This window comes from Pongo pygmaeus, chromosome 22 (genome assembly GCF_028885625.2).
Source record: "Pongo pygmaeus isolate AG05252 chromosome 22, NHGRI_mPonPyg2-v2.0_pri, whole genome shotgun sequence".
In the NCBI taxonomy this organism is placed as follows: Eukaryota; Metazoa; Chordata; class Mammalia; order Primates; family Hominidae; genus Pongo; species Pongo pygmaeus.
In genome coordinates, this window is record NC_072395.2 from 20,791,594 (window position 1) to 20,863,682 (window position 72,089).

Genomic DNA, 72,089 nt, shown 5'->3' on the forward strand with positions numbered 1-72,089 from the left:
GAATGGAAGGGAATGGAATGTGGAATGGAATGAGGAATTGCACGTGTAATGGAATGGAATAGAACGAGGAATGGAACATTTAATGAAACGTGGAGTGGAACGTGAAATGGAACGTGGAATAGAATGAAGTGTAATGTGCGTTGGAATGGAACGTGGAATATAATGGAATTGAACGTGCAATGGAATGGAATGGAAAGCGGTACGTAATGGAATGGAAAGTGGAATTAAATGGGATGTGGAATGGAGTGGAATTGAACTTGAAATAGAATGTGGAATGGAATGGAATGGAATGTGGAATGGAATGGAGTGGAATGTGGAATGCAAGTTGGAATGGAATGGAATGGAACATGTAATGGAATGAGGAATGGAACGTGGAATGGAGTGGAATGGAACACGGGATAGAGTGTAATGGAACGTTGAATGGCGTGTGGAATGCAATGGAATGGAATGTTGAATGGAGTGGAATGGAATGTGAAATGTAATGTGGAATCAACATGGAATGGATTGGAACGGAATATGTAATGGAATGGAATGGAATGGAATGGAAGATGGAATTCAATGCAGAATGGAAGGGAATGGAATGTGGAATGCAATTGAATGTATTTTGGAATGCAATCTAGAATGGAATGAAATAAAATGTGGAATGGAATGCAATGGAATGTGTAATCGAATGCGGAATAGAATGGAGAATTATGGGTAACAGAATGTATAATTGGATGGACTGGAAAGGGGGATGAAATGGAATGAAATGTGGAATGGAATGTGGAATGGAATGGAAAGGAATGGAATGTGGAATGGAATGGAATGGAAAGTGGAATGGAACGTGGAATGGAACAGGGAATGGAATGTGGAAAGGAAAGTGGAATGGAACGTGGAATGGAACTTGGAATGGAATATGGAATGGAATGGAATGGAATGAAATGTGGACAAGAATGGAGTGGAATGGAATGGAATGGGCAATGGAATGGAATTGAATGTGGAATGCAATGTGGAATGGAATGGAATGGAATGGAATAGAATGGAATGTGAAAAGGAATGGAAAGGAATGTGGAATAGAATGTGGAATGGAATGGAATGGAACATGGAATGGAATGTGGAATGGAATGTGGAATGGGATGGAATGGAACGTGTAAGGGAAAGTGCAATGGAATGGAATGGAATGTGGAAGGGAATGTGGAATAGATTGGAATGGAATGGAAGGTGGAATAGAACGTGGAATGGAATGTGGAATAGAATGGAATGGAAAGTGGAATGGAACGTGGAATGGTATAAAGTGGAAAGTGAAATGGAATGCGGAATGGAACGTGGCATGGAACGTGGAATGGCACATGGAATGGAATGGAATGGCAAGTGGAAGTGAATTGAATGGGACGAGAAATGGAATGGAATGGAACATGGAATGGAACGGAATGAAATGTGGAATTGAATGGAATGGAATGTGGAATGCAATGTGGAAAGGAATGGAATGGATTGTGGAATGGAATGTTGAATGGAATGGTATGGAATGTGGAATCGGATGGAATGGAAAGGAATGTTGACTGCAATGGAATGGAATGTGGATTGGTATGGAATGGAATGGAATGTGGATTGGAATTCAGTGGAATAGAATGTGGAATGCAACGGAATGGAAGGTGGAAAGGAATGGAATGGAATTTAGAATGGAATTGAATGGAATGTGGAATGGAATTGAATGGAATGTCGACTGGAATGGAATGGTATGGAATCTGGAAGTAAATGGAATGGAATGTGTAATTGAATGGAAAGTAATATGGAATTGAATATGGATTAGACAGGAATGGAATGTGAAATGGAATGGAATGCAATGTGGAAAGGAATGTGGAATGGAGTGTGGAATCTAATGGAATGGAAAGTGGAATGAAATGGAAAGGAGTGGAATGAAATGGAAAGAGTGGAATGTGGAATGGACTGTTTAATATAATGGAATGGATTTTGGACAGAAATGGAATGGATTGGAATGTGAAATGTAATGGAATAGAAAGAGAATCGGAAAGGAATCGAATGTGGTTTGGAATGGAATGTGGAATGGAAAGTAGAATGGAATGGAATGGAATGGAATGTGGAATGGAATGGAATGGAATGGAATGGAATGGAATGTGGAATGGAATGGAATGGAAGGGAATGGAATGTAGAATAGAATGGAATTTGAAATGGAATTTAATGCAATGTGGAATGGAATGGAATGGCATGAGGAATGGAATGGAATGGAATGTGGAATGGAATGGAATGGAATGTGGAATGGAAAGTAACGAAAGGTGGTATCAAAGTGGAATGGAATGGAATGTGGATTGGATTGGATTGGAATGTAGAATGGAATGGAATACAATGAGGAATGGAATGCAATGAAAGGTTGAATGGCAGGGAATGGAACGTGGAATGGAATCTCGTATGGAATGTGGAATGGAAAGGAATGCAATGTGGAATGGAAAGGAAAGGAATGTGGAATAGAATGTGGAGTGGAAAGGAATGGAATGGAATGTGGAATGTAAAGGAACGGAACGTGGAATGGAATTGAATGGCATGAGCAATGGAATGGAATGGAATGTGGAACAGAATGGAATGGAATGTGGAATGGAAAGGGATGGGATGCGGAAAGTAATGTGGAATGGAATGGAATGAAATGTGGAATAGAAAGTGGAATGAAATGTGGAATGCAATGTGAAATGCAATGAAATATGGAATGGAATGTGAATTAAATGTGGAATGGAATGTGGAATGGAATGGGCTGGAATGCGGAATGCAATGGAATGGAAAGTGGAATGGAATGTTGAATGGAATGGAATGAAATGCGGAAACGAATGTGGAGTGGAATGGAATGGAATGTGGAATGGAACGTGAAATGGAAAGGATTGGAATGTGGAATGGAATGTGGAATGTAGTGGAATGGAATGTGGAATGGAATGGGATGGAATGAGGAATGTAATGTGGAATGGAATGTAATTAAATGTGGGAAGGAAAGCGGAATACAATTTACAATGGAATGAAATGAAATGTGGAATGGAAAGTGGAATGAAATGTGGAATGCAATGTGAAATGCAATGAAATGAGGTATGGAATGTGTAATGAAATCTGGAATGGAATGTAGAATGGAATGGGCTGGAAATTGGAATGGAAAGTGGAATGGAATGTGGAATGTAATGGAATGGAATGTGGAATGGAATGGAATGGAATGTGGAATGGAATGGAATGTGGAATGGAATGGAATTTATTGGAATGTGGAATGGAAAGGAATGGAATTGAAAGGAATGGAATGTGGAATGGAATGGAATTTTGAGTGGAAATGAAAGGAATGGAATATGAAATGGAATGGAATGGAATGTGGAATGGAATTTGGAATGGAATGGAATGTGGAATGGAAGGGAATGGAAAGTGAAATGGAATGTGGAATGGAATGTGGAATGGAATGTGGAACATGGAATGGAACGTGGAATGGAACGTGGAATGGAATGTGGAATGGAATGTGGAATGGAAGGGAAAGGAATGAATAATGGAATCAGGAAAGGAATGTGGAATGGGATGTGGAATGGAAAGGAAAGGAATGGAATGTGGAATGGAAAGTGAAATACTATGTGGAATGGAATAGAATGGAATGTGGAACGGAATGTGAAATGTAATGTGGAATGGAATATGTAATGGAACGTAATGGAATGTGAAATGGAACGTGGATAGGAATACGGAATGGAAAGTGTAATGGAATGGAATGGAATGTGGAATGGAGAGTGGAATTTAGTGGAATATAACGTTGAATGGAAGTTGGAATGAAACGTGGAATGGAACGTGGACTTGAAAGTGGAATGGAAAGTGGAACGGAAGGTGGAAAGTAATGTGAAATGGAAAGTGGAATGGAAAGGAATGGAAAGTGGAATGGAACATGGAATGGAAAGGAATGGAAAGTGGAATGGAATATGGAATGCATCGTGGAATGGAACTTGGAATGGAATGGAACGGAACATGGATAGTAATGTGGAACGGAATGTAGAATAGAAAGTCGAATGGAATGTGGAATGGAATGTGTAACGGAAAGGAATGGAATGTGGATTGAAATGGAATGGAATGTAGAATGGAATGGAATGGAATGGAATGTGAAATGGAATGCAGAATAGAAAGTTGAATGGAACGAGGAAGGGAAAGTGTAATGGAAAGGAAAGGAAAGTGTAATGGAATGGAATAGAATGGAATGGTATGTGGAATGGAGTAGAATGTAATGTGGAATGGAATGAAATGGAATGTGGAATGGAATGCGAAAGGAGTGTGCCGTGGATTGTGGAATGTAATGGAATGGAATGTGGAGTAGAATGTGGAATGCAATGGAATGGAATCCAATGGTAAGGAATATGGAATGGAATGGAATGGAGAGGAAGGTGGAATGGAATGCGGAATGGAATGTGGAATGGAACGTGGAATGGAGGGTGGAATGGAATGGAATGGATAGTGGAATGGAACTTTGCATGGAATGTGGAAAGAAAGGTTTAATGGAATGTGGAATGGAATGGAATGTGGAATGATATGTGGATTGGAATGGAATGGAATGTGAAATTGAATGGAATGGAACGTGGAATGGAGTGTGGAATAGAATTTAATGGAAAGTGGAATGGAACGTGGAAAGGAATGGAATGGATTTGAATGGAATTGAATGTGGAATGGAATGGAATGAAATGCGGAATGGAATGTGGATTGGAAGGGAATGGAATGTGGAATGGAATGGAATGGACTGTGGAATGGAATGGGGAATGGAATGTGGAATGGAATGGAATGGAATGTGGAAGGGAATGTGGAATGGAATGGAATGGAATGGAATGTGGAATGGAATGGAATGGAATATGGAATGGTTTTGAATGAATGCAATGGAATTTGAAATGAAATTGAATGGTATGTGGAATGGAATTGAATGAAGTGAAAGGTGGAATGGAATGGAATATGGAATGGAATGTGGATTGGAATGTGGAAAGGAATGGATTGGACTCTGGAATGGAATGTAGAATTGAACAGAACGGCGTGTACAATTGAATGGAAAGGAATGTGGAATGGAATGGATAGAAGTGGAAGGAGGAATGGAATCGAATGTGTAATGGAATTAGAATTGGAACGTGGAATGCAATGTGGATTGGAATGTGGAATGGAATCCAGTGAAATGTGGAATTTAACGGAATGGAATTGAATGTGGTATGGAATGTGGAATGGATTGCAATGGAATGTGGAATGGAATGTGGAACGGAGCATGGAATGGAATGGAATGGAATGTGGAGTGGAACGTGTAATGGAACATGCAATGTAACATGGAATGCAATGTGGAATGGAACGTGGAATGGAATGGAATGGAATGGAATATTGAATGGAATGGAATAGAAAGTGGAATGTAATTGAATGTGGAATGGAATGGAATGGAATGTGGAATGGAATGGAAAGGAATGTGTAATGGATTGGAATGGCATGGAAAGTGGAAGGGAATCCAATGGAATGTGGAATGGAATGTGGAATGGAGCGTGGAATGGAATGTTTAATGGAATGCAGTGGAACGTGGAATTGAAAGGAATGGGATGTTGCATGGAATGGAGTGGAATGCGGAATGGAATGTGGAATGGAATGGAGTGGAATGTGGAATGGAATGTAATGGAATGGGGAATGCAATGGAGTGGAATGTGGAATGGAATGAGGAATGTAATGGATAGGAAAGTGGAATGGAATGTGGAAAGGAAATCAATGGAACGTTAAATGGAACGTGGAATAGAATGTGGAATGGAATGTGGAATGGAGTGGATTGCAATGTGGAATGGAATGTGGACTGGAATCTAATGTAATGTGTAATGGAACGTGTAACGAGACGAGGAATGGAACGTGGAATGGAATGTGGAATAGAATGTGAAATGGAATGTAATGGAATTTGGAATGGCATGTGGAATGGAACGTGGAATGGAACTTTTAATAGAAAGGGGAAAGGAACGTGCAATGGAAAGTGGAATGGAACGTGGAATGGAACGGAATGGAACCTGGAGTGGAAAGGGGAATGTATTGGAATGCAATGTGTAATGGAATGTTGAATAGAAAGGTATGTGGAATGGAATGCAGAATGTAATGGAATGGAAAGGAACAGAATGTGGAATGGAATGGAATGGAATGTGGAAAGGGATGGAATTCAATGGAATGTGGAGTGGAATGGAATGGAAAGGAATGGAATGTGTAATGGAATTGAATGGAATGTGGAAAGGAATGGAATGGAATGATATGTGAAATGGAGTGGAATGGAATGTGGAATAGAAAGGAATGTAGAAACAAAGTGGAATGCAATGGAATGGAATGGAAGGCAGAATGAAATGTAATGGAATGCGGAATGGAATGGAATAGAATATGGAATGGAAAGGAAAGGAATATGGAAAGAAAGGAAATTGAAAGTGGAATGCAATGGATTGGAATGTGAAATGGAATGTGAAATGGATTTGAATGGAATGCGGAATGGACTGTGGAATGTAATGGAATGGAATGTGGAATGGAAAGAGGAATGGAATGGAATGGAATGTGGAAAGGAGTGGAACGGTTTGTGGAGTGGAATGGAATGGTATGGAATGTGGAATGGAATGGAAGGGAAACGAATGAAATGGATAGATGAATGGAATAGAATGAAATGTGGAATGAAATGTAATGGAATGTGGAATGGAATGGAATGGAATGGAATGTGGAATGGAATGGAAGGGAAATAAATGGAAGGTGGAATGGAATGGAAGGGAACGTGAAATGGAAGGTGGAATGAAGTGGAATGGAATGTGGAATATAATGGAATGGAATGTGGAACAGAATGGAATGGAAACGAATGGAAGGTGAAATGGAATGGAAGGGAATGAGGAATGGAATGTGGAATGGAATGGAGTGGAATGTGGAATGGAATGGAATGGAATGTGGAATGGAATCGAATGGAATGGAATGTGGAATGGAATGGAAAGTAGTGGAAGGTGGAATAGAATGGAATGGAATGTGAAATGGAATGGAAAGTAGTGGAAGGTGGAATAGAATGGAATGAGAAATGTAATTAGAATTGGAACGTGGAAAGCAATGTGGAATGGAATGTGGAATGGAATGCAGTGGAATGTGGAATGGAATGGAATGGAATTGAATGTGGAATGGATTGCAGTGGAATGTCTAGAGGAATGTGGAATGGAGCATGGAATGGAATCGAATGGAATGAGGAATGGAACGTGTAGTGGAACATGCAATGAAACATGGAATGGAAGGTGGAAAGGAACGTGGAATGGAATGGAATGGAATGGAATGTTGAATGGAATGTCATGAAAAGTGGAATTAAAAGAAATGTGGAATGGAATGGAATGGAATGTGGAATGGAATGGAATGGCGTGGAATGTGGAAGGGAATCGAATGGAATGTGGAATGGAATGTGGAAAGGAAAGTGGAATGGAATGTTTAACAGAATGCAGCGGAATGTGGAATTGAATGGAATGCAATGTGGCATGGAAAGGAGTGGAATGTGGAATGGATTGTGGAATGTAATGGAATAGAATGTGGAATGGAATGGAATGAAATGGGGATTGCAATGGCATGGAATGTGGAATGGATTGTGGAATGAAATGGAGTGGAATGTGGAATGGAATGGAATTAAATGGTGAATGCAGTGGAATGGAATGTGGAATGGAATGTGGAATGCAGTGGAAAGGAACGTGGATTGGAATGTGGAAAGGAATGGAACAGAACGTTGAATGGAACGTGGAATAGAATGTGGAAAGGAATGTGGAATGGAGTGGATTGCAATGTGGAATGGAATGTGGACTGGAATGGAATGGAACGTGGAATGGAACGTGTAATGGAACGTGGAATGGAACGTGGAATGGAAAGGAATGGAATGCGGAATGGAATGTGGAATGGAAAATAATGGATTGTGGAAAGGAATGTGGAATGTAGTGGAATGCAATGTGTAATGGAATGTGGAATAGAAAGGTATGTGGAATGGAATGTGGAATGGAATGGAGTGGAATGGAATGTGGAATGCAATGGAAAGGAATGGAATGGAATGGAATGGAATGTGGAAAGGAATGGAATGGAAAGGAATGGATTGCGTAATGGAATGGAATGGAATGTGGAAAGGAATGGAATGGAATGATATGTGAATTGGAGTGGAATGGAATGTGGAATGGAATGTGGAATAGAAATGAATGTCGAATGTAAAGTAGAATGGAATGGAATGGAATGGAATGCGGAATGAAATGGAATCGAATGCAGAATGGAATTCAATGGAAACTGGAATAGAAACGAATGGACTGTTTAAAGAAATGAAATTCAATGTGGAATGGAATGGATTGGAGTTTCAAATGTAAGGTGAAAAGGATTTGAATGGAATGCAGAATGGACTGTGGAACGGAATGGAATGGAATGTGGAATGGAAAGTGGAACGGAATGGAATGGAATGTGGAATGGAAAGTGGAATGGAATGAAATGTGGAAAGGAATGGAATGGATTGTGGAATGGAATGGAATGGAATGTGCAATGGAATGGAAGGGAAACGAATGAAATGGATTGCTGAATGGAATACAATGAAATGTGGAATGTATTGTAATGGAATGTGGAATGGAGTGTAATGGAATGGAGTGTGGAATGGAATGGAATGGAAAGGAATGGAAGATGGAATGGAATGGAAGTTAATGTGGAATGGAATGTGCAATGAAGTGGAATGTAACATGGAATATAATGGAATGGAATCTGGAATGGAATGAAATGGAATGGAATGTGGAATGGAATGGAATGGACAGGAATGGAAGGTAGAATGGAATGGAAGGGAATGTGGAATGGAATGTGGAATGGAATGGAGTGGAATGTGGAAAGGAACGGAAAGGAATATGGAATGGAATCGAATGGAATGGAATGTGGAATGGAATGGAGTGGAATGTGGAATGGAATGGAATGGAATGTGGAATGGAATCGAATGGAATGGAATGTGGAATGGAATGGGATGGAATGGAATGGAAAGGAACGTGGAATGGAATGGATAGTAATGGAATGGAATGGAATGGAATGTGGAATGGAAGGGAGTGGAATGTGGAATGGAATGAAATGGAATGTGGAATGGAATCGAATGGAATGGAATGTGGAATGGAATGGAATGTAATGGAATGTAATGGAATGTGGAATGGAATGGAAAGAATGGAATGGAATGGAATAGAATGTGGAATGGAATGGAATGGAATATATAATGGAACGCGGAGTGTACTGGAATGAAATGTGGAATGCAATGTGTAATGTAATGGAATGGAACATGGAATGGAACGTGGAATGGAACGTGGAATGCACTGTGCAATGGAATGCAATGGAATGTGTAATGGAATAGAATGGAATGGAATGTGGAATGGAATGGAATGGGATGTGGAAAGGAATTAAATGGAATGGAATGGAATTTGAAATAAAATGGAATGCAATGTGGAATGGAATTGAATGAAGTTGAAGGTGGAATGGAATGGAATGGAATAAGGAAAGCAATGTGGAATGGAAAGTTGAATTGAATGTCGAATGGAAAGTGGAATGGAATGTTGAAAGGAATGGAGTGGAAGGTGGAGTGGAATGGAATGGAACGGAAAGTGGAATGGAATCTGAAATGGATTGGAATGGAATATGGAAGGGAAAGTGCATTGTAATGTGGAATGGAAAGTGGAATTGAATGGAGGGGAATGTGGAATAGAATGTTGAACGGAATATATTGGAAAGTGGAATGGAATGGAATGGAATGTGGAATGGAATGTGGAATGCAATAGAATGGATTGTTTAATGGAATGTGGAATGGAATGGAGTGGAACGTGTAATGGAATGTGGAATGGAATGGAATGCAATATGGAATGGAACGTGGAATGGAACGTGGAATGGAATGTGGAATGTTGTGGAATGGAACGTGGAATAGAACGTGGAATACAACGTGGAAAGGAATGTGGAATGCATCGTGGAATGGAACGTGGAACGGACATGGAATGGAATGTGTAATGAAATCGAATGGAACGTGGAATGGAATGTGGAATGGAATGGAAAGTGGAATAGAATGGAATTGAGTTGAATGTGGAATTGAATGGAAAGGAATGTGGAAAGGAACGTGGAATGGAACATGCAATGTAATGGAATGGAATGTACAATGGAATTGAATGGAATGTGGAATGCAATGGAATGCATTGGAATGGAACATGGAACGTAATGGAATGGAATGTATAATGGAATTGAAAGGAATGTGGAATGCAATGGAATGCATTGGAATGGAATTGAAATTGAAATGTAACGGAATGGAATGTAGAATGGAATGGAATGGAGTGGAATGTGGAATGGAATGGAATGGAATGTGGAATGGAATGGAAAGAATATGGAATAGAAAGTGGAATGGAATGGAATGTGTAATGGAATGGAATGGATTGCTAAATGGAATGGAATGTGCAATGGAATGGAATGGAATGGAAGCAAAAGGAATGGAATGTGGAATGGAAGGCAATGTAATGTGAAATGGAATGGAATGGATTTGAAGCTGGAATGGAATTTAATGGAATGGAATGTGGAGCGGAATGGAATGAAAAGGAATGGAATGTGGAACGGAATGTGGAATGGAAAGGAATTGGACATGGAATGGAATGTAGACTAGAAGAGAATGGAATGTGGAATGCAAAGGAATGGAAAGTGGAATGGAATGGAATGTAATATGAAATGGAATGGAATGGAATGGAATGTGGAATGTAAAGGAATGGAATGGATTGTGGGAAGGAATGTAATGGAATTGAATGGATTGGAATGGAAAGTGGAATGTAAGAGAATGGAATCTGGAATGGAATGGGATGGAATGTGGAATGCATCGTGATATGGAATGCAATGGAATGGAATGAGAAATGGAATGGAATTCAATGGAATGTGGAGTAGAATGGAATGGAATGTGGAATGGAATCTAATGAAATGGGGAAAGCAATGGAATGGAATGTGGAATGGAATGGTATGGAATGTCGAATGGAATGCAGGGGAATGGAATGGAATGTAGAATGGAATGTGGAATGGAATGGAATAGAATGTGGAATGGAAAGTGGAATGGAATGTGTAAAGGAAAGTGGAATTGAATGAAATGGAACGTGGAATGCAATGGAATGGAATGGAACGTGGAATGGAATGGAAGAGAAAGTGGAATGGAATGAAATGGATTGGAATGGAATTTGAAATGGAATGGAATGGAATGTGCAATTGTATGGAATGGAATGTGGAATGGATTATGAAATGGCATGGAATGAAATGTGGAATGTAACATGGAATGGAACATGGAATGGAAGGTGGAATGGAATGGAACGTAACGTGGAATGGAATGAGGAAAGGAATGTGGAAAGAAACGTGGAAAGGAACGTGCAATGGAAAGTTTAATAGAAAGTGGAATGGAACGTGGAAAGGACTGGAATGCCATATGGGATAGAATGGAATGGAATGGGGAAAGGAATGGAATTTAATGTGGAATGGAAAGGTATAGAATGTGGAACGGAATGTGGAATGGAATGGAATGGAATGTCGATTGGAATGGAATGGAATGTGGAATGAAATGTGCAATTGAATGGAATGGAATGTGGAATGGAAGGTGGAATGGAATGGAATGGAATGTGGAATGTAACATGGAATGGAAAGGAATGGAACCTGGAATGGAAAGTGGAATGGAAATTGGAGAGGAACGTGCAATGGAAATTGGAATCGAACGTGGAGTGGAACGTGGAATGTAACGAGGAATGCAACGTGGAATGCAACGTGGAATGGAATGTGGCATGGACAGTGGAATGGAATGCAATGGAATGTGGAATGGAAGCAAATGGAATGTAGAGTGGAAAGTAATGGCATGTTGAATGGAATATGGAAAGAAAAGGAATGGAATGTGGAATGCAATGCAGTGGAATGGAATGTGTTATCGAGTGGAATGGAATGAGGAATGGAAACTGGAATGGAATGTGGAATGGAATGAGGAATGAAACGAGGAATGGAAAGTGAAATTGAACGTGGATTGGAACTTGCAATTCAAGATGGAATTGAATGTTGAATGGAACATGGAGGGGAAAGAAGAATTGAACGTGGAATGGAATGTGGAATGCAATGGAATGGAATATGGAATGGAAAGGAATGGAATGGAATGGAATGTCTAATGGAATGAAATGGAAATTGGATAGCAATGGAATGGAATTGGGTATGGAATGGAATGGGGAATGGAATGGAATGGAGCAGCATGGAATGTGGAACAGAATGATACGGAAAGTGGAATGGCATGGAAAGGAATGGAATGTGGAATGGAATGGAATGGAATGTGGAATGGAATGGAATGGAAACAGAATGGAATGGAATGGAATGTCGAATAGAATGGAATGTACTGGAATGGAATATGGAACGGAATGAAAAGGAATGGAATGTGGAATGGAATGCAATGGAATGGAATGTGGAATGGAATGGAATGTGCAATGGAATGGAACGGAATGGGAAATTGAATGGAATGGAATTTGGAATGGAATGGAATGGAAAGGAATGGAATGGAATGTGGAATGGAATGGAATGGAATGGGGAATAGAAGGTAATGGAATGGAATGTGGAATGGAAAGTGGAATGGAATTGAATGGAATATTGAATTGAAAGTGGAATTTAATAGAATGGAATGTGGAAAGGAAAGAAACGGAATGTGGAATGGAAAGTAGAATGGAATGGAATGGAACGGGGAATGGAATGGAATGGAATGTTTAGTGGAATGGAATGGAATGTGAAATGGAATATGGAATCGAAGGTGGAATGGAATGGAATGGAAAGTTTAATGGAATAGAATTGCCAGTGGAATCGAACGTGGAATGGAATGGAATGGAAAGTGGAATTGAATGGAGTGGAATATGGAATTCAGTGGAATGGAAAGTGGAATGGATTATGGAATGGAATGGAATGGAAAGTGGAATGGATTGGAATGGAATGTTGGATGGAAGGCAATGGAATTTGGAATGGAAGAGAATGGAATGTGGAATGGAATGAAACGGAATGCAAATGGAGAGAAATGTGGAATGGAATGGAATGGAATGTGGGATTGAAGGGAATGGAATGTGGAATGGAATCTAATGGAATGCGAAGGGAATGGAATGTGGAATGGAATGCAATGGAAAGTCGTATGGAAAAGAATGGAATCTGGAATGGAATGGAATGTGGAATGGTATGGAATGGAATGTCGAATGGTATCCAAAGTGGAATGGAATGTGGAAACAAATGGAATGGAACGTGGAATGGAATGAGGAACGGAAAGTGGAATGGAGTGGAATGAAACGTGGAATGGAACGTGGAATGGAACGAGTAATGGAACGTGCAATGGATTGTGGAATGAAACGAAATTGAACGTGGAATGGAATTGAACGTGGAAATGAATGGAATGGATTCTGGAATGGAATGGAAAGGAAAGTGGAAGGGAACGGAATGGAAAGTGGAATGGAATCGAACATGGAATGGAGTTGAATGCAACGTGAAATGGAATGTGGAATGGAATGGAATGGAATGTGGAATGGAATGAGGAATGGAAGGTGGAATGAAAAGGAATGGAACGTGGAATGGAACGTGGAATAGAATGTGGAACGGAACGTGGAATGGAACTTGGAATGGATCGTGGAATTGAATGGAATGGAAAATGGTGTGAAATGGAACGTGGAATGGAGTGGATTGGAACGTGGAAAGGAATGGAATGGAAGGTGGAATTGAGTGGAATGAAACGTGGAATGGAATGGATTGGAATGTGTAATTTAATGTGGAATGTAATGGAATGGATGGTGGAATGTGATGAAGAATGGAATGGGATGTGGAATGGAACATGGAATGGAACGTGCAATGGATCATGGAATGAAATGGAATGGAACGTGGAATGGAACGGAACGTGAAAATGAATGGAATGGATCGTGGAATGGAATGGAATGGAACGTGGAAGGGAACGGAATGGAAACTCGAATGGAATCGAACGTGGAATGGAGTTTAATGCAACGTGAAATGGAATGTGGAATGGAATGGAATGGAACGTGGAATGGAATGAGGAATGGAAGGTGGAATGAAAAGGAATGGAACGTGGAATGGAATGGAACGTGGAAATGAATGGAATGGATTGTGGAATGGAATGGAATGGAACGTGGAATGGAACGGAATGTTTCGTGGAATTGAATGGAATGGAAAGTGGTGTGGAACGGAAAGTGGAATGGAGGGAATGCAACGGGGAATGGAATGGAATGGAACGTTTAATGGAGTGGAATGGAATGTGGAATGGAATGCATTGGAGTGTTTAATGTAATGTGGAATGTAATGGAATGGAAAGTGGAATGGAATGAAGAATGGAATAGGATGTGGAATGGAACGTGGAATGGAATGGAATGGAATGTGGAATGGAATGGAACGAAATGTGGAATGGAACATGGAATGGAATGGAAAGGGATGGAAAGGAATGTGGAAAGGAATGTGGAATTGAAAGTGGAATGGAATGGAAAGGAATGTGTAAAGGAACGGGGAATGGAATGGAATGTGGAAAGGCATGTGGAATGGAACGTGTAAGAGACTGGAATGGAATGGAATGGAATGTGGAATAGAATGAGGAATGGAACGTGGAATGAAACGGACTGGGATGTGGAAGGGTACGTAGAATGGAACGTGGAATGGAAAGTGGAATGGAATGGAATGGAAAGTGTAGTGGAATGGAACGTGGAATACAGTGGAATGGAATGCAGAATGGATTGGATGGGAATGTGGAATGTGATGAGGATTGTAATGGAATGGAAGGGGTAATGGAATGTGGAAGGGATCGGAATGTAGAATGTAATGTAGAATGGGATGGAATAGAATGTGGAATGGAATGGAATGGAATGTGGAATGGAACGTGGAATGGAATGGAAAGGATTGGAATGGAATGTGCAAAGGAATATGGAATGGAATGAGGAATTTAACTTAATGGAATTTGGAAAGGAATGTGGAATGGAATGGAATGTGGAATGGAAGAGAATGGAAAGTGCTACGGAATGGAACGTGGAATGCAGGGGAATGCAATGTGGAATGGAAAGGATTGGAATGTTTAATGTAATGTGGAATGTCCTGGAATTGAATGTCGAATGGATTGTGGAATGGAATGGAATGTGGAATGTAATGTGGAATGGAATGGAATAGAATGTGGAATGGAATGTAATGTAATGAGGAATTCAATGGAATGGAATGGAATGTGGAATGGAATGGATTGTGGAATCGAATGGAATGAAATGTGAAACGGAATGAAATGAAATGTGGAGTGGAATGTGGAATGGAATGTGGAATGTAATGTGGAATGGAATGGAATGGAATGTGGAATGGAATGGAATGGAATGGAATGTGGAATGCAATGGAGTGCAATGGAATGTGGAATGGAAATGAATGGAATGGAATGTGGAATGAAATGGAAAGGAATGGAATGAAATGGAATGTTTAATGGAATGTAATGTGGAAAGGAATGGAATGCAATGTGGAAAGGAATGTAAAGTAATGGAATGTGGAATGGAATAGAATATGGAATGGAATGGAATGGAATGTGGAATAAAATGGAATGTGAAATGGAATGCGGAATGAAATGTACAGGAATGTAGAATGCAATGAGGGATGCAAAGCGGAATGGATATGAAATGGAACGTGGAATGGAACGTGGAATGGAAAGTGGAAGGGAACTTGGAATGGGTCGTGCATGGAATGAAATGGAATGGAACGTGAAATGGAATTGAACGCGGAATGGAGTGGAATGGAACGTTGAATTGAATGGAAAACAACGTGGAATGGAACTGAACGGATATTGGAATGGAATGGAAAGTGGAATGGAGTGGAATGGAACGTGGAATGGAATGTGGAATGGAATGGAATGGAATGTGGAATGGAATGAGGAATGTAAGGTGGAACGGATCATGGAATGGAATGTAATGGAAAGTGGTATGGAACACAACGTGGAATGTAGTGGAATGGAAAGTGTAATGGAATGGAATGGAACGTGGAATGGAATGCAATATAAACTGGAATGGAATAGAACGTTGAAGTGAGGGGAATGGAATGTGGAATGCAATGGACTGGAGTGTGGAATGGAATGTGTAATGGAATGGAATGGAAGGCGGAAAGGAATGTGGAATGGAATGGAAAGGAATGTGAAAGAGAAAGTGGAATGGAATGGATAGTGGAATGGAATGGAATGGAGAGTGGAATGAATCGTGGAAGGGAATGGAATGGAATGGAATGGAATGTGGAATGGAACGTGGATAGGAATGGAGTGCAATGTGGAATGGAATGGAATGGAATGTGCAATGGAATATGTAATTGAATGTAGAATGGAATTGAATGGAATGTGGAATGGAATGGAATTAATTGTGAAATAGAAATAGAATGGTATGTGGAATGGAATGTGGAATGAAATGTAATGGAATATGTAATGGAATGAGGAATGGAAAGTGAAACAGAATGGAATGTAACTTGGAATGGATAGTGGAATGGAACGTGGAATGGAACGGAATGGAATGTGGAAAGGAAAGTGGAAATGAATGTGGAATAAGACGGAAAGTGGAATGCAATGTAATGGAAATTGAAATGGATCTTGGAATGGAATTGAATGGAATGGAATGCGGAATGGAATGAGGAATGGAACCTGGAATGGAATGGAATAGAATGAAATGGAAAGTGGAATGGAATGTGGAATGGAATGTGGAATGGAATGGAATGGAATGTGGAATGGAATGTGGAATGAATTGGAATGGAATGTGGAATGGAAAGGAATGGAATGTGGAATGCAATGGAGTGGAGTGGAATGTGGAATGGAAAGGAATGGAATGGAATGTGGAAAGGAATGGAATGGAATGGAATAGAATGTGGACTGGAACGTGGAATGGAATGGAATGGAATGTGGAATGGAATGTGGATTGGATTGTAATGGAATGTGGAATGGATTGGAATGGAATGTGGAATGCAATGGAATGGAGTGGAATGTGGAATGGAAAGGAATGGAATGGAAAGTGGAAAGGAATGGAATTGAATGGAATAGAATGTGGAATGTAATGGAATGTGGAATATAATGGAATGTGGAATGGAATGGAATGTGGAATCGAAAGGAAAGGAATGTGGAGTGGAATGGAATGGAATGTGGAATGAAAATGAATGGAATGTGAAATGGAAATAGCATGGAATCTGGAATGCAATATAATTGTATGTGGAATGGAATGGAATGGAATGTGGAATGGAACATGGAATGGAATGGAACGCAAAGTGCAATGGAATGTGGAACGGAAAGGAATGGCACGTGTAATGGAATGGAATGGAGTGGAATGTGGCATGCAATGGAATGGAATGGCAAGGAATGGAATGTGGAATAGAATGGAATGGAAAGTGGAATGGAATGGAATGGAAACTGGTTTGGAAAGTTTAATGGAATTTAACCGAATGTGGAATGGAGTGTGGAATCGAACTTTGGATGGAATGGAACGGAACGGACTGGAATGTGGAATGGAAAGTGGAATGGAACGGAATGGAATGGAATGGAATGTGGAATGGAATGGAATGGAATGTGGAATGGAATGGAATGGAAAGTGGAATGGAATGAAATGGAATGGAACCTGGAAATGAATGGAATGGAACGTGGAATCGAATGGTAGGGAATGTGGAATGGAATGTGGAATTAAATGGAATGTGGAATGGAATGAAATGGAATGTGGAATAGAAAGGAATGGAATGTGGAATGGAATGGATTGGAATGTGGAATGGTGTGTGGAATGGAATGGAATGAAATGTAGAATGGAATGGAATGTGGAATGGAATGGAATGTGGAAAGGAAAGGAAAGGAATGTGGAATGGAATGTGGAATGGAATGGAATGTGGAATGGAATGGAATGCAAAGTGGAATGGAAAGGAACATGGAATAGAATGGAATGGGATGTGGAATGGAATTGAATGTGGTATGGAATGGAATGTGGAATGGAATGTGGAAGGAAATGGAATGGAATGTGTAATGGAATGAGGAATGCAAAGTGGAATGGAATGGAATGGAATGGAAAGTGGAATGGAACCTGGAATGGAATGTGGAAAGGAACGTGGAATGGAATGTGGAATTGATCTTGGATTGAAATGGAATGGAAAGTTTAATGGAATTGAATGATGAATGGCATGTAACGGAATGTGGAATAGAATGCAATGGAACGTGGAATGGAACGGAATGGAAAGTGGAAAGGAATGGAAAGTGGAATGGAGTGGAATAGAACGTGGAGTGGCATGTGGAATGGAAAGGAATGGAATGTGGAATGGAATGAGTAATGGAACGTGCAATGAAATGGAATGGAACGTGGAATGCAACGTGGAATGGAACATGGAATGAAAGTGGAATGGATCATGGAATGGAATGGAATAGAAAGTGATATGGAATGGAACGTGGAATGGAGTGGTATGGAACGTATGATGGAATATAATGGAACTTGGAATGGAATGGAAAGTAAAATGGAATGGAACGTGGAAAGGAGTGGAAGGCAATGTGTAATGTAATGGATAGGAATGTGGAATGTAAAGTTGAATATGACGGAATGGAATGTGGAATGGAATGTGGAATGGAATGGAATGTGGAATGGAATGGAATGGAATGTGCAATGGAATGGAATGGAATGTGGAATGGAACGTGGAATGGACTGGAATGGAATGCACTGAAATGTGGAATGGAATATGGAATTGAATGAAATGGAATGTAGAAAGGAATGTGGAATGGAATGGAAAGTGGAATGGAACTAATGGAAACTAGAATGGATCGTTTAATGGAATGGAATGTGGAATGGAATGTGAAATGGAACATGGAACGGAATGTGGAATGGAAAATGGAATGGAAAGGAAAAGAATGGTATTTAATGTGTAATGGACAGTGGAATGGAATGGAATGTGGAATGGAATGAGGAATGGATTGGAACGGAATGTGAAATGGGGATTGGAACAGAATGTGAAATGGAATGAAATGTGGAATGGAATTGAATGGAAAGTATCGTGGAATGGAATGGAATGTGGAATGGAATGGAATGGAATGGAATGTGCAATGGAATGGAACGTGTAATGGAATGGAATGTGGAATGGAATGGAAATGAATGGAACGTGAAATGGAATGGACTGGAATGCAATGTGGAATGGAATGAGGAATGGAATGGAATGGAATGTGAAATGGAATGGAACGTGTAATGGAATGGAATGTGGAATGGAATGGAAATGAATGGAACGTGAAATGGAATGGAATGGAATGGAATGTGGAATGGAATGGAATGGACTGTAGAATGGAATGTGGAATGACAAGTGGAATGGAATGGAATGGAATGGAATCTGGAAACGAATGGAATGGAACGTGGAATCGAATAGAAGGGAATGTGGAATGGAATGTGGAATGAAATGGAATGTGGAATGGAATGAAATGGAATGTGGAATAGAAAGGAATGGAAAGTGGAATGGAATGGATTGGAATGTGGAATGGTATGTGGAATGGAATGGAATGAAATGTGGAATGGAATGGATTGTGGAATGGAATAGAATGCAATGCAGAATGGAATGGAATGCAAAGTGTAATTGAATGGAATGGAATGTGGAATGGAATGTGGAATGGAATGGAATGTGGAATGGAATGGAATGCAATGTGGAATGGAATGGAACATCGAATAGAATGGAATGGAATGTGGAATGAAATTGAATGTGGTATGGAATGGACTGTGGAATGGAATGTGGAAGGAAATGGAAAGGAATGTGCAATGGAATGAGGAATGGAAAGTGGAATGGAATGGAATGGAAAGTGGAATGGAAACTGGAATGGAATGTGCAATGGAACGTGGAATGGAATGTGGAATTGATGTTGGAATGAAATGGATTGTAACGTTTAATGGAATTCAATGATGAATGGAATGGAATTGAATGTGGAATAGAATGCAATGGAACGTGGAATGGAACGGTATGGAAAGTGGAAAGGAATGGAAAGTGGAATGGAGTGCAATAGAAAGTGGAGTGGAATGTGGAATGGAAAGGAATGGAATGTGGAATGGAACGAGTAATGGAACGTGCAATGAAATGGAATGGAACGTGGAATGGAACGTGGAATGGAACATGGAATGAACGTTTAATGGATCATGGAATAGAATGGAATGGAAAGTGGTATGGAATGGAACGTGGAATGGAGCGGTATGGAACATGTAATGGAAAGGAGTGGAATGTGGAGGGGAAAGGAATGGAATGTGGAATGGTAAGTGGAATGGAATGGAATGGAAAGTGGAAAGGAATGGAATGAAACGTGGAATGGAATGGAATGCAATTCTGGAATGGAAAGTGGAATGGAATTTAATGGAATGTGGAATGGAATCGAATATAATGCAATGAGGAATGGAATGGAAAGGAAATTAGAACGTAATGTGGAATTGAATGGAATGGAAAGAACTGGAATGTGGACTTGAATGGAATGGAAAGTGGAATGGAATGGAATGGAAAGTGGAATAGAATGCGGAATGGAACGTGGAATGGAATGGAATGGACAGTGGAATGGAACGGAATGGAATGTGCAAAGGAATGGAATGTGAAATGGAATGGAATGTGAAATGGAATGTGGAATGGAACGGAATGGAATGTGGAATGGAACTTGGAATGGAACGTGGAATGGAACTGAAGGAACTTGGCATGGAATGGAAAGGAATGCCGGAATGGAATGGAATGCAATGCGGAATGGAATGGAATGGAATGAAATGGAATGGAATGTGGACTGGAATGGAATGGAACGGAATGGAATGTGGAATGCATTGGAATGGAAAGTGGAATGCAAGGGAATAGAAAGTGGAATAGTATGTGGAATAGAATTTAATGGAAGGTGGAATGGAACATGGAATGGAAAGGAATGGAATGTGGAATGGAAGGAAATGGAGTGAAATGTGGACTGGAATGGAATGGAATGTAATGGAATGTGGAATGCAATGGAATGTAATGTGGAATGGAAGGGAATAGAACGTGGAACAGAATGTGGAATAGAATGGAATGGAAGGTGGAATGGAACGTGGAATGGAATGGAATGCATCATAGATTGCAATGGAATGGAAAGTGGAATGGAATGGAATGGAACGTGGAATGGAATGGAATGGAACGTGGAATGGAATGGAATGGAATGTGGAATGGAATGTGGAATGGAATGGAATGGAATTTGGAATGCAATGGTATGGAAAGTGGAAGGGAATGGAATGGAATGTTGAATGCAATGGAATGGAATGTGGAATGGAATGTGGAAAGGAATTGAATTTAATGGAACGTGGAATGGAATGGAATGTGGAAACTTCTGGAATGTATTGCGGAATGGAATGAAATGGAATGGAATGAAATTTGAACTGGAATATAATGGAAAGGAACGTGGAATGGAATGGAATGAAACGTGGAGTGGAATGGAATGGAATGGAATGGAATAGAATGTGGAATGGAATGGAATATGGAATGGAAAGAGGAATGAAATTGAATGTGGAAAGGAGAGTAATGGTGTGGAATGGTATGGACTAGATTGGAATGGAATGTGGAATGGAATGGAATGTGCATTGGAATGTGGAATGCAATGGAATAGAAGGTGGAATAGAATGTGGAATAGAATGAAATGGAAGGGGGAATGGAACGTAGAATGCAAGGTGGAATGGAATGGAATGGAACGTGGAATGGAATATGGAATGGAACGTAGAATGCAATCTGGAATGGAATGGAATGGTACATGTAATGGAACGTGGAATGCAACGTGGAATGCAACGTGTAATGGAATGTGGAATGTCGAATGGAATGCAATGGAATGTGGAATGTCGAATGGAATGCAATGGAATGTGGAATCGAATAGAATGGAAAGTGGATTGGAATGGAATGGAATCGAATCGGATGTGTATTGGAATGCAATAGAATGTGGGATGAAATGTAGAATGGAAAGGAATGGAATATAAATTGGAATGTGGAATGGCATGGAATGGAATGTCAAATGGATTGGAATGGAACCGAATGGAAAGTAGAATGGAATGTGGAATGGAATGCAATGGAATGTGGAATGGAGTGGACTGGAATATGGAATGGAATTTGGAATATAATGGAATAAAATGTGGCATGGAATGGAATGGAATCTGGAATGGAATGTGGATTGGAATGGAATGGAATGTGGAATGGAAGGGAATGGAACATGGAAAGGAAAGTGGAAAGGAATGTGAAATGGAACTTGGAATGGAATTGAATGTGGAATGGAATGTGGAATGGAAACCGGAAATGAAATTGGAATCGAATGGAATGGAAGGTGGAATGGAATGGGGAATGAGATGTAATGGAATGTGGAATGCAATGGAGTGGAATTTGGAATGGAACGTGGAATGGAATGGAATGGAATGTGGAATGGAACGTGGAATGCAATCTGGAATGAAAAGTTTAATGGAATGGAATGTGGAATGGATTGTGGAATGGATCGTGGGATTGAATGGAATGTGAAATGGATTTTGGAATGGGATGGAATGTGGAATGGATTGGGGAAGGGAATGTGATATGGAATGTGGAATGGAAAGGAATGGAAAGTGGAATGGAATGTGGAATGAAATGGAATGCTATGTGGAAGGATGTGGAATGGAATGAAATGGAATGTTGAATCGAACTTGTAATGGAAAGCGGAATATACCGTGGAATGAAATGGAATGTGGAATGGAATGTGGAATGTAACGAGGAATGCAATGGACTGTGCAATGGATAGTGGAATGGAATTTAATGGAAAGGAATATGGAATGGAATGGAATGGAAAGTGGAATGGAATGCAATGGAATGTGGAATGGATTGTGGAAGGGAATCAAATGCAGTGGAATGTGGAAAAGAATGGAATAGAACGTGTAATGGAATGGAATTCAATGGAATGTGGATAGGAATGGAATGGCATGTGGTAAGGAATGAGGAATGGAAAGGAATGGAAAGTTGAAAGGAACTTGGAATGGAAAGTGGAATTTGGAAATATTGGAACTTCTCATAGAATGGAATGTGGAATGGAATGTGGAATGGAACGTGGAATAGAATGGAAAGTGGAATGAACTGTATAATCAAATGGAATGGAATGTGGAAAGGAATGGAATGGAATGTGGAATGGAATGGAATTGAATGTGGAATAGAAAGGTATGGGATGTGGAATGGAAAGCAATGGAATGGAATGTGGAAAGGAATGTGGAATGGAAAGTGGAATGGAACGGGGAATGGAATGGATTGTGGAATGGAATGTGTAATTTAATATCAAATGGAATGGAATGGAAAGTGGAATGGAAAGTGGAATGGAATGGAATGGAATGTGTAATGGCATGGAAAGGAAAGTGGAATGGAATGCAATGAAATAGAATGGAATGTGGAATGGAATGGAATGCAGTGTTAAATGGAATGTAAAATGGAATCGGGAATGGAATGGATTGGAATCTGTAATGGAATATTAATGGAATGGAATCGAATGCTATGTGGAACCGAATGCGGAATGGAATGTGGAATGGAATGGAGTGGAATGTGGAAAGGAACGTGGAGTGGAATGGAATCAAATTTGGAATGGAAAGTGTAATGGAACGTGGAATGAAACGGAATGGAAAGTGGAATGGAATGGAATGGAACTTGGAAAGGAATGGAATGGAATGTGGAATGGAATGGAAGGGAACAGAGATAGGAATGTGGAAGGGAACGAGGAAAGGAACGTAGAAAGGAACGTGGAATGGTAGGTGCAATGTAACGGAATAGAAGGTGGAATGGAATGGAAAGCAAGGTGAAATGGAATGGAACGTGGAATTGTAGGTGCAATGTAACGGAATAGAAGGTGGAATGGAATGGAAAGCAAGGTGAAATGGAATTGAACGTGGAATGGAATGGAATGGAACGTGGAATGGAAACTGGAATGGAATGGAATGGAATGGGGAATGGAGTGGAACTTAACGTGAGATGGAACGTGGAATGGAATGGATTGGAAAGTGGAATGGAATGCAGACTGGGACGTGGAGTGGAATGGAATGGAACGTGGAATGGAATGGAATAGACTGTGGAATGCTACGTGGAATGGAATGGAAGGGAATGTGGAACAGAATGGAATGCAATGTGGAATGGAATGTGGAATGGAATGTGCAATGGAATGGACAGGAGTGTGAAATGGAGGAATGGAATGGAGTGGAATGTGGAATGGAATGGAAGGGAATGGAATGTGCAATGGAATGGAACGGAAACTACAATGGAATGTAACGGAATGTGCAATGGAAAGAAATGGAATGGAATGGAATGTACAATGGAATGTGCAATGGAATGGAATATGGAACGGAATGGAAAGGAAAGTGGAATGGTATGGAATGGAATATTGAATGGAATGGAATGGAATGGAATATGGAATGGAAAGTGTAATGGAATGTGGAATGGAATGGAATAGACTGTGGAATGCTACGTGGAATGGAATGGAAGGGAATGTGGAACGGAATGGAATGCAATGTGGAATGGAATGTGGAAAGGAATGTGCAATGGAATGGACAGGAGTGTGAAATGGAGGAATGGAACGGAGTGGAATGTGGAATGGAATGGAAGGGAATGGAATGTGCAGTGGAATGGAACGGAAAGTACAATGGAATATAATGGAATGTGCAAACGAAAGAAATGGAATGGAATGGAATGTACATTGGAATGTGCAATGGAATGGAATATGGAACGGAATGGAAAGGAAAGTGGAATGGAATGGAATGGAATATGGAATGGAAAGTGTAATGGAATGTGGAATGGAATAGAATGGAATGGAATGTGGAATTGAATGGGAATGGAATGGAATGTGAAATTGAATGGGAATGGAATGGTATAGAAAGTGGAATGGAATAGAACGGAGTGTGGAATGTAACGGAACATAATCTGGAGTGGAATGGAATGGAGTGTGAAATGGAATGTGGAATGGAATGTGGAATGGATTGGAATGGAAAGAGGATTGGAATGGAATGGAACGTGGAATGGAATGGAATAGAATGTTTAATGGAATGGAATGGAATGTGGAATGGAATAGAACGCAATGTGGTATATAACGTGGAATGGAATGGAATTGAATGTGGAATGGAAAGTGGAATGTAATGGAATGGAATGTGGATTGGAATGGAATGGAACGCGGAATGGAATAGAATGGAATGTGCAATAGAATGCATGGAATGTGGAATAGAATGCAATGGAATGTGGAATGGAATGTGGAATGGAAAGGAATGGAACGTTGAATGGAATGCGGAGTGGAATGGAGTGGAATGGAATGGTATGTGGAATAGAATTTGGAATGGAATGGAATGGAATGTGGAATTCAATGTGGAATGGAAGGGAATGGAATGTGGAATGGAAAGTTTAGTGGAACGGAATGGAACGTGGAATAGAAAGGAATGAAACATGAAAAGGAATGGAATGGGACGTGGAATGGAAAGTGGAATGTAATGAAATGAACCGTAGAATGGAAAGTGGAATGTAACGTGGAATGGAACAGAATGGAATGAGGAATTGAATGGAATGGAACGTGGAATGGAATTGAATGGAATGTCAAATGGAATGGAATGGAACCTCAAATGGAACGGAATGGAAAGCACAATGGGAAGGAATGCAATGGAATGTGGAACGGAATGGAATGGAATGTGAAATGGAAGGGAATGGAATGAAATGTGGAATGAAACAGAATGGAATGTGGAATGGACGGGAATTGGAATGGAATGGAATGTGGAATGGAATGGAATGGAATGGAATGTGGAATATAATTTTGAAAGGAATGGAATGGAATGTGGAATGGAATGTGAAATGGAGTGGAGTGGAACATGGATTGCAATGGAATGGAATCTGGATTAGAATGGAATAGTATGTGAAAAGAAATTGAATGCAATGTGGAATGGAATAGAGTGCAATTTTGAATGAAGTGTCGAATGGAATGGAATGTGGAATGGAATGGAATGGAATGTAGTATGGCATGGAATGGAATGGAGAGTGGAAAGTAACGTGGAATCAAATGGAGTGGAATGTGGAATGGAACGTGGAATTGAATGGAATGGAAAGTGGAAGGGAATGGAATACAGTATGGAATGCAATGGAATGTAATGTTTAATGGAATATGGAATGGAATTGAAGTTAATGGAACGTGGAATGGACTGGAATGGAATGTGGAAAGGACTGGAATGTATTGCGGAATGGAATGAAATGGAATGCAATGGAGTTTGAACTGGAATGTAATGGAATGGAACGTGGAATGGAATGGAATGAAAACTGGAGCCGAATGGAATGGAATGGAATGGAATGTCGAATGGAATTGAATGTGGAATGGAATGAGGATTGGAATGGAATGTGCAATGGAGAGTAATGGTATGGAACGTGGACTACCATGGAATGGAATGTGGAATGGAATGGAATGTAATATGCATTGGAAAGTGGAATCCAATGGAATAGAAAGTGGAATAGAATGTGGAAAAGAATGGAATGGTAGGCGGAATGGAACGTGGAATGCAACGTGAAATGGAATAGAATTGAACATGGAATGGAATGGAAAGGATCATGGAATGGAATGTAGAATGCAACGTGGAATGGAATGGAATGGAATATGGAATGGAACGTGGAACGGAACGTGGAATACAATGTGGAATTTCGAATGGAATGCAATGTAATGTGGAATTGAACAGAATGGAATGTGGATTGGAATGGAAAGGAATGGAATCGAATGTGGATTGGAATGCAATGGAAAGTGGAATGAAAAGTGGAAAGGAATGGAATGGAATGTAAAATGGAATGTGGAAAGGCAGGGAATGGAATATGTTCTGTAATGGAAAGGAACATGGAAAGCAATGTGGAATGGAACTTGAAATGGAATTGACTTTTCAATGGAATGTGGAATGGAAATTGGAAAGGAAAGTGGAATAGAATGGAATGGAAGGTGGAATGGAATGGGGAATGAGATGGAATGGAATGTGGAATGGATTGGAAAGGAAGGTGGAATGGAAAGTGGAATGGAATGGAATGGAATGTGTAATGGAACGTGGAATGCTATGTGGAATGGAAAGTTTAATGGACTGGAATGTGGAATGGAATGTGGAATGCATCGTGGAATGGAAACGAATGTGGAATGGATTGCGGCATGGAATGGAATGTGGAATGGATTGCGGAATGGAATGTGATATGGAATGTGGAATGGAAAGGAATGGAAAGTTGAATGCAATGTTGAAGGAAATGGAATGGAATGCGGAATGAAATGAAATGCAATGGAATGGAATGCTGAATGGAACGTGGAATGGAAAGTGGAATGTAACGTGGAACCGAATAGAATGCAGAATGGAATGTGGAATGGAATGGAATTCAACGGAATGTGGAATGGAATGGAGTGGAATGTGGAATGGAAAGGAATGGAATAGAATGTGGAATGGAATTTGGTACGGAATCTGGAATGGAATGTGCAATGGAATGGAATGGAAAGGATTGGACTGAGGAATGGAATGGAATTGAATGTCGAATGTAATGGAATGCAACGCGGAACGGAATGCAAGGAGAAATGGAATGGAATGGAATGGATTGGAATGGAATGGAATGTGGAAAGGAATGTGGAACGGAATTGAATGGAATGGAATGGAATGGAATGGAATTGAATGGAATGTGGAATAGAATGTGGAAAGGAATCTGGAATGGAATGAGGAACGGAATGGAATAGAATGGAATGCAATGTGGAAAGGACTGGAATGGAATGTGGAATGGAATGCAATTTTATGTGGAAAGGAATGGAATGGAATGTGGAATGGAATGAAATGGAATGGAGTGGAATGTAGTGGAATGGAATGCAATGGAAGGTGTAATGGAATGTGTAGTGGAATGGAATCGAATGGAATGCAGCGTGGAATGGAACGGAATGTGTAATGGAATGAGTAATGGATTGGATAGGAATGGAATGGAATGGAATGTGGATTTGAAAGCAATGCAATGGAATGGAATGCGGAATGGAAAGTGGAAAGGAATGGAATGGAAAGTGGAATGCATTGGAATGTAATGGAATGTGGATTGAAATGAAATGGAGTCGAATGGAATTTGGAATGCAATGGAATGTGGAATGGAATGGAATGGAATGGAATGGAACGTGGAATCGAAATGAATGGAATTTAATGGAATGTGAAATGGAATGGAAAGCAATACGGAAAGGAATATGCAATTGAATGGAAAGTAATGTGGAATGGAAGATGGAAAGTAATGGAATGGAAGGGGGAATGAGTGGAATTTTATGTGTAATGGAATGAGGAATGGAATAGAATAGAAAGGAATGGAATGTGGAAAGAAATGGAATGGAATATGGAATGGAATGTGGAATGGAATGAAATGTGGAATGAAATGTGGAATGAAATGGAGTGTGAAAAGGAATGTGGAATGGAAAGAAATGTCGAATGGAATGGAGAGGAATGGAATGTAGAATGCAAAGGAATGGAATGGAATGGAAAGGAATGTGGAGTGGAATGGAATGAAATGCGGAATGGAATGGAATGAAATGCGGAATGAAAGCGAATATAATTTGTAATGGAATGGAATGGAATGTGGAATGGAATGTGGAATGAAATGGAATAGAATGCGGATTGGAATGTGGACTGGAACGTGGAAAGGAATGGAATGGAATGTGGAAGGGAATGTGGAATGGAACGTGGAATGGAATGAAAGGGAACGAAATGGAATGTGGAATGGAAAGTGGAATAGAAATTGTACAGGAATGGAATGGAACGGAATGGAATGTGGAATGGAAAGTGGAATGGAATGGAATGGAATGGAAAGGAATAGAATGTGGAATGGAATGGAATGGAAAGGAATGTGAAAAGGAATGGAATGGAAGGTGGAATGGAAGGGAAAGAAATGCGGAATGGAATGGAATGGAATGTGGAATGGAATGTGAAATGGAATTGAAAGGAATATGGGATGGAATGTGGAATGGAACAGAATGTGGATTGCAATGGAATGGAATCCAATGGAATGTGGAACGGAATCAAATGCAATGTGGAAAGGAATGGAATGGAATGAAATGTAGAATGGAATGGGATAGAATCTGGAATGGAATATGGATTGGAATGGAAAGTGGAATGGAATGAGCAATAGAATGGAATGGAATGTGGAATGGAATGAGGAAGGTAACGTGGATTGGAATGGAAAGGAACGTGGAATGGAACGTGAAATGGAACGTGGAATGGATCGTGCAATGTAATGGAATGGAACTTGGAGTGGAATGGAACATGGAATGGAATGGAATGGAAAGGGGTATGAAAAGGAATGGAAAGAGGAATAGAATGAAAAGTGGAATTGACTGTAATGGAAAGTGGAATGGAATGTGGAACGGAATGGAATGGAATGTGGAATGGAATTGAGAATGGAACGTGTAGTGGAATGTAATGGGTCATGGAATACAACATGGACTGGAACGTGGAATGCATCTTGGAATGAAATGGAATGGAAAGTGGAATGGAATGGAACGTGAAATGAAATGGAATGGAATGTGGAATGGAATGGAACGTGGAATAAAATGGAATGGAAAGTGGAATCGAATGGAATTGAAAGTGGAATGGAATGGAATGGAAAATGGAATGAAATGGAACGTGAAATGGAGTGGAATGGAACATGCAATGTAATGTGGAATGTAATGGAAAGGAACGGAAAGCAAAGGGGAATGGAGTACAGCGTGGAATTCAATGTGGAATGGAATGGAATGTGGAATGGAAGATGGAATGTAATGGAATGGAATTTGGAATGGAATGTGGAATCGAATGGATTGTAGAATTGAATGTGGAATGGAATTGAATGGAATGTGGAATGGAATGGAATGGAATGAAATGCGGAATGGAATGTGTAATGGAATGTGAAATGGAATGGAATGTGGAATGCAATGCAAAGGAATGGAATGTGGAAAGGAACGTGGAATGGAATGTGGAATGGGACGTGGAATGGAATGTGCAAAGCACTGGAATGGAAATGAATGGAATGTCGAATGGAATGAAATGGAATGGAATGGAATGGAATGCTGAATTGAATGCGGAATTGAATGTAATGGAATGTGAAATGGAATGGAAGGGAATGTGGCATGGAATTGAATGGAATGTGGAATGGAATGCAGAATGAAATGTAATGTGGAATGGAATGTGGACTGGAATAGAATGGAATGCAGTATGGAATGTGGAATGGAACGTGGAATGGAATGGCATGGAATGTGGAACGGAATGTGGAATGGAACGTGAAATGGAATGGAATGGAGTGTGGAATGGAATGTGGAATGGACTGAAATGGAATGTGGAAGGGATTGGAATTGAATTTGGAGTGGAATGGAATGGAATGGAATGTGGAATGAAATGGAATGGAATGGAATGGAATGGAATTGAATGTGGAATGCAATGTAGAATGGAATGGAATGAAATGGAATGTGGAGCGGAATGGAATGGAAAGGAATGGAATGTGGAATGGAATGGAATGGAATGGAATGGTATGGTATGGAATGGGATTTGGAATGGAATGGGATTTGGAATGTAATGGAAAGTGGAATGGAATGTGCATTGGAATGCAATGGAATGTGGAATTCAATGTGGAATGTAATTTAATGGAATAGAATGGAAATGAAATTTTAATGGAATGGAAAATGGAATGGATTAGAATGCAATGTGGAATGGAATGGAATGCAAAGTGGAATGGAAAGGCGAATGGAATGGAATGGAATGTGGAATGGAATGTGGAGTAGAATGGAATGGAATGGAAAGGAATGTGGAATGGAATGGAATGTAATGTGGAATGTGAAGTGGAAAAGGAAGGAATGGAATGTGGAATGGAGTGGAATGGAATGTGGAATGGATTGAAATGGAAAGGAATGTTGGAATGAACTGGAATGAAATGTAGAATGGAATATGGAATGGAATGGAGTGAAATGTGGAATATAATGTGGAATGGAAAGGAAAGGAATGTGGATTGAAAACTGGAATGGAATGGAATGGAATGTTGAATGGAACGTGGAATGGAACGTAGTGGAAACTGGAATGGAATGGAATGGAACATGGAATTGAAGGGAATGCAGTGTGGAATGAAATGGAATGGAATGTGGAATGAAATTGAATATAACGTGGAATGGAATGGAATGAAATGTGAAATGGAATCCGGAATGGACTGGAATGGAATGTGGAATGGAATGGTTTGGAATGTGCAATGGAATGTGGAATGGAAGGGAATGTAATGTGGAATGCAATGGAAAGGAATGCGGAATGGAATGGAATGAAATATAGAATGGAGTGTGGAATGGAAGAGAATGGAATGCGGAATGGAATGTGGAATGTAAGGGAATGGAAGGTGCAATGGAATTGAATGGAATATAGAATGGATTTTGGAATGGAAGGGAACGGAATGGGGAATGGAATGGAATGCATTGTGAAATGGAATGGAATGGATTGTGGAATGGAATATGCAAAGGAATGGATTGGAATGTGGAAAGAAATGGAATGGAATGTGGAATGGAATGTTGATGTGGAATGGAATGTGGAAAGGAATGGAATGGAATGTTGAATGGAACATGGAATGGAATGGAATCGAATGTGGAAAGCAATGGAATGGAATGTGGAATGGAATGGAATGGAATGTGGAATGCAATGGAATGGAATGCAATGTGGAATTGAGTGGAATACAATGTGTAATGGAGTGTGGAATCGAATGGAATTGAATGCGGAATGTAAGGGAATGGAATGGAATGGTATGTGAAATGGAATGGAATGAAATGCGAAATGGAAATTGGAATGGAATGGAATGTGGAATGGAACGTGGAATGGAATGGAATGGAACGTGGAATGGAATGGAATGGAATGGAATGTGGAATGGAACGTGGAATGGATTGCAATGAAATTGAATGGAAAGTAAAGTGGATTGCAATGGAATGGAATGTTGAATGGAATGTGTAATGTAATGAAATCGAATATGGATTGGAATGTGGAAAGGAATGGAAACGAATGTGGAAAGTAATATGGAATGGCATGGAATGGAATGACGAATGGAATGGAATGGAATGTAGAATGGATGTAGAATGGAATGGAAAGGAAAGTGGAATGGAATGGGAAAGAAGGAAGAATGGAATGGAATGGAATGTGGGATGGAATTGAGTGGAACGTGGAATGGAATAAAATGGAATGTGGAATGGAACGGATTGGAATGTGGAATGGAATGGAAAGGAATGTGGAATGGAATGTGTAATGGCTTGGAAGAGAATGTGGAAGAGCCTCGAATGGAATGTGGAATGGAGTGGAAAGGAATGTGGAATGGAATGAAATGGAATGGAATGTGGCCTGGAATAGAAAGGAATGTGGAATGGAATGTGAAATGGAGTGGAATGAAATCTGGAATGGCATGGAATGGAATGTGGAATGGAATGTGGAATGGAATGTGGAATGGAGTGGAATGGATTGTGCATTGGAATGTGGAATGGAACGTAGAATGGAATGCAAAGCAATGTGGAATGGAACTTGGAATGGAAAGTTGCATGGAACTTTGTATGGAATGTGGAATGGTATGGAATGGAACGTGGAATGGGAAGTGGAATGGAAAGTGGTAAAGAACGTGGAATGGAACCTAGAATGCAATGCAATGGAATGTGAAATGCTACGGAATGGAATGTGGAATGGAAAGGAAGTGAATGCGGAATGTAAAGGAATGGAATGTGGAATGGAATGGAATTGAATGGAATGAGGACTGGAATGGAATGGAATGGAATGGAATGCAGATTGGAATGGAATGGAATGTGGAATGGAATGCATTGGAATGGATTGTGGAGTGGAATGGAATGGAATGAAATGTGGATTGCAGTGGAGTGGAATATCGGATGGAATGTGGAATGGAATGGTATCGAATGTGGAATGGAATGTGGAATGGCATGGGATGGAATGTAGAATGGATTGTTGAATGGCATGGAATGGAATGTGGAATTGAATGTAGAATGGAATGGAAGGGAATGTGGAATGGAATGGAAATGAAGGTGGAATGGAATGCAATGGAATGTGGAATGGAATTTAGAATGGAATGGAAGGGAATGTGGAATGGAATGGAAATGAAGGAGGAATGGAATGCAATGGAATGTGGATTTGAATGTAATGGAACGCGGAATACAACGGAAAGCAATGCAATGTGGACTGGAATGGAATGGAATGGAATGGAATGGAATGTGGACTGGAATGGAATGGATTGTCGAATGGAATGTGGAATTGAAGGGAATGGAATGAGGAATGGCATGGAATGAAAACTGGAATGGAAAGGAATGGAATGTGAAATGGAATGTGGAATGAAAGGGAAAGGAATATGGAATCAAATGTCGAATGGAATGGAATGGAATGTGGAATGGAATTGAATGGAATGTGGAACGGCACGGAATGGATAGTGGAATGGAAAGTGGAATGGAAAGGAATGGAACGTGGAATGGAACACGGAATGGAACGTAGCACGGAACGTGGAATGGAACGTGGAATGGAAAGGATTGGAACGTGGAATGGAACGTGGAATGGAATGGAATGGAACATAGAATGGAATATGGAATGGAATATGGAATGGAATGGAATGGAATTCGGAATGGGAGGGAATGTGGAAGGAATGGAATGGAATGTGGAATGGGATGTGGAATGGCATGGAATGTCGTGTAATTGAATGTGGGATGGAATGTGTAATGTAATGGAATGAAATTCCGAATGGAATGTGGAATGGTATGGAAAGAAATGCGGAATGGAACGGAATGGAATGGAGAGGAAGATGGAATGTAAGGGAAAGAAATGTGAAATGGAATGGAATGGAACTTGGAATGGAATGTAAAGGAATGTAATGTAGAATGGAGAGAAATGTGGAATGAAATGAAATGAGGAATGGAACAGAATGAAATGTGTAATGGAATGGAATGGATTGTGGAATGGAAGGTGGAATGGAATGGAATGGAACGTGGAATGGAATAGTTTGGAATGTAGAATGGAATGGAATTGAACGTGGAAAAGAATGGAATGTGGAATGGAATGCAATATGGAATGGAATGGAATGCAATATGGAATGTAATGGAATGGAATGTGGAATGGAATGGAATGGAACTGAATGTGGAATAAAATGGAATGGAATGAATTGTAGAATGGAATGTGGATTGGAATACATTGGAATGGATTGTTGACTGGAATGCAGTGTATTGGAATGAAATGTGGAATGGAATGGATTGGAAAGTGGAATGGAAAGTAGAATGGATTGGAATGGAATGGATTGGAAAGTGGAATGGAAAGTAGAATGGATTGGAATGGAATGGAATGGAATGTGGAACGGAATGTGGAACGGAATGGATTGGAAAATGGAATGGAACGTGGAATGGGATGGAATAGAAAGTGGAATGGAATGTGGAATGGAATGGAAATGAATGGAATGGAATCGAATGTGACATGGAATGGAATGGAATGGAATGGAATTGAATGGAATTTGGAATGTAATGAGGAACGGAATGGATTGGAAAGTGGAACGGAACGTGGAATGGGATGGAATGCAAAGTGGAATGTAATGTGGAATGGAAGAGAATTTACGTGGAATAAAATGGAATGCAATGTGGAATGGAAGGGAATGTATGTGGAATGAAATGCAATGCAATGTGGAATGGAAAGTAAAGTAATGTAATGCAATGGAATGGAATGGAATGGAATGTCAAATGGAATGGTATGGAAAGTGCAATATAATGGAATGGAATGTGGAATGGAATGGAATGGTGAGGAATGGAATGTGGAATGGAATGGAACGGAATGTGGAATGGAATGTGGAAAGGAATGGAATGCAATTTGGAAACGAGTGGAATGGAATGTGCAATAGAATATAATAGAGTGGAATGAGGAATGGAATGGGATGGAATGTGGAATGAAAAGTAGAATGGAATGTGGAATGGAATGTGGAATGGAATGTGGAAAGGAATGGAATGAAATGTAGAATGGAATGTGGAATGGAATGTGGAGTGGAAGGTGGAATGGAATGGAATGGAATTTGGAATGAAATGGAATGGATTTTGTAATGGAATTCAAAGGAATTTCGAATGAAATGTAATGTAATGTAGAATAGAATGGAAAGGAAAGTGGAACGGAAATCGGAATGGAATTGAATGGGAGGTGGAATGGAAAGGAATGGATTGTGGAATGGATTTGAAGGAAATGGAATGTGGAATGGAATGGAATGCAATTGAATGGAATGTGAAATGGAATGGAATGTGGAATGGAATGTGGAATGGAAAGGAATGGAATGTGGGTTGGATAGTGGAATTGAAAGGAATGTGGAATGGAATGTAATGGAATGGAAAGTGAAATGGAATGGAAAGGAATGTGAAATGGAATGGAATTGATTGAGGAATGGAATGGAATGGAATGCAATGCGGAATGGAATGGAATTGAATGCAATGCGGAATGGAAAGGAATGGAATGGAATGAAATGGAATGGAATGGAATGGAATGTGGAATGGAATGGTATGGAAAGTGGAATGGAATGTGGAATAGAATGGAATGGAATGTGGAGTGGAATGGAATGGAATGTGGAATGGAAAGTGGATTGGAATGGAAGGGAAAGTGGAATGGAATGGAATGGAATGGAATGGAATGTGGAATTGAATGGAATGGATTGGAATGGAATGTGGAATAGAATGGCATGGAATGCGGAATGGAATGGACTGTGAAGTGGAATGGAATGAAATGGAATGTGGAGTGGAATATAATGGAGCGGAATGTGGAATTGAACGGGATGGAATGTGGATTGGAACGTAGATTGGAATGTGGAATTGAATATGGAATGTAATGTGGAATGGTATGGAATGGAATTAGAACCGGAATGGAATGGATTGGAATGGCTGGAATGGAATGGAATGTGGAATGGAATGGAAAGAAATGTGGAATGGAATGGAATGGAAATTGGAATAGTATGGAATAGAATGAGGAATGGAACGTGGAATGGAATGGAATATATCATGGAATGGAATGGAATGGAATGTGGAATGGCATGTGGAATGGAATTGAATGGAAAGTGGAATGGATCATGGAATGGAATGTTAAACCTAAAATGGAAAGGAACGTGGAATGGGATGTGTAAAGGATCGTGGAAGGGAACCTGGAATGTACCGTGGAAGGGAATGTGGAATGGAAAGGAGTGGAATCCAATGGAATGTGGAATGAAATGGAATGGAATTTGGAATGGAATGTGAAATTGAATGGAATTTAATGTGGAAGGGAATGGAGTGGAATGGAATGTGGAATGGTATGGAATGGAATGTGGAATGGAATGTGGAACTGAAAGGAATGGAATGTGAAATGGAATGGAATGGAATGTGGAATGAAATGTGAAATTGAATGGAATGGAATGGAATGGAATGTGGAATGGAATGGAATGGAAGGGGGAATGGAATGTGGAATGAAATGGAATGGGATGTGAAATGGAATCGAATGGAAGGTGGAATGGAATGGAAAGGAGTAGAAATTGGAATGGAATGGAATGGAATGGAATTTGGAATTGAATGGAATGTGGAATTGAATGGAATGTGGAATTTAATGGAATGTGGAATGGAATGTGGAATGCAATGGAATGGAATGTGGAAAGGAATGTGGAATGGAATGGAATGGAATGTGGAATCGAGTGGAATGGAATGTGGAATGGAATGTGGAATGGAATGGAAAGGAACATTGAATGGCATGTGGAATGTAATGTGGAATGTAAAGGAATGGATTGTAGAATGGAACATGGAATGGAAAGTGGAATCGAATGTGGAACGGAATGTGGAATGGATGGAATGGAATGTGGAATGGAATGGAATGGATTGTGGAAAGGAATGTGGAATGCAATGGAAGTGAATTTGGAATGGAATGTGGAATGGAATGGAATGGAATGGAACGTGGAGTGGAAACGAATGGAATGGAATGGAATAGAATTGAAAGGAAGGGAATGCAGAATGGAATGCTGAATTGAATGGAAAGGAATGAGGAATGGAAGAGAATGGAATGTGGAATGGAATGTGGAATGCAATGTGGAAAGGAAAGAAGTGGAATGTGGAAAGGAGTGTGGAATGGAATGTAGTGGATCATGAAATGGTATGGAACTGAGAGGAATGTGGAAAGGAATGTGGAATGGAATGGAATTGTATGTGGAATTGAATGTGGAATGGAATGGAATGCAAAGTGGATTCGAACGTGGAATGGAATGTGGAGTGGAATGTGGAATGAATGGAACCGCATACGGAATGTAATGTGGCATTTAATGGCATGGAATTGAATGTGAAATGGAATGGAATGGATTGTGGAACAGAATGGAATTGAGTGGAATTTGGAATGGAATGCATATTGGAATGGAAAGGAATGGGAAAGGATGGAAGGCAGAATGGAATGGTATGGAAAGGAATGGAATGTGTAATGCAATGAAACAGAATGTGGAAAGAAATGAAATGGAATGGAATGTGGAATGGAATGGAATGAAAGGGAAGGCAGACTAGAATGGAAAAGAAGGCAGAATGGAATGCAAATTAATGTGCAATGGAATGGAATGGAATGTGGAAAATAATGTGAAATGGAATTGAATATAATGCGGAATGGAATGTGGAATGGAATGCTATTGAATTAGGAAAGGAATGTGGAATGGAAAGTGGAATCGAAAGTGGAATGGAATATGGAATGTGATGGAATGGAATGTGGAATGAAATGGAAGGGAATGTACAATGGAATGGAATGGAGTGCAAAGTGGAATAGCATGGAATGGAATGTGGAATGGAATATGGAATGGAATGTGAAATGGAATGGAATGAAGTGGAATGTGGAGTGGAATGTGGAATGCAATGTGGAATGCAATAGAGTGGATTCTGGAATGGAATGGAATGGATTGGAACGTGGAATGGAATGTAGAATGGAAAGTGGAAAGCAATGTGGAATGGAATGGTATATGGAATGAAATTTGGAGTGGAATGGAATGAAATGGAATGGAATGTGGAAAGGAAAGTAGAACGAAATAGAATGGAATGGAACGGAATGTAGAATGGAATGAAATGGAATAGAATGAGGAGTGGAATGGAATGGGATGAAATGGAAAATTTAATGGAATGAAACGGAATGCAGAAAGGAATGGAATGAAACGGAATGTAGAATGGAATGGAAAGGAATGGAATTGAATGCGGAATGGAATCGGAGTGGAATGCAGAATGGAAGGCAATTGAAAGTGGAATGGAATGGAATGGAATGTGGAATGGAATGTGAAAAGGAATTGAATGGGATGCGGAATGGAATATTGAATGGAATGTAATGGAATTTGGAATGGAATGTGGAAAGGAATATGGAATCGAGTGTGGAATGTAACGGAATACATTGTTCAATGGAATTGTAGAATGGAGTGTGCAATGGAATGGAATGGAATGTGGAATGGAATGGAATGGAGTGTGCAATGGTTTGCAATGGAATGTGACATGGAATGTGGACTGAAAAAGAATGAGAAAAGGAATGGAAAGGAATGTGGAATGGAATGGAATGGAGTGTGCAATGGTTTGCAATGGAATGTGAAATGGAATGTGGACTGAAAAAGAATGTGGAAAGGAATGGAATGGAATGTGGAGTGGAATGGAATCTAATGTGGAATGGAATGGAAATGAATGCTTTGGAATGTGAAATGGAATGTGGAATGCAATGTGGAATGGAATTGAATGGAGTGTGGAATGGAATGGAAGGGAAAGTAGAATGGAATGTGGAATGGAATGGAATGGAATGCGGAATGGAATGTGGTATGGAAGGTAACGCAATGTGGAATGGAATGGAATGGAATGGAATGGAACAGAATGGAATGGAATGGAATGCAATGGAATGTGGAATGGAACGGAATGCAATGTGGAAAGGAATGGAATGGAATGATATGTGAAATGGAGTGGAATGGAATGTGGAATGGAATGTGGAATAGACAGGAATGTGGAATGTAAAGTGGAATGGCATGGAATGGAATGGAATTGAATTGAATGGAAGGTGGAAGAAAATGGAAAGAAATGCGGAATGGAATGGAATGGAATGGAATGTGGAATGGAAAGGAATGGAATGTGGAAAGAAATGAGATTGAGCGTGGAATGGAATGGATAGGAATGTGAAATGTAACGTGGAATGGATTTGAATGGAATGCAGAATGGACAGTGGAATGTAATGGAATGGAATGTGGAATGTAATGGAAAGGAATGTGGAAAGGATTGGAATGGATTGTGGAATTGAATGGAATGGAATGGAATGTGGAATGGAATGGAATGGAAAAGAATAAAATGGATAGCTGAATGGCATAGAATGAAATGTGGAATGAAATGTAACAGAACATGGAATAGAATGGAATGGAATGGAATGTGGAAAGGAATGGAATGGAAAGGAATGGAAGGTGGAAAGTAATGGAAGGGAATGTGGAATGGAATGTGGAATGAAGTGGAATGGAATGTGTAATATAATGGAATGGAATGTGGAATTGAATGGAATGGAATGGAATGTGGAATGGAATGGAATGGAAAGGAATGGAAGGTGGAATTGAATGGAAGGCAAAGTGGAATGGAATGTGGAATGGAAAGGAATGGAATGTGGAATGGAATTGAATGGAATGTGGAATGGAATCGAACATAATTGAATGTGGAATGGAATGGCTAGAAGTGGAAGATGGAATGGAATGTAATGTGAAATGGAAAGTGGAATGGAATGCAGTGGAATGTGTAATGGAATGGAAAGGAATTGAATGTGGAATGGAATGTGGAATGGATTGCAATGGTATTTGGAGTGGAATGTGGAATGGAGCATGGAATGGAATCGAATGGAATGTGGAATGGAACGTGTAATGCAACATGCAATGAAACATGGAATGGAAAGTGGAATGGAACGTGAAATGGAATGCAGTGGAATGGAATGTTGAATGGAATGTAATGGAAAGTGGAACGGAATGGAACGTGGAATGGAATTTGGAATGGAATGGAATGGAATTTGGAAAGGAATGGAATGGAAAGTGGAATGGATAGGAATGGCGTGGAATATGGAAGGGAATCGAATGGAATGTGGAATGGAACGTGGAATGGAATGTTTAATGTAATGTAGATTAACGGGTAATTGAATCGAATGGAATGTGCCATGGAATGGCGTGGAATGTGGAATGGAATGTGGAAGGAAATGGAGTGGAATGTGGAATGGAATGGAATGGAATGGGGAATGCAATGGAATGGAATGTGGAATGGAATGTGGAATGGTAGGAATGGAACGTGTAATGGAATGTGGAACGGAATGGAACGTGGAATGGAAAGTGGAATAGAATGTGGAATGGAGTGGAATGGATTGTGGAATGGAATGGAATGGAACGTGGAATAAAACGCGGAATACAACGTGTAAAGGAAAGTGGAATGGACCGTGGAATGGAACGTGGAAAGGAATGTGGAAAGAAATTGAATGGAAAGTGGAATGGAATGGGGAAGGGAATGGAAAGTGGAATAGAATGGAATGCAATGAAATGCAATGCAATGGAGTGGAATGGAATGGAATGTGGAATAAAATGGAATGGAATGTGAGACGGAATGTAATGGAATGTGGAATGGAATGGAATGGAATGTGCAATAGAATGTGGACTGGAATTGAATGGAATTTGGAATGCAATGTGGCAAGGAGTGGAATGGAACTTGGAATGGATAGTGTAAAGGAACGTGGAATGGAAAGTGGAAGGAAACGTGGAATGGATAGTGGAATGGACCGTGTAATGAAATGTGGAATGGAATGGAATGGAATGTGGAATTGAATGTAGAATGGAATGTAATGTAATGTGGAATGAAATGTGGAATGGAAAACAATGGATTGGAAGGGAATGTGCAATGGAAAGGAATGGAATGGAATGTGGCATGGAAGGGAATTAAATTGAAGGGAATTTGGAATGGAATGTGGAATGGAATGGAATGCAATGTTAAATGGAATGAAATGCAATATGGAATGGAATGTGAAATGGAATTTGGAATGGAATGCAATGGAATGTGGAATGGAATGAAATGTGGAATGGAATGGAATGCAATGAGGAATAGAATGAGGAATGGAATGGAAATGAATGTAGAACGAAACGTGGAAAGAAACGTGGAAAGGAACGTGGAATGGAACGTGGAATGGAATGGAATGGATTGTGGAATGGAATGGAATGGAATGTGGAATGCAACGTCGAATGGAACGTGGAATGGAATGGAATGGAATGTGGAATGGAATGGAATGGAATGTGGAATGCAACGTGGAATTGAACGTGGAACGGAATGGAATGGATCGTGTGGTGGAACGTGGAATGGAATGTGGAATAGCACGAGGAATGGAAAGTGAAATGGAACGTGGATTGGAATGGAATTCAATGTGAATTGGAATGGAATGGAAGTTGGAATGGAATGGAATGCAATGTGGAATGGAAAGTGGACTGGTATAGAATGGAAAGGAAAGGAAATTGGAATGGGATGGAATGGAATGTGGAAGGCAATTCCATGGAATTTGGAAGTGAATGGAATGGAATGTGGAATGGAATGGAATGGAAACGAATGAAATGGAATGTGGAATGGAATGGAACAGAAAGTGGAATGTAATGGAATGGAATTTGGAATGGAATGGAATGAAACGTGGAATGGAATGAGGAGTGGAATGGAATGGAAAGTGGAATGGAATGTGGAATGCAATGGAATGTGGAATGGAATGGAATGGAAAGGAAAGGAATGTGCAATGGAACAAAATGGAATGTGGAACGGAATGGAATGGAACATGGAATGCAATGGAATGGACTGTGGAATGTGATGTGGAATGGAATGGAATGGAATGTGAAAAGGAAAGGAATGGAAGGTGGAATGGAATGGAATGTGGAAATGATTGGAATGGAATGTGGAAAGGAATGGATTGGAATGTGGAATGGAATGGAATGGAACGTGGAATGGATCGTGGAATGGAACATTGAATAGAAACTGGAAAGGAATGTGGAATGGAACGTGGAATGGACCGTGGAATGGAATGTGGATAGGAATGGAATGGAATGGAATTCAATGTGGAATATAATGGAATAATACGTGGAATGGAAGTGGCATGGAACGGAATGGAATGTGAACTTGAATGGAATGGAATGGAATGGAATGTGGAATGGAATGGAAAGGGAAGTTAAATGGAATGGAATGGAATGGAATGGAGTGGAAAGTTGAATGGAATGGAATGGAATGTGGTATGGAATGTGCAATGGAATGTATAATGGAATGTGGAATGGAAGGTGGAATGGAATGTGGAATGGAATGGAATGGGATGTGGAATGATATGGAATGGAATGTGGACCGGAATTTAATGGAATGGAATGGAAAGTGCAACGGAATGGAATGGAATGTAGAATGGAATTCACCGGAATTTCGAATGGAATCGAATGCAATGTAGAATTGAAAGAAAAGTAATGTGGAATGGAAAGTGGAATGGAATGGAAAGGAATGGAATGTGTAATGGAATGTAATGGATTGCGGAATGGAATGGAATGGAATGGAATGTGGAATGCAATGGAATGGAATGCAATGTGTAATGGAATGGATGGGAATTTGGAATGGACTGTGGTATGGAATGGAATGGAATGTGGAATGGAATGGAATGGAATGTGGAATGGAAAGGCATGCAATTGAATGGAATTTGAAACGGAATGGAATGTAATAAAATGTGGAAAGGAATGTAATGGAATAGATGGGAATTGAATGTTATGAGGATTGGAATGCAATGCAATGTGGAATGGAAAGTGCCGTGGAATGGTATGGAAAGTGGAATGGAATGGAAGGGAATGTGGAATGGAATGTGGAATGGAATGGGGAAGGGAATGGAATGGAATTTGGAATTGAATGTGGAATGGAATTGAATGTGGAATGGAATGTGGAATGGAATGGAATGGAATGTGAAATGTAGTGGAATGGAATGGAAAGTGATATGGAATGCAATCAGATGTGAAATGGAATGGAATGAAATGTGGAATGGACTGTGCTGGAAGTTGGAATGGCAATGAAGGGAATGTGCAATGGAATGGAATGGAAATGAATGTGGAATGGAATGGAATGGAATGTGGATTGGAAAGGAATTGATTGTGGAAAGTAATGGAATTGCATGGAATGAGGAAAGAATGGAATGGAAGGGAATGGAATGGAATGGAATGTGTGATGGAATGGATTGGAATGTGGAAAGGAATGGAACGAAAAGAAATGTGGAATTGTATGGAATGGAATTAAATGCGGAATGGAATGGAATGGAAAGGAATGGAATGTTGCATTTAATGGAAGGGAATATGAAATGAAATGTGGAATGGAATGGAATGGAATGTGAAATATAATGCAATAGAATGTGGAATGGAATGGAATGGAATGGAAATTGGAATGGAATGGAATGCTACGGGTATGGAAATTAATCGAATGTAATGTGGAATGGGAAGTGGAATGGAATGGAATGCAATGTTTAATGGAATGGAACGGAATGTGGAATGTGGAATGGAATGGAATGGAACGTGGAATGCAATGTGGAATGGAATGGAGTGGAATGTGAAATGGAGTGTGGAGTGGAATCAAGTGGAGTGTGCAACGTATTAGAAAGGAATGTGGAATGGAAAGGAATGGAATGGAATGGAATGTGGAATGGAAAGTGGAATACTATGGAATGGAACGTGGAATGGAATGGAATGGAAGGTTGAATGGAAAATGGATTGGAACATGGAATGGAATGTGGAATCGTTTCTAATGGAATGTGGAATCGTGTCTAATGGAATGTGTAATGGAATGTGGAATGGAATGGAATGGAATGTGGAATGGAATGAAATGGAATGTGGAATGGAAAGTTGAATAGAATTCAAAGATATTTGGAAGGGAATGGAATGGAATGTGGAATGGAAGGGAAAGGAACGTGGAATGGAAGGGAAAGGAATGTGGAAAGGATTGGAATGGATTGTGGAATGGAATGGAATGGAATGGAATGTGGAATGGAATCGAATGAAACGAAAGAAATGGAAAGTGGAATGGAATAGAATGGAATGTGGAATGCAGTAGAACGGAATGTGGAATGGAATGGAATAGAGTGGAATGTGGAATGGTATGGAATGGAAAGGAATGGAAGGTGGAATGGAATGGAAGAGAATGTTGAATGGAATGTGGAATGGAAAGGAATGGAATGTGTAATAGAAGGGAATGGAATGTGGAATGTAATGGAATGGAAGGTAGAATGAATTGGAATGGAATGTGGAATGGAATGTGGAGTGGAACGGAATGGCATAGAATGAAAAGGAATGGAAGTTGGAATGGAATGGAAGAGAATGTGGAATGGAATGTGGAATGGAATGGAATGGAATGTGGAATTGAAGGGAATGGAATGTGGAATGCAATGGAATGGAATGTGGAATGGAATGGAATGGAAAGTGGAATGGAACGTGGAGTGGAATGGAATGGAATGGAATGGGATGTGGAAGGGATTGTGGGATGGAATGATGTGTGAAATGGAATGGAATGGAAAGGAATGGAATGTGGTATGGAAAGAAACGGAATGTCGAATGGAATGTAATTGAATGGAATGTGGAAATGAAAGGAATAGAATGGAATTCGGAATGGAATGTAATGGAATGCGGAATGGAATAGAATGGAATGGAATGCAATGTCGAATGGAATGGAGTGCAATGTGGAATGGAATGGAATGGAATGTGGAATGGAAAGGAATGGAAAGGAATTTGGACTGGAATGAAACGGAATGTGAAATGGAAAGGAATGCAATGTCGAACGGAATGTGGAATGGAATGGAATGGAATGTGGAATGGAATGAAATGGAATGTGGAATGGAATGGAATCCAATGTGGTATGGAATGTGTAATGGAATAGAATGGAATGTGGAATGGAATGGAATGGAATGGAATGGAATGTGTAACGGAATGGAATGGAAACTGGAATGGAAAGGAAAGTAATGTGGAATGGAATGTGGAATAGAATGGAACGGAATATGGAATGGAATGTGGAATAGAATGGAAAGGAAAGTGGAATGGAATCGAATGAAATGTTGAATGGAATGTGGAATGGAATGGAAAGGAATTTGGAAGGGAATCGAAAGGAACGTTTAATGAAATGGAATGGAATGTTGAATGAAATGTAATGGAATGTGGAATGGAATGTTATGGAATGTGGAATCAAATGTGGAATGGAATGGAATGCAATGAAATGAAATGTGGAAAGGAATGGAAAGGAATATGGAGTGGAATGGAATGGAATGTGGAATGGAATGGAATGGAACGCGGAATGGAATATGGAATGGAACGTGGAACGGAATGTAATGGAATGTGGAATGCAATGGAATGGAATGTGGAATGGAAAGGAATAGAATGTGGAATGGAACAGAAAAGAATTTGGAATTGAATGTAATGCAGTGTGGATTGGAATGGAAAGGAATGTGGAAAGGAATGCAATGGAAAGTGGAATGGAATGGAATGGAATGTGGAATAGAATCTAATGGAATGTGGAAAGGAATGGAATGGAATGTGGAATGGAATGGAAGGGAATGGAAACTTGAATGGAATGGAATTGAGTATGGAATGGAATGGTATACAATGTGGAATGGAATGGAATGGAATTTCAAATGGAATGGAATACAGTGTGGAATGGAATGGAGTGTAATATGGAAAGGATTGCTATGGAAAGTGTAATGGAATGGAATGAAATGTGAAAAGGAATGTAATGTGGAATGGAATGCGGAATGGAATGGAATTCAATGAGGATTGGAATGGAATTGAATGGAATGTGGAATGGAATGGAATAGAACATGGAATGTAATGGAGTGGTATGTGGATTGGAATGGAATGGAATGTGGAATGGAACGGAATGGAAAGTTTAAAGAAATGTGGAATGGAAAGGAATGTGGAATGGAACAGGATGCAATGGAATGTGGAATGGAATGGAATGGAATGTGGAATGCAGTTGAATACAACATGGAATGGACTGGAAAGGAATGTGGAATGGAATGTGTAATGGAATGGAATGAATGTGGTATGGAATGTGGAATGGAATAGAATGGAATGTGTAATGGAATTGAATGGAATGTGGAACGGAATGTGGAATGGAAAGGAATGTAATAGGGTGCGTAAAGGACAGGAATGGAATATAGAATGCAATCGAATGTGGAATGCAATATGGAATGGAATGGAATGGAACGTGGAATGGATGGAATGTAGTGATGACTGGAATGGAATGGAATGTGGAACGGAATTGAATGGAATGGAATGTGGAAAGGAATGTGGAATTGAATGGAATGCAATGGGGAATGGAATGTGGAATTGAATGGAATTGAATGGAATGTGGTATGGAATGGAGTGTGGACTGCCATGTGGAATGGAATGGAAAGTGGAATGGAATGGAATGGAAGGTGGAATGGAATGGAATGGAACGTGGAATGGAATGCAAGGGAATTTAGTATGGAATGGAATGGAATTAGGAATGGAATGCAAGGGAATGGAACGTGGAATGGAATTTAATTGAATATGGAATGGAAAGGAATGGAATGTGGATTGGAATGCAATGGAATGTGGCATTCAACGGAGTGGAATGTGAATTTGAATAAATGGAATGTGGAATGGAATGGAATGGAATGTGGAATGGAATGTGGAATGGAATGTGAAATGGATTGTGGAATGGAATGGAATGGAATGTTTAATTGAATGGACTGGAATATGGAATGAAATCTAATGAAATTTGTAATGGACCAGAATGGAATGTGCAATGGAATGTGTAATGTAATGTACTGGAATGTGGTACATTACCGTAATGTAATGTACTGGAATGAAATCTAATGAAATTTGTAATGGACCAGAATGGAATGTGCAATGGAATGTGTAATGTAATGTACTGGAATGTGGTATGGAATGCAGACTGGAATGCAATGGAATATGTAATGGAATTGAATGGAATGTGGAATTGAATGGTGAATGGAATGGAATGGAATGTGGAATGGAAAGTGGAATGGAATGTGGAATGGAATGGAATGTAAAGTGGAATGGATTCTGGAATGGAATGTTGAAAGGAATGTGCATTTTAATGGAAAGTGGAATGGAAGGGAATGGAATGGAATGTGGAAAGGACTGAAATGGAGTCTGGAATCGAATGTGGAATGAAATGGAATGGAGTTTAGAATAGAAGGAGATAGAACGGGGAATGTAACGTGAAAAGGAACGAATAATGGAACGTGGAATATAATTGAATGTAGATACGAATGATATGTAGTGTGGAATCGCATGTGGAAATGAATGGAATGGAATTTGGAATAGAAAGGAATGGAATGGGGAATGGAACGTGGAATGGAACGTAGAATGGAACGTGGAATGGAATGGAATGTGGAATGGAATGGAATGTGGAATGGAGTGGAATTTAATGTGGAATAGAATGGAACGGAATGGAATGGAATTTGAAATGGAATGGAATGAAATTTGGAATGGAATATGGAAGGGAACATAGAATGGAAGTTGGAATGGAAATAGGAATGGAACGTGGAATGGAACGTGGAATTGAATCTGGAATGGAATGTGGAATGGAGTGGAATGGAATGTCGAATGGAAGGGAAAGGAAAGTGGAATGAAAGGGAATGGAATGGGATGCAATGTGGAATGGAATGCAATGGAATGTGGAGTGGAATGTTAAATGGAACGGAATGGAAGTTGAAATGGAACGGAATGGAAGGTGAAATGGAATGGAATGGAATGTGGAATTGAATGGAATGGAATATGGATTGGAATGTGGAATGGAATGGAATGGAATATGGAATGGAATTTAATGGAACGTGGAATGGAATGGAATGAAATGTGGAATTTAATGTGGAATGGAAAGGAATGGAAAGTGGAATGGAATTGAATGGAATGTGAAATGGAACGTGGAATGAAATGGAATGGAACATGGTATGGAATTGAATGGAACACGAAATGCAATGGAATTGAACTTGGAATGAAATGGAACGGAACATGGAATGGAATGGAATGGAATGGAATGTGGAATGGAATGGAATTGAAAGTGGAATGCAATGGAATGGAATACGGAATGGAGTGGAATGGAATGGAATGTGGAATGGAATGGAATATAGTGGAATGTTGAATGGAATGTGGAATGGAGTGGAATGGAATGTGGATGGAATGGAATGGAAAGTGGGATGGAATGTGGAATGGAATGAAATGGAATGTGAAATGGAATGGAATGGAATGTGTAGTGGAGTCTGGTATGGAATGGAATGGAATGTTGAATGTAATGTGGAATTCAATTGATTGGAAATTTGAAGGGATTGGAATGGAAAGCGGAATGGAATGTGTAATGTAATAGAAAGTGGAATGCAATGTTGAATGGGATGGAACGGAAAGTGTAATGGAAAGTGGGATGGAATGGAATGGAATGTGGAATGGAATGTGGAATGGAAAGGAATGGAATGCGGAATGGAATGTGGAATGGAATGGAGTGGAATGTGGAGTGGTAAGTGGAATGTAATGGAACGGAATGTGGAAAGGAATGGAATGGAATGTTGGATGGAAAGTTTAATGGATTGGAATGGAATGCAATACTGAATGGAATGAAGTGGAATGGAATGGAATGGAATTTGAAATGGAATGGAATGGAAAGTGGAATGGAATGGAATGTGGACTGCAATGGAATGGAGTGGAATGTGAAATGGAATGGAATGGATTGTGAAATGGAATGTCGAAAGGAATGGAATGGAATGGAAAGTGGAATGGAATGGAAAGGAAAGGAATGGAACGTGGAATCGGATGGATGGGACGTGGAATGGAATCTGCAATGTAATTGTATGGAATGTTGAATGGAATGTGGAATTCAACGTCGAATGGAATTTTGAATGGAATGGTATGGAATCTGGAATGGCACGTGGAATGAAATGTAGAATGGAATGGAATGCAATGGAAAGGAATGTGGAATGGAATGCAATGGAATTTGGAATGGAATGGAATGGAGTGGAATGGAATGGAATGGAATCTGTAAAGGATTGTAATGGACTGAAATGGAATGGAATGCTATCTGGAATGGAATGGAATGGAATACAATGTTGAATTGAATGGAATGGAATGTGGAATGGAAAGTGGAATGAAATGGAATGGAATGGAATGTGGAATGGAAAGTGGAATGAAATGGAATGGAATGTGGAATGGAATGTGGAATGGAATGTGGAGTGGAATGGAATGGAACTGAATGTGGAATGGATTGGAACATGGAATGGAAAGGAATGGAATGTGGAATGGAATGGGATGTAATGAGGACTGGAATGGAATGTGGAATGGAATGGAATGGAACGTGGAATGGAACATGGAATGCAACTTGAAATGGAACGTGGAATGCAATGTGGAATGGAAAGTGGAGTGGAACATGGAATGGAACGAGGAATGAAACGTGGATTTGAATGGAATGGAATGTGTTATGGAAGGTGTCATGGAACGTGGAATGGAACTTGTAATGAAACGGGGAATGGAAAGGAAAGGAACGTGGAAAGGAAAATGGAATGGAATGTGGAAGAGAATGGAATGGAATCTGGAATCGAATGGAATGGAATTTGGATTGCAGTGGAGTGGAAATGGCACTGGAAAGTGGAATGGAACATGGAATGGAACGTGTAATGAAAAGTGGAATGGAATGGAATGGAACGTGGAATGGAGCGTGGAATGGATGATGAATGGAATGGCATGGAAAGTGCAATGGAATGGAATGGAATGTTGACTGGAATTGAATGGAATGGAATGTGGAAAGGAATAGAATGGAAAGGAATGTGGACTTGAATTGAATGGAATGCAATGGAATGTGGAATTGAATGGAATGCAATGGAATGTGGAATGGAATGGAATGGAATGGAATGTGAAATGGAATGCAATGGAAAATGGAATGGAACGTGTAATAGAAGGTGGAATTGAGCGTGAAATGGAATGGAATGGCATGTGGAATGGAACGTGGAATGGAATGTGGAATGGAATGTAATGGAACGTGGAAAGGAATGGAATGGAAGGGAATGGAATGGAATGGAATGTGGAATGGAATGAAATAGAATGGAATGGAATGAAAAGAGGAATGAAAAGTGGAATGGAATGTGGAATGGAACGGAATGGATTGTGGATTGGAATGTGGAATGGGACTTGGAAGGGAACGTGGAATGGGACGGAATGGAACGGAATGGAATGTGGAATGGAATTGAATGGAATATTTAACGGAATGTAACGGAATAGAATGTGGACTGCAATGGAATGGAATGGAATGGAACGTGGAATGGAATGTGAAATGGAATGTGGAATGGAATGGAATGGAATGTGGAAAGGAATGTAGAACGGAATGTGGATTGGAATGTGGAAAGGAATCTGGAATGGAAAAGAATGGAATGTGAAATTGAATTGATGGATGGAATGCAGAATGGGATGTGGAAGGGAATGGAATGGAATGTGGACTCGGACTTGGAATGGTATGGATTACAACGCGCAATGGAACATGGAAAGGAACGTGGAATGGAACGTGGAATGGACTGCGGAATGTACGTGGAGAGGAATGGGTAATGGAATGTGGACTGGAAAGTGGAATGGAACGGAATGGAACGTTTAATGGAACGTGTAACGGAATGGAATGCAAAGTGGAATGGAATGTGGAATTGAAGGTGGAATAGAATGGAATGGAATGTGGAATGAAATTGAATGATTCGTGGAATGGAACGTGAAACGGAATGGAATGCAACGTGGAATGGAATGGAATGGAATGTGGAATGGAATAGAATGAAACATGGAATGGAACGTGGAAAAGAATGGAATGAAACGTGGAATGGAACGTGGAATGGGATGTGGAATGGAATGTGGAATGCAATCGAATGGAATGTGGAATGGAATGGAGTGCAAAGCGCAATGGAAAGGAATGGAATGTGGAATGAAATGGAATGGAATGTGGAATGCAATGGAATAGTATCGAATGTGGAATGGAATGGAATTGAACGGAATGGAATGTGGAGATGAATGGGATGATATGTGGAACAGAACGGAATGAAATGTGGAATGGAATACAATGGAATGTGAAATAGAAAGTGGAATAGAATGTGGAATGGAATGGAATGGAGTGTGGAATGGAATGGAATGGAATGTGCAATAGAATGGAATGTAATGGAATGGAATGCAGAAAGGAATGGAATGTGGAATACAATGGAATGGAAAGGAATGTGGAATTGAATGGAATGGAAAATGGTATGGAATGGAATATTATATGGAATGGAATTAAATGGAAAGTGGAAGAGAATGTGGAATTGAATGGAATGGAAAATGGTATGGAATGGAATATTATATGGAATGGAATTAAATGGAAAGTGGAAGAGAATGTGGAATTGATTGTGGAATGGAATGTAGAACGTAATTGAATGGAATGTGGATTGGAATGTAATGGAATGTGTAATAGAATGGAATGTAATGGAATGTGGAATAGAATGAAATGGAATTGAATGGAATATAGAATCGAATGTAACGGAATGTGGAATGCAATGGAATGGAATGGAATGTGGAATAGAATGGAATGGAATGGAATGGAATGCGGAAAGGAATGGAATGTGGAATACAATGGAATGGAAAGGAATGTGGAATTGAATGGAATGGAAAATGGTATGGAATGGAATATTATATGGAATGGAATTAAATGGAAAGTGGAAGAGAATGTGGAATTGATTGTGGAATGGAACGTGGAATGTAATTGAATGGAATGTGGATTGGAAAGGAATGGAATGTGTAATAGAATGGAATGTAATGGAATGTGGAATAGAATGAAATGGAATTGAATGGAATATAGAATCAAATGTAACGGAATGTGGAATGCAATGTAATGGAATGGAATGTCAAATTGAATGGAATGGAATGTGGTATGGAATGGAATGGGAAGTGGTATGGAAGGGAATGGAATGTGGAATGGAATGTAATGGAATCTGGAATGGAATGTAATGGAATGTGGAATGCAATGGAATGTGCAATTGAATGGAATGGAATGGCAATTGTAATGGAATGTGGAACGGAATGTGGAATGTAATGGAATGGAATGTGGAATGGAATGGCATCGAATGTGAAATGGAATGGAATGGAATGTTAAACGGAATGGAAAGTATAATAAAATGGAATGGAATGTGGATTGGAATGGAATGGAATGTGTCATGGAATGGAATGGAATGGAATGGAAAGTGAAACTGAATGTGGAATGGAATGTGAAATGTAACGTGCAGTGGAATATGGAATGGAAAACCGAATGGAATGAAACGGAACATGGAATGGAATGGAATGGAAAGGAACGTGGAATGGAACATTGAATGGTAGGTGGAATGGAATATGGAAGGGAATGTGCAATGGAAAGTGGAATAGAACGTGGAATGGATGGTGGAATGGAATGGAATGGAACGTGGAATGGTGAAGAATGGTATGGAATGCAGTGTGGAATGGAACTGAATGGAATGTGCAATGGAATTGAATGGAATGTGGAATGGCATAGAATGCAATTTTGAATGGAATGCGGCATGGAGTGGAAAGGAATAGAATTTGGAATGGGTTGGAATGAAATCTGGAATGGAATGTGGAATGGAATAGAATGGAAAGTGGAATGGAATGTGGAATTGAATGGATCGTGGAATGAAATGTAGAATGGAATGGAATGGAAAGTGGAATGGAATGTGGAATGGATTGTGGAATGGAATGGAATGGTATGGAATGGAAAGAATCTGGAATGGAATGTAATGGAATGTGGAATGCAATGGAATGTGCAATTGAATGGAATGGAATGGCAATTGGAATGGAATGTGGAACGGAATGTGGAATGCAATGGAATGGAATGTGGAATGGAATGGCATCGAATGTGAAATGGAATGGAATGGAATGTGAAACGGAATGGAAATTATAATAAAATGGAATGGAATGTGAATTGGAATGGAATGGAATGTGACATGGAATGGAATGGAATGGAATGGAAAGTGAAACTGAATGTGGAATGGAATGTGAAATGTAACGTGGAGTGGAATGTGTAATGGAAAACCGAACGGAATAAAACGGAACATGGAATGGAATGGAATGGAAAGGAACGTGGAATGGAACATTGAATGGTAGGTGGAATGGAATATGGAAGGTAATGTGGAATGGAAAGTGGAATAGAACGTGGAATGGATGGTGGAATGGAATGGAATGGAATGTGGAATGGTGTAGAATGGTATGGAATGCAGTGTGGAATGGAATTGAATGGAATGTGCAATGGAATTGAATGGAATGTGGAATGGAACAGAATGCAATTTTGAATGGAATGCGGCATGGAGTGGAACGGAATAGAATTTGGAATGGGATGGAATGAAATCTGGAATGGAATAGAATGGAAAGTGGAATGGAATGTGGAATTGAATGGATCGTGGAATGGAATGTGGAATGGAATGGAATGGAAAGTGGAATGTAATGTGGAATGGATTGTGGAATGGAATGGAATGGAATGTGAAATGGAATGTGGAATGGAATGTAGAATGGAATAGTATGGAATGTAGAATGGAAAGTGGAATGGAATGGAATGGGATACAATGTGGAATGGAATAGAATGGAATGTGGAATGGAATCGAATGGAAAATGGAATTGTTTTGAAGGGAATGCAATGTGGAATTGAATGGAATGGAATGAAATGTGGAATGGAATGGAATTGTAAGTGGATTCCAATGTAAACGAACGTGGAATGGAATTCAATATGGAATGGAATGGAATGGAATGCAATGTGGAATGGAATGGAATGGAATGTGGAATTGAAAGTGGAATGGAATGGAATGCAAGGGAATGGAATGTGGAAAGGACTGGAATGGAATATGAAATTGAACGTGGAATGGAAAGTGGAATGAAAGGTGGAATGGAATGGAATGGAATGTGGAATGGAATGGAATGGAATGTGGAATGCAATGGAATGGAACGTGGAAAGGAAAGGAATGGAATGTGTATTGGAAAGGATTGGAATGTGGAATGCAATGGAATGGAACATGGAATGGAATGTGAAATGGACTGTGGAATGGAACGTGGAATGGAACATTGAATGGAATGCAATGTGGAATGCAATGTGGAATGGAACGTGGAATGTAACTTGGAATGGAATGGAAAGGAAGGTGGAATGGAATATTCAATGGAGCGGAATGGTATGTGGAATGGAATGTGGAATAGAATGAAGAATAGAATGGATTGGAATGTGGAATGGAAACTGGATTCGAATGGAAAAGAATGTGGAATGGAGTGGGATGGAATGTGGAATGGAATATGGAATGGAATGTGGAAAGGAATGAAATATAATGTGGAATGGAATGTGGAATGGAATGGAAAGGAATGTGGAATGAAATGTTGAATGGAATGTGGAATTTAATGTGGAATGGAATGTGGAATGGAATGGAATGTGGAATGGAATGTGGAATGGAATATAAAGTAATGAGGAATGGAATATGGAATGGAATGGAATGGAATGTGGAATACAATGGAATGGAAAGGAATCTGGAATTGAATGGAATGGAATGTAGTATGGAATGAAATAGTATATGGAATGGAATGGAATGGAAAGTGGAAGAGAATGTGGAATGGTATGTGCAATGGAATGTGGAACGGAACGTAATGGAATGTGGAATGGAATGTGGAATGGGGTGTGGAATGCAATGTGGAATGGAACGGAATGGAATGGAATGTGGAATGGAAAGTGTAAAGGAACGTGGAATGGAACATGGAATGGAAAGTTGAATGGATGGTGGAATGGAACGGAATTGAACGTGCAATGGAAAGTGGAATGGAATGGAATGGAACGTGGAATGGAATTTGGAATCAAATGGAATGGAACATGTAATGCAATGTGGGATGGAATGGAAAGGAATGTGTAACGGAATGGAATATAATGTGGAAAGGAATGTGGAATGGAATGGAAAGGAATGTGGAATGGAATGTGGATTGGAATGTGGAATGGAATGTGGAATGCTATGTGGAATGGAATGGAATGTGGAATGGAATGTGGAATGGAATGTGGAATACTATGTGGAATGGAATGGAATGTGGAATGGAATGTGGAATGGAATGTCGAATGGAAGGGAATGGAAAGGAATGTGTAATTGAATGGAATGGAAAGTGGTATGGAATGGAATAGTGTATGGAATGGAATGGAGTGGATACTGGAAGAGAATGTGGAATGGTATGTGGAATGGAATGTAGAATGGAACGGAATGGAATGTGTAATGGAATGTGGAATGGAGTGTGGAATGCAATGTGGAATGGAACGTAATGGAATGTGAAATGGAAGGTGGAATGGAGAGTGGAAAGGAATGTGGAATGGAAAGGAATCAAATGTGGAACAGAATGTGCAATGGAATATGGAAAGGAATGGAATGGATTATGGAATTAAATGGAATGGAATGGTATGGAATATGGAATGGAATGGAATGGAATGCGGAATGGAACATGGAATGGAAACTGGAATGGACGGTGGAATGAAATGGAATGGAACGTGCAAAGGAAAGCGGAATGGAATGGAATGGAATGTGGAATGGAATCTGGTATCGAATGGAATTGAACATGTAATGAAATGTGGGATGGAATGGAATGGAATGTGGAATGGAACGTGGAATAGAATGTGGAATGGAATGTGGAATGGAATGTGGATTGGAATAGAATGGAATGTGTAATGGAGTGGAATGGAGTGGAAAGTGAAACGGAATGTGGAAAGTAATGTGAAATGGAACTTGGAATGCAATGTGGAACGGAAATTTGAATGGAATGAAATGGATCGTGGAATGGAATGGAATGGAAAGTGGAATGGAACGTAGAATGGAAAGTGGAATGGAATGCGGAATGGAATGGATTGGAATGTGGAATGGAATGTGAAATGGAATGTGGAATGGAATGTGGAATGGAATCGATTGGAATATGTAGTGGAATGTGGAATGGAATCCAATGGAACGTGGAATGGAACGTGGAATGGATCGTGGAAAGGAACGTATTATGGAACGTGGAATGGAACATGGAATGAAATGTGGAATGGAATGGAATGAAACGCGAAATATTATGTGGAAAGGAATGGAATGGAATGTGGAAAGGAGTGAGGAATTGACTGGAATGGAATGTGGTTGGAATGTGCAATGGAATGAAATGGAATGTGGAATGGAATGAGGAATGGAATGAAATGGAATGTGGTTGGAATGTGGAATGGAATGTGGAATGGATTGTGGAATGAAATGTGGAATGGAATGTGTAATGGAACGGAATGAAAAGTAGTATGGAATGTGGAATGGAATGTGGAATGGAACGTGTAATGTAACATGGAAAGGAAAGGAATGGAACGTGGAATCGTATGTGGAAAGGAATGGAATGGAATGAGGAATGGAATGTGCAATGGAGTGTGGAATGGAATGGAATAAAATGTGGAATGCAATGTCGGTCGAATGGAATGGAATGTGAATGGATTGCAATGGAATGTGGAATGGAATTTGGAATAGAATGGACTAGAATGTGCAATGGAATGTGGAGAGGAATGGAAAGGAATGTGTAATGGAATGTGGAATGGAATGGAATGTGGAATGGAATGTGGAAAAGTATGTGGAATGGAATATTGAATGGAATGGAATGGAATGTGGAATGGAATGTGGAATGGAATGGAATATAGTGTTGAATGGAATGTGGAGAGGAATGGAATGGAATGTGGATTACAATGCTCCATTCACGATCTGCTCCATTTCATTCCATTCCCTATTCCATTCCATACCCAATTCCATTCCATTGCAATCCAAATTCCATTTCATTCCATTAGACATTCCATTCTATTCCATTCCACTCCTTTCCATTCCACATTCAATTCCATTTCATTCCACATTCCATTCCACGTTCCATTCATCTTTCCAAATCCACGTTCCATTCAACATTCAATTCCACCTTGCATTGCGCATTCCACTCCACGTTCAATTCCGATTTCCATTCCTCGTTTCATTCCTCATTCCATTCCATATTCCATTCCACTTTCCATTCGTCATTCCATTCCGATCCATTCCACATTCCATTCCACAGCATTCCATTCCACCTTCCATTCGATTCCTTTCCATATTCCTTTCAATATACCATTACTTTCCACTCCACATTCCATTCGCTTCCATTCCACATTACATTGCATTCCATTCCACAATCCATGCCACATTCCATTCCACGTTGCATTCCACGTTGCATTGCTCCTTCCATTCCATGTTCCACTCCACGTTCGATTCCACGTTCCACTCCACGTTCCACTCCAATTTCCATTCCAATTTCCATTCCACGTTCCATTCCATTCTGTTCCTCGTTCCATTCCACATTCCATTCCATTCCATTCCACCTTCCATTCCGCATTCCATTCCATTCAATTGAACATTTCATTACACATTCCATTCCATTCCACTCCACATTCCATTCCATTCCATTCCACATTCCATTCCATTCCATTCCACATTCCGTTCCACATTCCATACCTTTCCATTCCACATTAAATTCCATTCCATTCCATATTCCATTCCATTCCATTCCACTTGGCATTCCATTCCCTTCCACGTTCCATTCCACTTTCCATTAAACTTTCCATTGCACGTTCCTTTCCACGTTCCATTCCACGTTCCTTTCCTTGTTCCATTCCACGTTCCATTCCATTCCATTCCACCTTCCATTCCGTGATCCACTCCACGTTACATTCCACGTTTCATTCCACGTTCCATTCCACATTTCATTCCATGCCATTTCATATTCCATTCCACATTCCATTCCACACCATTGCACGTTCCATTCCATTCCATTTCAAATTCCATTCCAATCCATTCCATTCCATTCCACATTCCATTCCCTTCCATTCCACATTCCATTCCATTCCATTCCATTCCACATTCCATTTCATTCAATTCCACGTTCCATTACACGTTCCATTCCATGTTCATTTCCACGTTCCATTCCATTCCATTCCACATTCCATTCTACATTCCATTCCATTCCGTTCCATTCCATTCCAACTTACCTTGCATTCCATTCCACATTCCATTCCATTCTACTCCACATTCCATTCAACTCCATTCCATTCCGCATTCCATTACATTCCATACAATTCCACATTCCATTCCATTCCATTCCATTCCATTCCATTCCAATCCATTCCATACCATATTCCATTCCTTTCCATTCCTCATTCCATTCCATTCCTTTCCACATTAAATTCTATTCCATTGCATATTCCATTCCATTCCATTCCTCTTTCCATTCCATTCCATTCCACATTCGATTCCATTCCAATTCTCTTTCCATTCCATTTCACAGTACATTCCACAATCCATTCTTTTCCATTTCATTCCACATTCCACTCCATTAAATTCCACACTCCATTCCACATTCCATTCCTTTGCATTCCACATTCCGTTCCCTTCCATTCCACATTCCATTCCATTCCACATTCCATTCCTTTCCACATACCTTTCCAATCATTTCCAAACTCCATTCACTTCCATTCCACATTCCATTAGATTCCGTTCCACATTCCATTCCATTCCATTCCACATTCCATTCCACGTTCCATTCCAAGTTCCATTCCACGTTCAACTCCACGTTCAACTCCACGTTCTATTCCACATTCCATTCCACGTTCCTTTCCATTCCGTTCCATGTTCCATTCTATGTTGCCCTCCATTCTATTCCACGTTTCATTGCATTCGATTCCAAGTTCCATTCCATTCCATTCCTATCCATTCCATGTTACATTCCATTCCACATTGCATTCCATTCCATGACACGTTGTATTCCACATACTTTTCCACGTTCCATTCCATTATCCATACCACTTTCCATTCGACATTCCATTCTACTTTCCATTCCAAGGTCCATTCAACTAAATTCCACGTTCCATTCCACATTAGATTCCATTCCATTCCAATTTTCTTTCCACATTCCATTCAATAGTCCATTCCATTCCACTCCACATTTCAATCCATTCCATTCCAAATTCCACTACACGTTCCATTCCATTCCATTCGACGTTCCATTCCACGTTCTATTCCACATTCCATTCCACATTCGAATCCAAATTCCATTTCACATTCCATTTCACTCCATTTCACATTGCATTCCACATTCCACTCCATTCCATTCCACGTTCCATTCTACATTCCATTCCAGAATCCATTCCACATTCCATTCCATTACATCCCACATTCCATTCCATTCCATACCACATTCCATTCCACACTCCCTTCCATTCCATTCCACCTTCAATTCCACATTCCCTTCCATTATACATTCCGTTCCATTGCACTTTGCATTCCACATTCCATTCCATGTTCCATTCCACGTTTGATGTCTTCCCATTCCACTTTCCATTTCACATTCCATTCCACATACCATTTCACATTCCATTCCATTCCACATTCCATTCTACATTCCGTTCCACATTCCTTTCCATTCCATTCCACATTCCATTCCACGTTACATTCCATTCCATTCCCCTTTCCATTCCACGTTCCATTCCGCGTTCCATTCCTCTTTCCATTCCATTCCATTCCACTTTCCATTACAAGTTCTATTACACACCCCCTTCCACATTCCTTTGCATTACATTCCACATTCCTTTCCACATTCCATTCCATATTCCTTTGCACATTCCTTTCCATTCCATTCCACATTCGATTCCACATTCCATTCCATTCCAATCCGCATTCCATTCCACTTTCCTTTCCTCGTTCCATTCCATGTTCCATTCCCCGTTCCATTCCATTCCATTCGACTTTCAATTCCAATCCATTCCACATTCCATTTCATGCAATTCCACGTTCCATTCCACATTCCATGTAGCATTCCTTTCCATTCCACACTCCATTCCATTCCATTACACCTTCCATTCCATTCCATTCCACATTCCATTCAACATTCCATTCCGTTCCATTCCATTTTACTCCTCTTTCCATTCCATTGCATTCCGCATTCCATTCCCTTCCTTTCCGTATTCCATTGAACATTCCGTTCCATATTACATTGCGTTCCTTTCCACATTCCATTCCACATTACATTCCACAATCCATTCCACATTCCATTCCGTTGCATTCCACATTCCTTTTCACATTCCATTCCGCATTCCATTCCATTCCATTCCACATTCCATTCCACATTACATTCAAAATTCAATTCCACATTCCATTCCAATCCATTCCACATTCCTTTCCAAATTCCATTCCATTCTATTCCACATTCCATTCCATTCCATTCCACATTCCATCCACATTCCATTCCATTCCTTTACACATTCCATTATACGTTCCATTCTATTTCATTGTACGTTCCATTCTGCAATTAATTCCATATTCCATTCCACATTCCAATCCATTCCATTCCACATTCCATTCCACATTGCATTCCGTTCCTTTCCAGATTGTATTCCACATTCCAATCCACATTGCATTCCATTCCGTTCCACGTTACATTCCACATTCCATTCCCCTTCCCATTCCATTTCATTCCATGATGAATTGTACATTCAATTATTTTCCCTTTCACGTTGCATTCGACATTCCCTTCAATTCCTTTCCACATTCCATTCCGTTTCACCGCACATTCCATTCCACATTCCATTCTATTCCAATACACATTCTTTTCCATTCCTGCAGTCCATATTCTATTCCATTCCACATTCCATTCCAATCCATTCCGCATTCCATTCCATTCCATTCCACATACCATTCCACATTATATTCCATATTCCATTCCCCATTCCTTTCCATTCTGTTCCACAAACCATTCCATTCATTCCAAATTCCATTCCATTCCATTCCATTCCATATTCCAATCCATTCCTTTCCACATTCCATTCCACATTCCATGTAACGTTCCTTTGATTTCCATTCAACTTTCACGTCTACGTTCCATTCCACGTCCCGTTCCATTTCATTCCACTTTCAATTCCACAGTCAATTCCATTGCATTTTACGTTCCATGCTATATTCCATTGCACATTCCATTCCATGTTCCATTCCGTCCATTCCACATTCCATTCCACACTCCACTCTGTCCATTCCACATTCCATTCCACACTCCATTCCACATTGCATTCCATATTACATTCCGTTCCATTCCACATTCCATTCCACACTCCATCCCACATTCCATTCCACACTCCATCCCACATTCCATTGCACATTCCATTCCGTTCCATTCCACGTTCCTTTGCACATTCCATTCCACATTTCATTGCATTCCATTCCACATTTTTTTCCAAAACACACTGCATTAAATTCCACAGTCCATTCCATTCCTTTCCACATTCATTTCCACATTCCATTCCACATTCCATTCCATTACATTTCACATTCCATTCCCCATTCCATTCCACATTCCATTCCCCATTGCATTCCACATTCCAAATTCCACATTCCATTCCACATTCTATTCCACGTTCCATTCCACATTCCATTTCATATTCCATTACATGTTTCATTCCATTCTATTCCACATTACGTTCCCTTCCATTCCACATTCCTTTCCATTCCGTTCAATTCTACTCCACATTCCATATCATTCCATACCATTCCACATTCCATTCCTTTCCGTTAAACTCTCTATTCCATTTCATTCCACATTCCATTCCATTTCATTCCATTACATTCCACATTCCATTAAACATTACGATCCCTTCCATTGCACATTCCTTTACATTCCATTCAACATTTCATTCAACTTTCCATTCCACGTTCCATTCCGTGTTCCATTCCATGTTACATTCCATTCCATTCCAGATTTCACTGCAAATTACATTCCATTCCATTCCATATTCCATTCCACTAAATTACATTCCATTCCAAATTCCATTCCATTACACATTCTATTCCACATTCCATTCCTTTCCATTCCACATTCCATTCTGCATTACATTAAATTCCATTCCACATTCCATTCCATTCCATTCTACATTCTTTCCACATTCCATACCACGTTCCATTCCAAGTTCCATTCCTCGTTCCATTCCAGCTTCCATTCCATTCCACTCCACATTCCATTCCACATTCCATTTCATATTCAATTCCACATTCCATTTCACATTCCATTCCCTTACATTCCATTGAATTCCACTTTGCATTCCTTTCCAATCCACATTACATTCCTTTTCATTCCACAATAAATTCCATTCCATTCAACATTCCATTCCATTCCATTGCATTCTACATTCCATACCATTCCATTCCATTCCACATTCCATTCTTTTCATTCCACATTCCATTCAATTCCTTTCCACTTTCCATTCCATTACATTCCACTCCAGATTCCATTCCCTTTCATTCCACATTCCATTCCATTCCATTACACTTTCCATTCCACTTTCCATTCCAGGATCCATTGCACGTTCCATTCCATTCTATTCCACTTTCTATTCAACATTCCGTTCCATTCCATTCCACGTTCAATTCCACATTCCGTTACATTCCATTCCACGTTCCTTTCCACATTCAATTCCACATTCCATTCCTCGTTCCTCTCCACGTTCCATCCATTCAATCCACTTTCCTTTCCACGTTCCATTCCGCATTCCATTGCACATTCCATTTTATCTTCCATTCCACATTACATACCATGTTCCATTCCACGTTCCACTCAACGTTGCATTCCACGTTCCATTCCATAACATTCCACGTTTCATTCCACCTTCCATTCCATTCCGATCCATGTTCCATTCCACATTCCATTCCCCAATCGATTCCACATTCCTTTCCTTTCCATTCCACAATCCATTCCATTCCAATCGACATTCAATTCCATTCCATTCCACATTCCATTCCACCTTCCATTCCATCCAATCCCATATTCCATTTCACAGCATTCCATATTCCATTCCACATTCCATTCCACAATCCATTTTACGTTCCTTTCCACATACCATTCCATTCCATTTCACATTAAATTCCACATTCCATTCCATTCCATTCCCCATTCCTTTATGCATTCCTTTTAACATTCCATTCCACATTCCATTCCATTCCATTCCACATTCCTTTAGACACTCCATTCCATTGCACTCAGCATTGCATTCCATTCCATCCAACATTCCATTCCACGTTCCATTCCACTTTGCATACCACGTTCCATTCCATTCCGTTCCACGTTCCATTCCATTCTGTTCCACATTCCAAATCCACATTCCATTTCACCTTTCATTCCTTTCCATTCCACATTCCATTCCATTCCTTTCCACTTTCCAATGCTTTTGACATTCCATTCCAAATTGCATTCCACGTTCCATTCCATTCCTTTTCACATTCCATTCCACGTTCCTTTCCATGTTGCATTCCATTCCAGTCCGCGTTCCATTCCACATTCCATTCCTTTCCATTTAACGTTCCCTTCCAATCCTTTCCACTTTCCATTCCACACTCCTTTCCACATTGCATTCCACGTTCCATTCCACATTCCATTCCGTTCCGTTCCACATTTCATTCCACACTGCATTCCACATTCCATTCCACATTCTGTTCCGTTTCTTTCAACATTGCATTACACATTCTATTCCACATTCCCTTCCGTTCCATCCCACATTGCATTGTATTCCCTTCCACATTCCTTTTCACAATCATATCCATTGAATTCCACATTCAATTCCATTCCATTCCACATTCAATTCCTCATTGTCTTCCATATTCAATTCCACATTCCATTCCATTCCACATTCCATTCTACATTCTATTCCACATTCTATTCCACATTCCATTCCATTCCATTACATGTTCCCTTCCACATTCCATTCCATGTAATTCCACCTTCAATTCCATTCCATTCCATTCCATTCCACATTCAATTCCACGTTCCATTCCACGTTCCATTAAACTTTCCATTCCACTTCCCTTTCCATTCCATTCCACATTCCATTCCACGGTCCAATCCATTGGATTCCACTTTCCCTGCCACATTCCATTCCACATTCCATTCCATTCCTTTCCACATTCCATTCCACATTCCATACCCCATTTCACTGCATTCTGTTCCACTTTCCATTCCACATTCCATTCCACTCCATTGCACAATCCATTTCTCATTCCATTCCACCTTCCATTGCAAATGCCATTCCACATTCCATTCCATTCCATTCCAGATTCCATTCCATTCCATTTGACGTTCCATTCCATTTTCCATTCCACTTTCTATTCCACATTCCATTCCTTTGCATGATCCATTCATTCTGTTCCATTCCAAATTTCATTCCACTTTGCATTTTGCGTTCCATTCAACATTCCATTATACATTCCTTTCCATTCCATCCTTCATTCAATTCCATTCTATTCCACGTTCCATTCCATTCCGTTCCACTTTCCATTCCACGTTCCGTTCCATGTTCCATTGCATTCCATTCCACATTCCGCTCCAAATTCCATTCCATTCCATTTCATGTTCCATTCCAGAATTCAATTACAAATTCCATTCCACTTTCCATTCCGATCCATTCCACATTCGATTCCACTCTCCATTCCACATTCCTTTCCACATTTCATTCCGTTCTATTTCACATTGGATTGCATTTCATTCCACATTCCTTTCCACATTCCAATCCATTCCGTTCCACATAACATTCAACATTCCATTCCATTCTATTCCATGTTCCCTTCCACATTCCATTCCACATTCCATTCCACATTCCTTTCCATTCCATTGAACATTCCATTCCTCATTACATTTCAATTTCCATTCCACATTCCATTCCATTACATTCCACGTTCCATTCCACGTTCAATTCCACGTTCCTTTCCATTCCATTCCAAATTCCATTCCATGTTACATTCCATCTTCCTTTGCACATTACTTTATATTCCATTCCACATTCCATTCCTCATTCCAATCCACATTCCATTCCATTACACATACCAATCCACTTTCCGTTCCACATTCCATTCCACATTCCTGTCCATTCCATTCCACATACTATTCCACATTCCATCCCATTCCATTCCACATAGTTTTCCATTCCAATCCACTTTCCATTTCACATTCGTATCCATTGTATTCTTCATTCTATTCCACATTCCATTCCACAAGCCATTCCATTCCATTGTACATTCCATTCCACATTCCATTCCATTCCATTCCACCTTAAATTCCATGTTACATTCCACATTCCATTCCACATTCCATTCCATTGCATTCAAGGATCCATTCCACGTTTCATTCCACATTCCATCCCACTTTCCATTCCATGTTCCATTCCATTACATTCCATGTTCCATTCAACATTCCATTCCACCTTCCATTCCACATTCCATTCCATTCCATTCTATTCCTTTGCATTCCATTCAACATTCCTTTCCATTCCATTCCATTCCATTCCACATTCCATACAATTCCATTGCATTCCACATTCCAATGCTTTCCAAAACACATTCCATTCCTTTCCTTTCCACGTTCCATTGCTTTCCATTCCACATTCCATTCCATTCCATTCCACATTCCATTCTATTCCATTCCACCTTCCATTCCACTTTCCATTCCACTTTTCATTCCTCGTTCCATTCCACGTTCCTTTCCTTGTTTCATTCCATTAAATTCAATATTCCGTTCCGTTCCAGTTCACAATCCTTTCCAAATTCCTTTCCATTCCATTCTACGTTCCATTCCATTCCGTTCCAAATTCAATTCCACATTCCATTCCATTCAATTCCATTCCACATTCCATTCCTTTCCATTACATTCCACATTCCATTCCATATTCCATTCTCTTCCATTCCGCGAACCCTTCCATTCAATTCCACATTCCATTCCATTCCATTCCGCATTCCATTCCACATTCCATTCCATTCAATTTCACCTTCCATTCGACATTCCATTCCATTCCATTCCGCAGTCCATTCCACATTCCATTCCGCATTCTTCTCCACATTCCTTTCCATTCCATTCCAACCACCATTCCACATTCCATTCCATGAATTTCCATTCCAGATTCCATTCCATCAATATCCATTCCACATTCCATTCCGTTCCACATTCCATTCTATTCCATTCCATATTCCATTCCATTCCATTCCACATTCCATTTTTTTCCATTCCACATTCCATTCCACGTTCCATTCTACGTTACATTCCACTTTCCATTCCACTTTCCATTCCACATTCCATTCCACATTCCATTCCATATTGCATTCCACATTGCATTCTACATTACAATCCATTCCACTTTCCATTATATTCCATTCCACATTCCATTCCATTCCATTCCATTCCATTCAACATTCTATTCCGTTCCATTACACATTCTATTCCACGTTGCATTCCACTTTGCATTCCACGTTCCATTAAATTCTGTTCCACTTTCCTTTCGACATTTCATTACACATACCTTTCCACATTACTTCCGTTCCATTCCATATTCAATTCGAAATTCCATTCCACATTCCATTCCATTCAATTCCTCATTCCGTTCAACCGTCCTTTCAAAATTCAATTATACATTCCATTCCATCCCATTCCACATTCCATTCCACATTCCATTCCACATTCCGTTCCATTACTTTCTACAATTCATTCCACATTCCATATCACGTTCCATTCCATTCCATTCCACATTCCATTCCACATTCCATTCCATTCTATTCCACGTTACGTTCCACGTTCCACTCCACCTTCCATTCTATTTCATTCCAAATTCCATTCCATTCCATTGCACTTTCCATTCCATTCACGTTCCATTCCATTCCATTAATCTTTCCAGTCCATTCCATTTCACATTCCATTCCACATTCCATTCCACATTCCATTAAATTCCATTCCATTCCACATTCCATTCCATTCTATTAGTCATTCCATTCCACGTTCCATTCTACTTTCCATTGCACATACCATTATACGTTCCATTCCACGTTCCATTTCACGTTCCATTACATTCCATTCCACATCCCATTCCTCATCCCATTCCATTCAATTCCAATTTCCATACCATTCCATTTCATTGCATTCCAAATTCCATTCCATTCCATTCTGCTTTCCATTGCAAATTCCTTTCCATTCCATTCCAATTTCCATTCCATTCCATTCCACTTTCCATTCCACATTCCATTCTGTTCCATTCCACATTCCATTCCACATCCCATTCCATTCCATTCCACATTCCATTTCACATTCCATTCCATTCAATTTCACATTCCCTTCCGTTCCATTCCAGATTCGTTACCACATGCCATTCCATTTTCCGTTACATATTCCGTTCCACATTCCAGTCCACATTCCATTCCATTCCATTCCATATTCCATTTCACATTCCATTCCATTTCATTCTACATTCCTTTCCACATTCCATTCCACATTCCATTCCACCTTCCGTTCGGCATTGCATTCCACATTCCATTCCATTCCATTCCACATTGCATTCTATTCCATTCTACTTTCAATTCCACATTCCATTCTGTTCCATTAAACATTCCATTTCACATTCCATTACACGTTCCTTTCCTTTCCATTCCACTTTTCATTAAACTTTCCATTAAATTCCGTTCCACTTTCCTTTCCATATTCCATTCCACATAGTTTTCCACATTACTTCCGTTCCATTCCACATTCCATTCCACATCCCTTTCCACATTCCATTCCATTCCATTACACATTCCATTCCGCCTTCCATTCAAAATTCCATTCCACAATCCATTCCATTCCATTCCGTATTCCATTCCACATTGCATTCCATTCCATTACACATTCCATTCCATTACATTCCACATTCCATTCCACATTCCACTGCACATTCCGTACCATTCCATTCCACATTCCATTATACGTTCCGTTCCGTTCCATTTGACGTTCCATTCCATGTTCCATTTCATATTCCATTCAATTCCATTCCCCATTCCATTCCTTTCCGTTCCACATTCCATTCCACATTGCATTCCATTTCTTTCCACATTGAATTCAACTTTCCATTCCAAATTCCATTCCATTCCATTCCACGTTATATTCCACGTTGCATTCCACGTCCCATTCCATTCCATTCTAGGTTGACTTCCACATTCAATTCAATTCCATTCCACATTCCATTCCATTCCATTCCATTCCATTTCATTCCATTCCACATTCCACTCCACATTCCATTCCGTATTCCATTCCATTCCATTCCACATCCCATTCCCTTCCATTCCACCTTCCTTTCCATTTCATTCCACATTCCATTCCACATTCCATTCCATTACAATCCACATTCTGTTCCATTCGATTGCATTCCAGTCCGCATTCTATTCCACTGCATTGCATTCCAGATTCTATTCCACTCTATTCCATTCCACATTCCATTCCATTCCATTCTGCATTCAATTCCGTTCAATTTCACATTCCATTCCATTCCATTCCATATTCCATTCCATTGCATTCCATATTCCATTCCATTCAATTCCACATTCCATTAAATTCCACTGCACATTCCTTTTCCATTCCATGCCATTCCATGTTCCATTCCATTTTATTCCACATTCCAGTCAATTCCCCTCCACATTCCATTCCACATTCCACTCCATTTCATTCCACATTCCGTTCCATTCCATTCCACTTTCAATTCCATTCAACTTCACAATGCATTCAGTTCCATTCCAGATTCCTTTCCACATTCCATTCCTCATTCTATTCCAAATTTCGTTCCACATTATATTCCACATTCTAGTCCATTCCATTTCACATTCCATTCCACATTCCATTCCATTCCATTCGACATTCCATTTCAAATCCCATTCCACATTCCATTCCACATTCCATTCCCCATTGCATTCTACGTTCCTTTCCATTCCATTCCACATTGCACTCCATTCCATTCCACATTACATTTCACGTTTCATTCAACGTTCTATTCCAACTTCCGTTAAATATCATTGCACGTTCCGTTCCACATTCCATTCCATTCCATTCCACTTTCCTTTCAACATTTCATTCCCAATTCCATTCCACATTACATTCCATTCCATTCCATATTCCATTCCACTTTCCGTTCCATATTCTATTCCATTCCATTCCACAATCCATTCTATTCCATTCCACATTCCATTCCTTTCCATTCCACATTTCATTCCACATTCCATTCCACATTCCAGTCCACATTCCGCTCCACTTTCCATTCAAGATTGCATTTTATTCCATTCCACATTCTGTTCCATTCCTTTCCACATTCCATTTCACTTTCAGTTCCACTTTCCATTCCACATTCCTTTCCATTCCTTTCCAAATTCCATTCCGCATTCCATTAAAGGTTCCATTCGTTTCCATTCCAGGTTCCATTCCACGTTCCATTCCACGTCCCATTGCATTTCATTCCACCTTCAATTCCCCAGTGAATTCCATTCCATTTCACGTACCACGCTACATTCTATTCCACATTCCATTCCACGTTACTTTCCGTCCATTCCATTTTCCATTCCGCACTCCATTCCTCATACCATTCCACATTCCCTTCCGTTGACTGCCACATTCCATTCCACACTCCATTCCACATTCAATTGCACATTCCATTCCGTTCCATTCCACAATCCTTTCCATATTCCATTCCACATTCTATTCCACTTTCCATTCCATTCTATTCCACATTGCATTCCACAACCCACTACATTCCATTCCACATTCCATTCCATTCCATTCCACATTCCTTTCCACATTCCATTCCACTCCATTGCACTTTCAATTCCTCATTCCATACAACGTTCCATTCCACGTATCATTCCTTTCCATTCCACGTTCCATTCCATTCAATTGCACGTTCCCTTCCACATTCCATTCCATTCCATTCCACATTGTATTTCACATTCCATTTCACATTCCATTCCTCATTACTTTCGATTCCATTCCTCATTCCATTCCACGTTCCATTCCATGTACAATTCCACGTTCCATTCCACATTCCATTCCATTCCATTATACGTTCCATTCCACATTCCATTCTACATTCCATTCCACGTTCCATTCCATTCCATTCAGTTCCACATTCCATTCAACATTCCATTCCTCATTCCATTCCATTACATTCCACATTTCCTTGCACGTTCAATAGCACGTTAAATTCCACTTTCGTTTCCATTCCATTCCACGTTCCATTCCATTCCATTTGACATTCCTTTCCATATTCCACTTCACATTCCATTCCACATTCCATTTGACGTACCATTGCATTGCCTTCCACATTCCATTCCACATTCCTTTACACCACTTATTCCATTCCATTGCATATTCCATTCCACATTCCATTCCATTCCATTCCACATTCCATTCCATATTCCATTCCATTCGATTCCACATTCCATTCCACGTTCCATTCCACGTTCCATCTCATTCCACTCCAAATTCCCTTCCTCGTTCCATTTCACATTCCATTCCACAATCCATTTCACATTCAATTCCATTCCATCCCATTCCACAGTACATTCTACATTCCATTCCACATTCCCTTCCATTCCATTCCACATTCCATTCCACGTTCAATTCCCTTCCATTCCACTTTCCATTCAACGTTCCATTCCACATTCCATACCACTTTCCATTCCATTACCATTCCACTTTTGATTCCACGTTCCATTCCACATCCCATTCCGCATTCCATTGCGTTCCATTCCACATTGCATTCCACTTTCCATTCTATATTCCTTTGCACATTCCTTTCCATTCCATTCCACATTCCTTTCCACATTCCATTCCATTCCATTCTACATTCCATTACACGTTGCAATCCATTCCATTACACGTTCCGTTACACGTTGCATTCCACGTTGCATTCCAAATTCCAATAAACCTTCCATTTCACATTCTATTCCACTCCATTTCAAATTCCATTCTACATTGCAATCCATTCCATTCCACATTGTATTCCATATTCCATTTAACAATCCATTCCACATTCCATCGCACATTCCATTCCATGTTCCATTCCATTCCATTCCACGTTGAACTCCACATTCCATTGAATTACATTTTACATTCCATTATACATTCCATTCCACATTCCATTCCATATTCCAGTCCATTCGATTCCACATTCCGTTCCACGTTCCATTCCACATTCCATTTCACATTGCATTCCATTCCATTACACATTCCATTCCACACTCCATTCCACATTCCATTCCACATTCCATTCCACATTCCTTTACATCCCATTCCACTTTCCTTTCCACATTCCATTCCACATTCCATTCCACATTACTTTCCGCATTCCATTCCACATTCCATTCCACATTAAATTCCACACTCCATTCCACATTCCATTCCATAACATTGCACTTTCCTTTCCACATTCCTTTCCACATTCCATTACTTTCCGTTCCACATTCCATTCCACATTCCTTTTCATTCTATTTCACATTCCATTCTGTTCCATTCCACGTTCCTTTCCACATTCCATTCCACATTCCGTTCTACATTCCATTCCACATTCCGTTCTACATTCCATTCCACAAGCCATTCCATTGCATTCCAGAATCCCTTCCCTTCCATTCCACATTCCATTTCAAATTTCATTCCGTTCCATTCCACATTCATTTCACATTAGATTCCACATTGCATTCCACATTCCTTTCCACATTCCATTCAAGATTCCATTGCATTCCCTTCCACATTCCATTCCATTCCATTCCACATTCCATTTCACATTCCATTCCACTTTCCTTTCCATATTCCATTCCATTACATTCCATATTCCATTCCACATTCCATTCCATTCCATTCCACATTCTTTCCTCATTCCATTACACATTCGTTTCCATTCCATTTCACATTCCAGTCCACATTCCATTCCACATTCAATTCCATTCCATTCCACTTTCCATTCCAAGTTCCATTCCACGTTCCATTCCACGTTCCATTCCATTCAATTCCATGATGCGTTCCATATTCCTTTCCATTCCATTCCACATTGCATTTCACATTCCATTCCACATTCCTTTCGATTCCATTCCTCATTCCATTCCATGTTCCATTCCACGTACCATTCCACGTTCCATTCCACATTCCATTCCATTCTATTCCACGTTCCATTCCACGTTCCATTCAACATTCCATTCCACATTCCATTTCATTCCATTCCTTTCCACATTTCATTCAACATTCCATTCCAC